Raw genomic sequence first — 72,089 nt, 5'->3', positions numbered from 1 at the left:
AAAAAATTTTCTAAATTGACCTAAATGGTGAAAATTTTAAAAATTCAAAAAAATATATTTATAAATTGACCCAAATAGTAGAAAATTTAAAAATCCAAAAAAAATAAATTAATTAAAAGAATTTCTAAATAGGCCCAAATGGTGGAGAATTTAAAAATTCAAAACAAGAAAATATTTTTAATTTAACCCAAATGGTAGAATAATTAGATATATTTTCAACAAAATAAATAAATAATTAAACCTTTTTTCGATGACGAAGCCTCTTCAAGGAAACAAATGGCATCCTTAAATACTCTTGAAGTGAGAAAATATTTTTAAAAGTTCTACCAGATTGATGGAAGAATCTTAAGAATTATTTTTAATATTTGAACGTAAAATTTGAAACCATTAGACTTAAGACCCTATGATAAATTTAAAATAAAATGGTACCATCTTTTGGATGGGCATGTGGGGGTGCTATAACCTTCCTTATGTGTAACCGAACTCTCAAACTCTGTTCTAGTTTGTAAATCCAAACCTATTCTTTTAGGGATCCTCAGTCAAGCTTAGAAGCTCCTTAAAAAGATAGATTCTTTAGGTGGCCAATCACACATAATAAAAAAGATTGGTGAAAAATTTTAAAATTTCAAAAAAAAAAATTTTTTTAAATTGACCTAAATGGTGAAAAATTTTAAAATTCAAAAAAAATATTTATAAAATGACCCAAATGGTAGAAAATTTAAAAATAAAAAAAATAAATAAATAAATAAATTTTCTAATAAGCCCAAATGTGAAGAATTTAAAAATTCAAAACAAGAAAATATTTCTAATTTTGCCCAAATGGTAAAATAATTAGATATATTTTCAACAAAAAAATAAATAATTAAACATTTTTTCGACGACGAAGCCTCTTCAAGGAAACAAATGGGATCCTTGAATACTCTTGAAGTGAGAAAATATTTTTAAAAGTTCTACCAGATTGATGGACGAATCTTAAGAATTATTTCTAATATTTGAACATAAAAATTTGAAACCATTAGACTCAAGACCCTAGGATAAATTTAAAATAAAATGGTACCATCTTTCGGATGGGTATGTGGAAGTGCTATAACCTTCCCTACATGTAACCGAACTCTTAACCCCTATTTTGATTTGTAGACCCAAACCTATTCTTTAAGGGACTCTTAGTCAAGCTTAAGAGCTCTTTAAAAGGATAGATTCCATAGGTGGTCAATCACACCTAATAAAAAGATTGATGGTGACTCCATCCATTTGTTAAGTCTAACTATAGATTTTTGGATCTATATGTTATGACAACTACTTCACTAAATGGGTTGAAGCCACCTCTTTCGTAACTATGACTAGTTCGGTGGTCTGCAAATTCATCAAAAGAGAAATAATTTATAGATATGAGCTTTCAGAAAGAATCGTCTTAGATAATGCTAAGAATTTGAATAGCAAGATGATGCAAGAAGTATGTGTTCAGTTCAAGATCAAACACTATAATTCAACTCCATACCACCCAAAAATGAATAGGGCAATAGAAATTATAAATAAAAATATCAAAAGAATTCTAGAAAAGATGACTAAAACATATAAGAACTGGCACGAAAAATTACCTTTTGCCCTACATGCGTATCAAACTTCGATGCATACTTTTACTGGAGCAACTTTTTTTCCTTGATTTATGGAATGGAAGCTGTATTACCAATAGAAGTAAAAGTCCCATCCCTAAAAGTCCTAAGGGAAGTGGGATTAGAAGAAGCTGAATGGGTCCAAGAGCACTATGAATAATTAAACTTCATTAAAGAAAAGAGATTAATAGCACTCTGTCATGGCCAATTATACCAAAAAAAAATGATGAAAGCTCATGATAAAAATGTCAGACCTCATCAATTTCAAGAAAAAGAGTTGGTATTGAAAAGAATTCTCATAAGTCAGCATGACGATAGAGAGAAATGGACCCCAAATTAGGAAAAACCATATGTTGTAAAAAGAGCCTTTTTAGGAGGAACCTTAATCTTGGCAGAAATGGATAGAGATGAACTTTCTAATCCTATGAAATTTGATGCCGTGAAAAAATACTTTGCTTGACCTTAAAAAAAAAAAGGAAAAAATTAAAGTTTTCAAGTTGAAAATCCAAAAAGGTGGCTTGAACTAAAAAAAAAAGTTCAAGTTGAAAACCCGAAAAGGGTGACTTAAACCCAAATGAAAGGATTCAAATTGAAAACCTTGAAAGGCAACTAGAATCGAATGAAAGCAAACTTAGGTGAATAGAATATGGCATCACTTGGGAAGGCATACTAGGGACAGTGAATTTTAAAGAGCTTTGAAATGTCGAGGCATCGTATTTTGATTGAGTTTTTTAAGGAGATCTAAGATTTGTTGTCATGGTTATCTGATATTTATCTAGGGGTATTGCTACCCTAAATAGCCGTTCCTGTACACTTTCTTTTTATCCTTATACCATTATTTATAATTTATTGCTTATCCAAATAAATGAAGGCCATTTTATTGTTCTCTCTTAGTTCTATACATTGCCAATATATTTGTCATTTCTCTTTATACCTTGCCATGAATAGAAGAAGTGCATAACTTGCATCCCACGCTTTGAAATTAGGATAATGATTAATAACTTACCAAAGTCATAAGAAGTTGTGTGTTGCCGTGAAGAATTAAAGGAAATAAAGACAAAGGATTAACGCCTCAAAAAAAAGAGAAAAAAAATTGACTTCCATGGCTTTTTTTGAGATGAAGATAAATATTCAAGATAATGAAGGATGGTTTCTTTGTCAAAGGTGTGCAAAAATGATAATGCAAAAGCCTTAATACCACAATTAATGTTTCATTTGCATTTTAGATAGGACATGCACTTACATTATCTGGTTGCTTGGTCTTGACTCAGTTAGATCATTTCTTATGATTCGTGGTTTTGTCCCGATCATTTATTTTTTATCTCGACTCGATCCTGGTCATTCATTTTAAACTTATGGTTTCATCCTGGTTACTTAATCTTGGCTCAGTCCAGATCATTTCTTACGATTCATGGCTTTGTCTCAATAATTTATTTTCTACATCAACTCGATCCTGATCGCTTTATTTTGACTCATGATTTCATCCGGATCACTTAATCTTGGCTCAGTCTAGATTATTTCTTATGATTCATGGTTTCATCCCGATCATTTACTTTTGACCTCAACTCGCTCTTGGTCGTTCATTTTTTACTTGTGGTTTCATCTTAATCATCCAATATTGGCTTAGTCTAGATCATTTCTTATGATTCATGATTTTTCCTCGATCATTTATTATTGACCTCGACTTAGTCCTAGTTGCTTCATCTTGACTCGTGGTTTTGTCTCGATCACCTTATCTTAGCTCAGTTCAGGTTATTTTTTAGATTCGTAGATTGTACCTAATTCGACTCAAACAAAGTGGGTGTCTAGGTCTTTGCAACATCTCTGTCTAACAAATATGTGTAAAAAAGGATAGCTGTAGACACCTATTAGTGTCCGAGTCCAATTTTGCCCATTTGTGTCCGGGCCTAATTGGGTCGGTCTCTTTTATATTTTGTTATTATAGTATATGTTATAATATAGTATACTATTATTAATATTAGTATTACTATTTTATTATATTATTATTTATACTTATATTTATATTTTTTATTTTCATTTTTTCCATTCTTTTTTTTCTTTTCTTCTTTTCTTTTTTGTTCCAATTTGTATGTGGATGGAAAAGAGTAATTAGGATCAGAATCCCTTAGTCAAACATAAAATCATATCAATGTGATTAGCTAAAATTTTGGATCCAAAGATCATGCTGGATAGAATGCAATCCCAGGATTCAAGCCTGGGATTGATTCTATCCATTTCCTAAAATTATTGTTAAGGCTGCCTATAAGGATTGTTTCTACAGAAAATGAACACACAAAATTTTTGAAAGAAAAAGAGTTTGAAAAATTTTGGTAGTAAGGGTTTCTAGATTTTTGGTGTTAGGATCAAGGGTTTTATTTGCAATTTCGAGTTGAAATTTAGGTGTTTAGGGTTAAGTTTGAGATTTTATGGGGCTTCGAGGAAGATTTAGAGCTATTTGGGAAGTATCTGGATTTTCCTAGATTTTCTTGAATTTTTTTTGGGTTTTTCTGGGTTTAAGAAGAACTTTGAATTTTTTGGCAAAACTTTTCGGCAAGTTTGAATTTTTTGGCGAAGTTTTCGATGATCGGTTGAATTTTTTGGCCATATCCTAATCAACTTTCTAGAAATCGATGGGTTTCCAATTTTTGATTGAATTTTTTGATGACTTTTCTAGAAACCGATGAAATTTTTAGTTTTCGGTTGAAGTTTTCGGTAGATTGCTTGAAGAATTCTAGAGAGAAAGCAGAGCTTCTCGGTCTAGAAAAAAAAAGAGCAGAGGGGATTTTGAAGCAAAAGCATTGGAGATAGCTTATATAGTAGCTTGAATCGACACCATTTTGGATAAATCAAGATTCGCGCGTAGACCCCTCGACCTGTGTCTTGACCCGACCCAATCACAGGTTTTCCTTTTTTCATTTTATTTTTATTTTTTGATTTCATTTGATTTCATTTTATTTTTAACCCATTTTATTTTTTGTTTTTTTTTTGTATATTATTTTTCTAGCTTTATTTAAAAAAGAATATTATTTCTACCATTTCGTTTCTAATATTCTTATAAATAAAAAAAAATCTTTTCAAATAAAGTTTTCAAAATAAAAAATAATAATAAAAAAATCCCTTCAATACAAGAAAAAATCTTTTCAAATAAATAAAAATAATTTTTTATCCTCTAAACTATTGAAAGTTTACTTCAAAATAAGTCCTATCAAACTATTGAGAGACTTTACTAATTTTTTTACAATAAAATAAATCAATCCGACGATTAAGCCTTTTCAGAATATGATACTAGTCTTTATGAATATTCTTGAGGTGAGAAAAATATCTTAAATTACTACCAAACTAATGAGAAAAATTTAAGATTAATTTTTAATATTAAATTATTTGGTAAATCATAAAAATGATCAAGGCTTGGATAATTAGAAATTAAACTGGTACCATCCTTTGGATTGGCATTGTAGGGGTGCTATAACATTTCCCATACGTAACTGACTTCTGAACTTAACATCTATTTTTGCAAACCAAAATATGTTTCAGGTGACCAATCACACCTAGACAAAAAAGAATGGTGGCGACTTTTTCATCCATATCTAACAATAGGTCTATGGATCTATATGTTATGACAAAGGCCACTCCTAACACTAAATGTGGTGGATGTTGAACAAAGGTAAGCCAAACTTTTTGAAATATCCAAAATATCAAAGTCCTAAAAGAATGAGATGGGTTGATTTTAAAAATCTCAACTTTTGTCCATTCTTAAATAACTTTTCAAAATCTCAAGTCCTTACAACTAATCTTGTCATATATCAAAATGTCACATTTGGAGACTAAGGAAGGTGTTAAATTTTTTTAGCTTTCAAGGAATTCATGGTTTAGAAAACTTATGTTTTATCTGTGACCTTCAAGGAAAATTGTATACCTTTTTTTATTCCCTTCAAGTGTTGAAACCTTTTTGAATAAACAAGAAATTTTCATCTATAAAGCCATTTGAAAAAATTCTCACCTCTTTCATTTCTAATAGGAATTGTCAAATTCTAAAAATTTTAAGCCCAGTTTATCTAGCATGTAAGTTTTAAGCCTAAATTATCTAGCACTAATGAAGTCTTAATCCTAGTGGAGCTGGCATGCAAGCCCAGTTTAGCTGGCATCAATAAAGTCTTAAGCCTAGATTATCTGGCATCAATGAGATTTAAGCCCAGTATAGCTAGCATGCAAACCCAGATTATCTGACACCAATGAAGTTTTAAACCCAGTTTAATAAAGTTTTAAGCCTAGATTATCTGGCATTAATGAGATTTAAGCCCAGTATAGCTAGCACATAAACCTAGATTATCTGGCACCAGTGAAGTTTTAAATCTAGTTTAATTGGCACCATAAAAATTTAAGCCCAATTTATCCGACATCCAAATCAGTTTATCTGGCACAAAAAAAAGTTAAGCCCAGTTTATCTGGCATATAAAAAATTTTAAGCCCAATTTATCTAATCTCCCAAGAAAGATTTAAGCCTAGTTTAGTGGCACCCAATTTTAAGCCTAATTTAGCTAGCCCTCAATGAAAACTGAGTTTATCTAACCCTCGAAGAAAGATTCAAGCCTAGATTAGCTAGCACGCAATGAAATTTTAATCCTAGTTTATCTTGCCTTTGAAGAAAATTTTAAACCTAGTTTACCTGACACCCAATTTTAAGTCTAGTTTATCTGATCTTCACAAAAATCTTAAACCCAGTTTAGCTTGCCCGAAATAAAATTTTAAGTCCAGCTTAACTGACACCATAAAAATTTAAGCCCAGTTTATCTGACACCTAATCTTAAGCCTAGTTTAGCTAGCCCCCAAAGAAAGTTTTAAGCCCAATTTACCTAGCACCCAATTTTAAACCCAGTTTATTTAGCCCTTAAGAAAATCTTAAGCCTAGTTTAGCTAGCCCCAAATGAAGTTTTAAGCCTAGTTTACCTGGCCTTCAATGAAAGTCCAGTTTATCTAGCTCTCGAAGAAAGATTTAAGCCCAGATTAGCTACCACCCAATGAAGTTTTAAGCTCAATTTATCTGGCTCTCGAAGAAAGATTTAAGCCCAGTTTAGCTGGAACCCAATTTGAAACCCAATTTAGCTGGCCCTTAATGAAAGCCTAATTTATTTAGCCCTCAAGAAAATCTTCAACCTAGTTTATCTAGCTCCCAATGAAGGTTTAAGCCTAATTCATCTGGCCTTCAAAGAAAGATTTAAGCCTAGTTTGGCTGACATCCAATTTGAAGCCTAGTTTAGCTGGCCATCAATGAAAGCCTAGTTTATCTGAGCCCCAAGAAAATCTTAAGCCTAGTTTATCTGGCCCTCAATGAAGCTTTAAACCCAATTTATCTGGCCCTTAAAGAAATATTTATGGCCAGTTTAGTTGGTACCCAATTTTAAGCCTAGTTTATGTAGCTTCAAAGAAAGTTTTAAGCCCAAATTAGCTGCCACGTAAACCCAGATTAATGAACGTTTTATTTGACTTACGCTGTTATCCCAATCGATTCTTTATCCTTCAACTTGTGATATTGTCTTGGTCATTCTTCTTTATTCAATTTATGGTGTTGTCTCAATCAATTCTTTATCTTTCAACTTGTGATATTATCTCGATCATTCTTTATTATTCGATTTACAATGTTGTCTCGATCGATTCTTTATTTTTAACTTACAGTTTTGTCCTAATTATTTTTCATTCTTCGACTTGTGATGTTGTCTCGATCAACTTTTTGTTTTTCAATTCGCAGTGTCATCATGATTGTTCCTTATCACTTGACTTGTGGTTCAATCCAAAAACAAAAAAATAAAAAAACAAAAAAAACTTTTCAAAAAATCCTCGATTTGCTTTGTTGTCTTTATCTTTACCTTATTCATAATTCTCAGTAATGCATAAAAAAGGTCAGTTATATACATCAAATTTTGTCCGGATCTATCAAATGAAACTTTAATTTTTATTTTATTTATTTTGTTTATCAATATTAAAGCCAATAATTAAATATAATAATAATTTTAAAAAAAGAAACAGTGATGCCCCAACTACCCTAAGCACCATTCCGTGTCAATTCCATCTCCACAATACTTGTTCTAACTACCCCAGCACCATGCCCTATCAATCTTACCTCCATAAAATCAATTCCAACTCTTCTATGCATCGAACCCTACTGTCAATCACACATCTCTACAAAACTAGTTTGAACTCCCAATTGGAAGGACCCTTAGGCTTTCCCATCAATCACCTTGCCCAAGCCTTATACACTTACAACTTGATCTAAGCATACACCTAAGCTCCCATGCCCAAACAACCAAACTCCTCGCACACCCTCAACCTTTTTACTCACAGTCACCTATGCTCTACGAGTCACTTACACCTATGCTCCACGAGCCTAAACAACCCAACTCCTCACACACTCTTAACCTTTAAGGTCCCAACTTTTACGTGACCCAGAGGCTTTTTCAGCCTAGCACACACATCCATATCCTCAATCAACCTAGCCACACACCACAGCCCTTCAACCCAGTAGCACTACCACACCAAAAGCCCTTAACCAAAAAAACCTATCCTTAAGTTGTAAAATCTCCTATTTCAATAGATCACAACAAAGAAAAAAGCAAAACCATTCAAAAAAATCACAGTTTTCATCGAAATCAATGAGGAACCCAGTTTCACAAACCCTAAAAAAAATAAAAAAAGTCAAATTCAATGAAAAAGAAAATAATCTTCAACAAAAAAAAAAAGGGAAACCATGAGCTTTGATTCTAGATTTGAGGAAACCCAAGTCGATTTGTGAAAAACAAACTCTAAATTTGTGAATAGGGGAAAGAAGAGAGTGTTCGCATTTTTTTGGTGGGATTTTGGGCATCAGAGGTGACGGCCAACGACGACTGACGATGGAGAGAATGGTGACAAAGGTAGCTGGCTGGTCGTAGAGTTGTCGGTTTCTGAAATGTTTTGGGAGAGAAAAATAAAGGGTATTTTTTTAGGCAAAAAAAAAGAAATAAAGCAAAAAAAAAAAAAGGTTTTTATATAGGGTCAAAACCTCCCAAAACAACATCATTTTAAGGGGAGGTTCACATATAGACTCGGGCCCGATACATGTTTAAAACTTTTAAATTTTTTTAGAATAAATATTTGTTCTTTTATAATATTAATTAATAATAATAAAAGCAAAATAAATAAACAAAAAATAAATAACAAATAATAAAGTTAAAGTTTTTGATAATTTTTGTAAAAAAAAAAACCTTATTAAATAAAATAAAAAAATAATAACAATAACAACAATAAAAAAATGACTTTAAAACTTTTTGCTCTTTTTAAAAAAAAAATTTATAACAACCAAAATGTTAAATAAATAATAAAATAAAATAAGAGTATATAAAAAATGATTATAAAATAGTCTAATAAAAAGGATTTTCCCTACCTAGATGATAAAGGGAATAAAAATTATTCTTTAAAATAATTCTACCTAAATGTTAGGGAATTATAAAAATATATAAAAATAATAATAACTAATAATAAAACTATAACCAAATATTATTAATAATAATTTTTTATAAAAAAGAAAACATATGAAAAAATATTATTAATTTTTAAAAATTACTCAAAACCAAAACCCTAAATCAAAATCTATCAAAACCCTAAATTTAACCTAAACCATAAATTTCAATGCACAACCCAAGATCATCACCAAACTCTAAACACATACTCAAAACTTCAAGGATACATGCGAAAATCTCGAGTGAAATAATTTATTCCCGAATATCACCTAAATGATAAGGTATTTAAGAAACTTAATTTCATTAAGTTTTTCATACGAGTCCTTAACCCGTGTTAATAATAGGATTAAAAAATATAATGATAAAATGGGATCTGAAGTATAAATAATTACACCTCAGCTCTGTCGAGATGTTAGGGAGTTCGATGGTCTCATTATATTTAAGAATCCAATTTCAAAATAGCATTTCATCTTGCATAACATTTATTGGCATACATACATCTATTCATTATTGTTTATATTCATTTCGTGTGTTTACACTTTTAATTATCGTTTGCTAGCTAAGTGTAGCATCATTAGTTTTTTTTCATTTAAAATATTTTCATGAAAAGTATTGTTCCAAAAAATAAATTTTTAAATAAAACTAAATTAACATTTTAAAGGAAATAATTTTAGTACTCTGCCTAGATGTTGAAGAATCACCAATAATTATCATATACAAATAATGTTATTTTCATTTTGAGGAATGTTATGGTAAATCTTAAGTGAAAAGAGTTATTATAAATTATGCCTAGATGTTGAAAATTTTAAAGTAATTTTTTAATTTAAAATTTTTTTCGATATTCTTACATAAAGAGTTTTAATAAAATTAATTTTTTTTTAAAAAAAAAGGGAATTATCATTCAATTTTAAATTGAAACCATTTCATCCAACACCAAAAATAATGCATGATTGATTGGTACCAATTTATAGGCATTATGGAGTGCTAATCATTCCCCTCACATAGCTGATTCCTGAACCCAATCTGGCTTTTCATAGATTGAAATTTATCCTTTTGATAAACTTTAAACCCGCTTTTATAGTTTTATTAAAAAGATAAACTTTTGGGTAACCAATCATACCCTAAAAAAGATTGGTGGTGACTTTTTTTGTTTTTCTTCGAAATTAAAATCTTAAATGCTTGGCAGTCCCAAGATCATTATGACATTAAGAGGCATGACTCTGTCAATCTTTTCAGTAAAGGGTGAGTTCTTCATAAACTTGAGCTCATCCTTAAATGCTACTACTTCCGTTTTTAACTTTTTCTCTATGACCTGCATCCAAGCTTTTAAATCTCTATTCCATTGAAGTTAATGGTCTGTTTGTTTGGATTTTTGGGTTGTGGCATGTGTTGAATTGTGGCTAAAATGGTGATGAGTTGGGTTGTTGTATTCTTTTTTTCTAAAAGCCAAGAAGGCTTACACCTCTTCATAGCTCAGTTGTCTGGCAACTGCTTGGCCAAGTGTGAGTAAGTTTGACACTTTGAGGACTTGTGGTAGGTTATAGTTTACAACATTTGCTTGAAAGCTTGTATTTGTTTGGTCAAGGCTTAATTGCTTCATGGTCGGTTCTGCCTATGGTTGAACTGGGAGGATAGAATGCTGGCTATGGTGAGTTTTTGTTCTAGCAGAGGCAACTGCCTCTCCTTCCTCTTAGGTTCTTTTTCTTTGTAACATTATTTTATGCTCAGCTAATATGAAATGTTCCCCTACCTTATGCGCAAAATTTTGGTGTTGACCTCAAACCTGAAGGTTTTACTGTAAATATAAAAAGGAAAGATGGTTAGAGGCAAAGGTAGGGGTGTTTCTTATATTTGCACTCTGACATACAAGTCAGTGAATATCAACTTGGGAAGAAAGTAAGAAAATAAAAAAGAGAGAGCAAGATGAATAGGATGAACTTGGCTTCATGATACCAAGTCTTTATATTTATATGTAAGCTGAGGAGGATCATAAGGGGACAATTAGAACAAAACTAAGATGAGATGGCACTAACCCAATCAGGTTGACCTAACATATCAAGTAGGCACAAATAACAAAAATGTCCCTGATTGTTTGTTGAAAGCTTTAAGAGGGGAAAAAACTACTATACCTTTTTTATTATTAAATGTCCTTAACAACAACCAAGGTAATGTTATCCACTATTGTTCTCATTGAACTAATTTTTTCTCTGATTCTCTTTTTTATTCATTTCATTTTTTTGTAGCATGTTACCTTTGTTTCCCATTTATTTCCCGACTATGTGATCCTTATGTTATGTAAATGTACTGCTTTTGTTGTTTGTAGATAATTTTTTTTAACATCTGTTTTTCTTGGCCAATAATTAAACTCTAGGCCTCATGCTTATAATTTAGTTGACATGGATATTTTTATTGTTATTAATGACTTTACAACATTTAATTGTCAGATGTTTTTCTTAACCTCAGTAATGCTTCTTGCTTACATGTGCAATTTTATGATGCCTAGGCATGAATGGCGTCAACGTCAGCTTTTGGCTGTCATGATGGATGGGCCTACTATTGCTTTTCTACAGGTAGCAAAATATAAAGAATCTACTAAATGTGGATCTTTTATGATGGTTTCTGGTACACTTGGCCAAATACTAATACAACTTCATACAGGTACTAGAAATAAATAATTGTCCTCTACAGTTCGATTGGTTTTTTTCCTTTTGTAAACTTTGCTTGCTTTTGGTACTTTCTGTCTGTGTTTTTTTTTTTTAATATAATTAACTATAGTATTATTTTTGTCTCTCTTCTTTTTAATGTAGGTATTCTATACTTAATTCAGAATGAAACTAATCGCATCGGTTACTGGTGTTGGTATTCAAGATTCTCATGTTTTTGATATCATGACACTGTATAAGTGTCCTTGCGCACACCCTCTCATGCTTGTTAAAATGTTTTCTTTTTCCTTTTCTTTAGCTGATATTTGTGCCTTCCTAGTTAATGCTTTCTGTTGTTCTTATGATGACGAACCTTGTTTTCAGACTCATCTTGTGCATTTATTAATAAGTTTCTATCATATATAAGAACATTGATCTATAGATTCTTTTTTAGAGGCAAAATGATGATAAATGTTATAATATCCCAAATCCTACATCGGAAGGATGTGTAGATAATAAATGATATATATGTAGAAACTTAATTCCAAACTTGTGAGACACCTTTTGTGAGACAAAACCGTGAGACCTTTGGGTCAAAGTAAATAATACCTCGCAAGTTGGGTGTGGGTCTCCACAAATGGTATCAGAGCCATCACCAGTCACCAGTTGTGAGAGTCATTAAGTGCTACACAGTAGGGCCGTGAGAGTCACTAAGTGCTACATGGTGGTCTGGTGTGATCTTGGTCTTGTGGATGAACTCGGCTTGACAGAGACATCAAGCATTAAAGGTAGGGAGATTGTAATGCGCCTAATCTCACATTGAAAGGATGTGTGGATAAGGAATGATATATATGTAGAGACTTAATCCCAAACTTGCAATGCACTTTTTGTGGGACAAAATCGTGAAACCTTTGGGTCAAAGTAGACAATACTAAACCGTGAGACCTTTGGGTTACAGCAGACAATACCTCATAGGTTGGGTGTGGATCTCCACAAATATAGTATTTGAGAATAAAAGAAGCTCGGGAACCATATAAGCTAGGTATTTTATACATAGGGAGAGAAGGTAAAAAACGAGAATGTAAAATGACATTGAAAGTCAGTTTTGTAACTTATGAGATTTGAAGTGGCATTATATCATTCCAGGGGTGATCTTTCATTTGCCTTCTTCCTCTCCTTTCTTGTGTCTCTTATCCCCTCCAGATCTCCGTCTTTTCTTTTTCTGCTAATCTTGTTTTATACATTCTCAATATCATGATATCCTGGTAATTTTCTTGAAGACTGACAACTTCTCTTTCATTGTGTGCATGCAAAATGTTGTATAAATATGCTCTTTTATTAATCCATTTTAGTATGGGTTTGGAATTCACAAAACAGATCAGAACAAACAAGATACTTCAATCAATTGTATTTTCAGTGTCCATTGGAACTTTATGAAGGATTTGATTCTAAAAAATATTTGAATGGTGAATAAGAATCTAAGTTTAGGTCTATATTGAAAATCCAGTGTAGTTTTTATTGTTGCTTTTAGTTGCTTGAAGAGGAGCTCATTTGATGGTATCTTGCCTTCATTAATTTTTTTGTTACCTCGTTTCATCTTTTGAGAAAGCTTTCCATATGCATTCTGGATTTATTGTCTTTTGTTACTTATAATTCCACGGATAATTTCAAATGCCAGGAGTTGTTGCCGAGACTAATTTTGTCTTTGTTAGCAATGATATAAACACGTTTTCCATTCAAAAGTAATTCGACTGGTCTGCAGGTTTGGGTTTTGTAATTATTTTTATTATTTTTTGCTTTACCCTTCCACACCCCGCCCCCCATCTCTTGAACTGGTGCGGATAGGCAGCATAGAAGTACTTTTGGTTGCACAGAAAACTACATAAGATCTTCTATTGTTAGGTCACTGCTATTAGTTGTTTGACAGCTGCTTTATCAGTTTCACCTTCAATCTAAGTCAACGAAATGAATTTAGACAAAGCATCGACAGGTTATCTCTCATTTCATATATTTTTATTTAATTGATATTATTTCTTTTTATGTACGCTTTCGCTTTTCTTTTTTTTTTTGGTGGGGGTAGTAACATTAATGTCAGACAAAATTTTGCCAGGCTATAACTCTTTATTTAATCCAAAAGCATTTTTTATGCACATGTTACTCTTGCACCTTATGTTTCTTAATCTTATCCCTTTTTATTAGTACCACTACAATCTTTTTCGTGTTAAAACCTCATAATTTTTGGAAGCATAAAGTCATAATATTATCTACTCATACAAGAAACCAAAAGTATTGCTTGATTCTCTGCATTTGAATGAATCACTATTCAATTTTTTTGAATCTTGAAAAGAAATATCAATCACACCAAACCCACCTTGTTCTTTTTGGATGGTGAGAACACAGGTCATTAACCACACCCCATTCCTTAAGAACTACTACTGAACTACCCAAAATGAAAACAACAATTTGAAAGGAAAAGAAAAAATTTGTGAACTACCCAAAGTGAAAACAACAGTTTGAAAGGAAAAGAAAAACTTGGTTAGAATTTTCTGAAACAAATGAGATTGTAACTAACATTTCCTTGAACGAGATGTCTTTCAACTTACTTCACATAAGAGTTAAGAAAAACAACAACCACATTCAAAATTGCTTAATTTAATCCTTTCATGTATAAATATATACATATATGTTCATGCATAATATATAATCCAGTAAGGTCTTGTTTGATATATAAAATTATGATAAGATAAGATAAAATGATATTATAATAAGATTAGATTAAATAATGTCGTCTTATTTTGTGTTTGATGTATACAAAAATTAAGATAGGATAATTTATTTATATTTCATAACTATCATTCCTCAAAATTTATGCAATTTAAATTATTAATATAATTTTTAAGGGTATAATTGGATACGTAAGGTTAATCTTATGGATTAAAAATAATCTTCTCCACTTGGAGAAGATTTAGGATATTAACTTTTCTTGCAATCCCCATCACTATCTTTAGATACAAATCAAACATAATATAGAATGATCATCTTCGTATTCTATCAATAATCTTGTGCATCAAACATAACGTAACTATTTATACATGACATAATACAAATTAATACATGTCATCATAGTTGAAAGCTATCCAAAAATTTGAATTTTGTGTTAGAACTTTCAAGTAAGTGGATTGCTACTAGCTGGTGATTTGATAATTTAATAAAATTGACTGATAAGTTTAGTTCTAATACAAAACAATTGTGAGAGCCTAAATAATTAATTATGATTACTTATGTGTGGATTTTACATATTTTATTGGGTTATTGAGGTTTGATGATTGTGTAGCTCTTAGACCAATAAGCTTTTGATAGGAAGGATTTTTGGATTTTAATAAAATTGGTTATAATTCCCTCTTCACTTCTAATTAATGGTGTCTACTCATTGAGAGTTGTCATTAAAACAAAAGCGAAGGGGAAAACTTAACTTGTGCAGAACATTGATGTTGCTTTTACTTATAATTATATCTGCCAAAATAGGATAGCAATTTGATTGAATTTGATATTTTAATTTACGTATGGATCTTGAGAATGTTTCCATTTTGTTATAAGAGGATCGAGTTTTGTTTGCCTATTAATTCCTACCACAAGCAAAAATTGCTTTTGAAGCTTTAAAGGAAAAGAGGAGGCTTGGCCAGCCATAATGCTAAAACTAAACTGGTTCAACATAGAACATACACAGCTTGTACAGTTCTCGTGAGTTAAGACCTATGTTAGGCCATTGAATAATTTAAGTTTAGCAAAGAATCATCTTTTACATTCTAATCCTACTACTGTAAGGAAAATTGGTACCCATGGCTTTTGCATCCAAATCTCTCTCTTTTTTTTTTATTTTTTATTTATAGCTTAGTAGTAGTAATGGTAGGTAAAAATTGGAGAAACAGATGTTATAAAGAATGTTGGTAATTTAGAATGTGATGTATCCTACATTGGATAGAAAGATTTAATTATTAATGAATAAAATTAATTTTTATATTAATTTTATTCATATTTTAAATAATTATATTTGAACAGAAACAATTATTATATAATAAATGGTCATAACTATTTGAATATAAATAGATTATTATTCATAAAAGTTATGATTATACAGAAGGTTATAACTATCTGAATAGAAGTTTATGTATGTTCATTTATTATAAATAAATCTTTCAGTATAATAATTTTCACTGATTTTGATTAGAGAGTTTGAGGCTTTGTTGTATCCTAAAAGCATAATTGACTTTAAAAAGTATTTTTTACATCTCAAAGTCAAAATTTTTTTTTTATTATTTCTCTTTTCTTATTTATTTTTTCTAATAATTTAAAGGTGATTATGACAATTATAAGAATTTTATATTTCACAAGAAGAAATACTTGGGAATATGGTCGAAGCAAATAACTGTCAAGAGTAAGCCTGCTGTATGGGTGGCCAAACAGAGAGGTGCCCCTCAGCGATTCATCGAGTGTTTTGAAACTTAATAAAATGGGGATTCTAGTCCTTCTGAATCATGGTGGGAGCATCATTTGGTTTTCAAACTCATCTAGGCCTGCTCGAAATCCATTTGCACTGTTCTTGGATTCAGGAAACTTCATTGGGAAAGAGGAAAATGACAGTAATCCTAAAAACTTCTTATGGTAGAGCTTTGATTATCCATGTGATACATTATTACGAGGCCTAAAGCTTGGAAGGAACTTAGTCACAGGCCTGGATCGTTACCTGTCATCTTGGGAGAGTCTTGATAATCCTTCTTCCAGTAATTTTACATATCGGTTTGAAGTTGGTGGATTTTCAGAACTTATACTGAGAGAGGGTTCAGTTGTTCAATTTTATCCTGGCCCTTGGAACGGTCCGCGGTTTAGTGGCACACCTGAACTAAAACCAAACTCCTTTGTTACAGTTATTGTTGTGATCAATGAGAAAGAGGAATACGATGGCTATGAGCTTCATAATAGCTCAATTCTTTCAAGGATAGTGTTAAGTCAGGATCGACTTTGGGAGCGCCTCACATGGACTGATAGAACCCAAAGTTTGCAAGTTTGTGTTAAAGTGCAAATGGATACTTGTGACAATTATGCACTATGTGGTGCATATGGTAGCTGCAATGCAAGTAACACCCCAAATGCAGTTGCTTGGAAGGATTCATGCCAAAGTTTCCAAAAAAAAAAAAAAAGGGACTCCAAAGATTTGTCAAATGGTTATGTTAGAAAGACTCCGTTGAACTGCTCTAATGATGGATTTCTAAAGTGTTCTGGCCTGAAGTTGCCAGATTCGCGTCAATCCTAGTTTAATTACAGTATGAATCTTGATGAGTGCAAGAAGTTATGCATAAGAAACTGCTCCTACACAGCTTATTCAAATTTGGATAGAAGAGATGCAGGAAGTGGGTGCATGCTTTGGTTCGTTATTCAACAATTCACTGAAAATGGACAAGAAATATATCTAAGGATGCCTGCCTCAGAACTAGGTATGAAACTTTCAATTCTCCTTAACTTTACCATGTTCTAACTCTCTCTCTATACATATATATTTGTTTCAAGAAGGACAAGACTACTTGTTTTAACAGTATTGATCAGTTATTCAAAAAAAAAAAAAAAAGGTATAGATATAGCCATTGGCTTTTTTTGCAAGACAGTATATATTTTTAATCCTAAGGTAATTTGGTAGAATTCTGCTGGATGTTTGTGATTTAAAGAGAATGACTACATTTAAATGTGAATCAGCTCTAGCAACTCAAGCACAAAATAGAAGAGAGTGAATTAGAACTTGAAGGAGCAATTTTCACAGGTGAAAGATCCAATATACAGAGATTTTGGTAAAAATTTCTTAGAAGTTCATGAACATATGAGATATTTGTCAGTTACTAGCATTTTGAAGGATTTCTATCAATGTCTAAGTAGGCATGTTTATAAATTAGAAAAGAACATGCAAATTCAATGTTCCAAAGGCACCAATACATGCATGTGTTTAATTCCATTTTGTGATAGAAACATTGGAACAGTTTGCCATATATTAGGAAAATGAACTGAATGTGATGAAATTTTCTTTCTTATACATATAAGAAAGATATGGACTGTGGAGATATAATGACATCATCCAATTAATACATTATTGGTTAAAGACAATGAAGATATTTTTGCTTTTTGTACCTAAAAAAATGACCTTTTACAAGCTATTAAAATGAAAAGTGAATAAGTCTCTAGGTTTTCAATAGTTTCATGACAATGGCAAGTTATATACTATATTAACATATGGGCTTAGATAATAATATTAGTTTGTGAAAGCCGTAGACCTTAGAGTTAGCCAATCAATGATTTAACAAATGCAAATTCATCATGAATTTTTGCATGAAATATGAGTAGAACTCATATTATAATTATTGTTTATACTATTTTATGAAAATGATTCTTTGGATTCATGTTTCATGACTTGCATTGATATGGTGATCTAGATATGAACATATTGGTCACAAAATGACTATGAAAGTATTTGAAATTGGAGTTAAATATATTATGAACTCTTATTGTATATAGGTATATTGGTCCTATGAGTAAAGTTTGAATTTATTATATATCCGAAAATATTTTTACCAATTAAAAGTGGTAAATAACTCATATAAATAGGCCACACAATGGTGGAGAAATAAAGTTCTCATAAAATTTTGAAATCAAGTTTAAAGGTTTTAATAATCATGAACTTGGAATTGGCCATTAGGCAATTACTATATGCAATAAAAACTCATGATAATATTTGAGATAGTTGGTTTTTATTAAAAGCCATCATTATAAATGAGATAACTTTAATAGCTAAATCTACATGGTTTATAGGTATGAGGTGGATTATTATGGTTGCTTAAAATAGTCATAAGCCAAAACTAATGCCACAATCTTAATCACATTGTGATAATTGTTTGTTATGTATATGGTCTAATTCATGGATTGTACAAATAATTTATCATCTATGGTTTTATATGGTGAAAATTTCATGGTATATTTACTTTGAAAGCCATGAGTGATTCAAAGATCTTATGAATTTGAAAACTTTTATAATAGCAAAAGAATGCTATTTGATCCATTTGGGTGATGAAAATGGTTTTGTTCATGGTAATAAAAAAAATTATTAATAGTGTTCATGATGAAATAGATTCATATAAATATATGAATTGACATAAAAGTCTTAAAAAGAGACTATAGAAGTATGATTATATTTAAAATTTGCTTATTGATGTAAACTCTTAAGTTAAAATATAAAAGTTTTGAAACTTTTTTTGAAATATTAAGATATTAGCTAGTTATCTTTCACCAAGGGTGGATTTGGAGGCCTCCTACTTAAAAAACAAAAACCACCAAATAGTGAAAAGATAAATGAAATGGCAACTTGATTAAGTATATATGATATCTTAATAAAATATTTTTTAATAAAAGAATGCATACTTGCACATGGTGGGGGTGATAAGAATAAAAAAAAAAAAAAAAATTACCACCATAATGTTGTAAGATTTTAGTATAATTTTATGAGCAAATTATACAAGCTAATAAGTTTATACACTTATTAAAGTAAAATCATAAAAAAAAAAGTCCTTAAAAATCTTAAAAAGACTAAAATCGTTTGATTTATTCATTGAGTTTATCCAATTATACTAGAAGTATAATTGTATTAAAAATGTATAAAAGTATGGAAATAGATTGGTTGAAATTAATGAATATAAATTTGTGGTCACAAGCAAATCCAACTATTTCTTAAAATAATAAGAATGAGGGAACAATATCTGGAGCATATAAATGATATGTAAAATTAAAAGTTGGGCAAATTAGCCTAAAGTGATTATATTAGAGATTCAATCTTAAGCGGGGATAATTACCATAAAAGAAAATTGAATTCCAAGATATTTGATTAGTAGTACTACAAGTAGAATGGATTTAAACCCTTACTATCAAACACCAATAATGGGAACCCAACTTTGAATTAGTAACCTCTAATTACAAAGTTTAATGGGTAAAAGCTAGTTATTGTTGTGTGTCTATTAAACACTAGTAAAATTCATTCAAAATTTAGAAACTAGTGTGATCCATTGCATGGTGAGGATGAGTTTTTATACTCTTAATGGAGTTTTAAATGTCTAAAGCAATAGAGACATAATGAAAACTCTACTTATATAAACATAAAAGTGGTGCCCTTTCAACAGAAAGAACTGGGGTCTCTCTTGTAAATGTTTATGAATAGGATAAGCATATGGCCATAATAGTGCTAAAAGTGGTTATAAACCTCTGATAGAATAATAAATAAGTATTATGTGTATTATATCTTCAATTCTAGCACTAAGAGTTAAGGTTTAATATGCGGATACCATCAACTTTGTTAGAATTCTAAGATATATATGCTAATTAAAGGTTTAAATCGAAAGATACCTTCTTGTATTCATAATATTTATTTGTGTGAAAGGTAAAAATTAAGCACCAACATTCTAAACTAATGGGAGATTGTTGGTAGTTTAGAATGTGGTGCATCCCACATTGGATAAAAAGATTTAATTATTGATGAATAAAATTAATTTTTGTATTAATTTTATTCATGTTTTAAATAATTATATTTGAACAAAAACAATTATCATGTGACAAATGGTCATAACTATTTGAATATAAATAAATTATTATTCATAAAGATCATGATTATACAGAAAGTCATAACCATCTGAATAGAGTTTATGTCTATTTATTAATTATAAATAAATCTTTCAGTATAACTATTTTCACTGCTTCTGGTTGGAGAGTTTGAGGCTTTGTTGTAATCCTAAAGGCATAATCACCTTTAAAAAAGTGTTCTTCATGCCTCAAAGCCAATTTTTTTTTATTATTTCTCTTTTTTTATTTATTTTTTCTAACAAAGAATACCACTGACTGAACATCTTCAGCGTGGCACGACCAAGTGGGGGAAGGTGGCACAGCAATATTTGACTCAATTTGCATCTTTCAACACTGTAAGGCATGTTATGTCATGCCACAAAAAACCAACAAATCAAACACAACTACAAAGACTTCTTAGCATAGGTAGCATGCTCTAGTGTTGGCATATCCAAGCCCACCCTCTTCAATGTCGAACAAAGAAAAGCATTTTCCTATATGAATAATTACCTATGGAATCTTAAATCCTTTTAAAAGTATCTTTTCTCATTTCTAGTGCCATAGCTAATCTGAGGGATATGTAGGTTATTGACGACAAAGAAATTAATTTCTGTTTTGATGTATACCCTGCCCCCTTATTAGTGCTTGAGTTTTCTAAGAGAACATTGAAATGCCTTAAAATAATAAGTATGGAATCAAAGGGAAGAAGAAAAATTCAATCACACTAATTAAGATTGCGTTAGAATTCTATCCAAAAGGAATCCTGAGGTTTTACTTGTATGAACATCATGACAGATGCCTTTTATAGAAGGCTAATCATCTTCCATATTCAATGAAGAAAATGCATTATATATCTGCTATCTGGATAGGCATGAAGCCATAGGGGTTGGTGGAATTTTGTTTCTAAACTACAACTTTTTTTTATTAATGGATTTGGTGAATTCCTAGTTGATCAATGGATTAGATGCTCTATATACTCAAATGAAGAAATGTCTCAACCATGATTTTCAATGTGACTTCCATAGTAAAACTACTAACAAAAGTAAATGGAATATTAACTTACTAGTATAGCCAAGGCCCAAGGGTGGCAATCTGCCAAGAAATAAAATAGTGTGTGAACACCAAAAAGACACTTCTGCTATAACATAATTGATCTATTATATCATAAAAAGTAACAAAATTTTATTTGTCCAGAGTTAGGACAACTTTCAAGTTTTATTTCATATATTCTCACACTTACAACAGAAAATGTCCAAAAAAATTAGGCTCTTTCAGGCTACAGTCACAGAATATCTCATATTTCAGTACCCATTAGAGTTATTCTCGTTTCTTTTGGCTCTAATACCCTGCTGATCATGGAACAGAAGGGAATAGCATCTAGCCTAAACTTGACTGTGACATATTCATCCATTTGTTTATAGTTAGAAGATTTTATAGATTTTGATCTCTTAGAAGGGGAATCAAAATAACAGCCCCTGCAGTGATTTCATTAGTATGGAGAGCAAGATTTCTAGCTATAAGGTAGATTAGAAAGTTGAAGACTTAAGAAATTAGAATGATTTTTTTATATGATCTTTGTTTTATTCTTAATTGGGGGGAATGGACCTAATATGCATTTCAACAAAAGATAAGGATTACAAAGTCCTTTTCAATGGTTTGGCGATTTGACTTACAGGCCAGTTTTAATTTGTTTGTTCTTATGAGGATACTGTAGTAAAGAAAAAAGTTGATAATTGATCTTATGGCATTTAGTCAAAATGATAAAGGCTTAGCTAAAACTCCAATTAAACCATGGAAAGTTAACACGTCTTTCTTGGAATCATTTTTATAACTTCATATAGTGATTTTTTTTACTGAAGTACTCTTCGTTACCGTCTATACTTAACCAAAGGTTATAATCTATAATTTACTATTTTGGCCTAAGATTATTGTCTCTTAATAAAAAGAAAAAGTTGAATTAAAAGGCTGTAAGCTATAGATTATGACTTAAGTCTTGAGCTATAGTAATAGATTAGTAAAAATAAAAAGTTTAGTATTTAGAACAAAAAAATATAGGTTAAGTATTTAAGACAAAAGGTTTTGTGAGATTAGTAAAATAAAAAAAATTAGGTTAAAGGCTATAGGCTATACGTTACAATTTATAACTTATTATTTAGGTCTAAAGCTATAATAAAATAGATTAATAATAATAATAAAAAAGTAAAAGCCACAAATTATCGACTATAGCTTACTATTTTGGCATTAGTCTATGGCCAATAAGTTAATAAAAAAAATTAGCTAAATGCTATAGGTTATAAATTAGCATTTGGGTTAAAAGCTCAAGTCAACAAGTTAATAAAAAAATTGAATAAAGTACTATAAATTATATGTTAGTATTTGAGCTAAAGTCTATAGCAATTAGGTTAATAAAAAAAATTAATCAAAAACTATAGGCTATCGATTACAATTTAGGTCAAAAGATACAACTGATTGGTTAATAAAAAAAGTTAAGCTAAAAGCCATAAGCTATAAGTTAGAATTTACGCCAAAGCTAATAGCCAAAAAAAAAAGTTTGATAAAAGGTTATAGTTTATAAGATAATATGTGGGCCTAAGTAGATAGTCGATAGGTTAGCAAAATGAAAAAAAAAATTGGATAAAATTCTATAAGCTATAGGTTAATATTTGGGACAAAAATTATTGCCAAAAGGTAAGTAAAAAGAAAAAGTTAAATGAAAGATTATAGGTAATAGGTTAATAAATAAAAAAGATAGGTCAAATGTTATAAGTTATAAGTTAGTATTTGAGTGAAAATCTATAACTAATAAGTTTAAAATATGAAAAAATCGAATCAAAAGCTATATGGCATATGTTATTATTTGGGCCTAAGACTACCGATAAATTAATAAAAAGAAAAAATTTGATCAAAAGTTATAAATTAATATTTAGACCAAATGGTATTGTCAACTAGTTACTAAAATGTTGCATTAAATGTTAGGGTGATTGCAAATGTTTGAAAACCATGTCAATATCACAAACCTCAATGTTAGAACTAAGCAAAATGTAATTAGGAATAAATTGAATGCTAACATTTTGACATGATTAAGGGCCAACAAAAAAAAAATTCTTTAAAATTTCTCCAATTATATGGAATCAAAACAAACTAAAAGCCATTACTTTTTTTGTTTAATCAAGTTTGCTCTTTTTCAATAGATTATTATTCTTTTTTTTTTCAAAAAGAAAAAACTATACTCTTAGTAATGCATGAGTTCATTTTAAGTTGATTAAACAAAATACCCTACTAAATCTAATTAACATCTATGATGTCAACTGTTGGGATTTTTTAAACAAAAACAAATTCTACAATGAAATCAATATGATATAAATCATATGCAAGAGATAATATTTAACGTGGTTTGACTAATTGCCTATATCCATAAATGAGACAAAAAATCTACTACAAACGTAAAAATTACAAAGAGTATAAAACATCATAAATAAACATTAATCTCGAGCCCTTAAAATAATTCTAGTTTCTATGCTCCCTAGTTTATAACCTATGGAATATCTTTTATCCCATGCAACTGGTGTTTTTCGAACAAACTCTTGTCACATCCCTACAAACTTATTTATCATATAAAGATATCATAATCTCATAATTCTAAAAGTTAATACTCATTTTACATTTATAAAGCTATGTTACTTTATCACAAAAAATTTCTATTTTCTAAAAACTCTTACCCATTGAAAATATTTATTCTTAAATAAATATAATTACTGAGTAATTCTTTAACTATTAGAATTTCATTAGAATTCAAATTGATTTCTAATTAAAATTTAAGTCAATATCTAACAAATCTCCACATTGACACAAAGTCTACCACAGCATTGACCTTTAAGAAATTACAACTACGTATAGTTGAATCAGTGCTGACTTCACCTAATTCAAACAAAATGGTCAATACTTATGTACAGCTAAATCAACTTCACCTGGCTGACTCCACTTGTAACTAATACCTTATTGCAGCACATCTTCTCTTAGATTTCTCCAATCTCATGAATACAATCTACAACAACAAATCTCTTTCCACAATTGATGTGAGATAACCTCAACCATCTCCCCTTTTCATACATCGAGTTATAGGGGAGAGCTTTTATACTTGACTCATGAGGATATGGTGGTAACTTAGAGCTAATATCACTTATTGAAAATTTTTAAATAGAAACAAATTCTACAATGAGATCAATACGAAATGAATCACACGTAAAAGGCAATAGTTAATGTGGTTTAGCTAATTGCCTACATTCACGGATGAGAGAGAAAAACTACTATAAATATAAAGATTACAAAGAGTACAAAATACCATAAACAATTACTAATCTCAAGCCCTTGAAATAATCCTAGTTTTTATGCTCCTTAATGTATAACATATGGAATATCCTTTATCCCATGCAACCGGTGTTTTTCCAAACAAACTCTTTTTCATATCCCTATAAATCTATTTCCCATAGAGAGATCTCATAACTCTCTTACATAATTTTAAAAATTAATACTCACTCTATATTTATAAGGCTTTGTTACTTTATCACAACGAATTCCTATTTACTGAAAACTCTTACCTGTTAAAAATATTTATCCTTAAATAAACTTAATTACCAAGTAATTTTTTAACTAATATAATTTTATTGAAATTCAAACTGATTCCTAATTAGAATTTGAGTTAATATCTAACATCAACTCCTGAATTAAGACCTGAATACAATGCTTGTCAATTGTCATGTCAATTCTTTTTATTCATTCCTATCAATTTCTTGTCTAGATTTCAATTTATATTGATTTCTAATTCAAACTGCCTTCCATCTCCCATGAATTAGTTGCAATCAGTTATTACAATTTCATAGATTTCAAAGAGAATACATTATACTTTTGTTTAGTTTATGATTCCTTGCAACCCTCTCCTTTCACATGCATGCTTCCTTTCACATGCTTAAATGACCAACAACATTGACAAAAAATTTAGTGTCTATTTAAAATGATGGAAGTAAGATTAATTATTAATTATGAAAGTAAGATTAATTATTATAACAATGTTTGAATACAAAAACAATAGTGGTATATGAAGATAAAAAATAACTTTTAAGGACTTTTCTTTAAAAAGATATTAATAAATTATTTATATATATTAATGTTATTTATAATATTTAAAAGTTTGAAAATTATATTTTAAATCAAAGTATTAATATATATTATTTATTATGTAATAATAAATTTTATATAATAATATTTTTTTATTATTTTAAATCAACAAAGTTATTTTAATATTTTTAAATAAAAAACTCAAAATTAAAAAAAAAACAAAAACAAAATAAAAAATGGCATAAATATTTTTTTCAATAATATAATTTTAAAGGCAAAAATAAAAAAAATAAAGAATCAATGTCAAAAGTGAGAAAAGAGTTCGATGGAAAAATGTAGTTGGTCACTAGACTTAAAACTCTAGTCAAAATATGATAGTGTAATTACTCTATTGGTGTTATCCAATGGCTTAATACCATAAAGGGTTTTTTAACAAAATTTTTTATTAATTTTTTATTAATTTTTTATTAATTTTTTAATTATTTATCTAATATATAATTATATATTTATAAATGTTAAGTTACAATTAAATGTAAATTTATACATAATATATTATAAATGATATTGTTCATCTAAAAGAAGTCTAAACTTTTGTAAATTTTCAAGAATTACAAAAATCCTTTTTTTCATTAAAAAATATTTTCTTCAATTTATTTGCTAAATACTAAAATTTTGCTACCACTTTTTTCTTGTTTGATAAAAATCAAGAATCAATATTTAAATAGTTAAGATTAATAACATTTTTTATCATAATGTTGATTGGGTGATGTGTGTGTGTATATATATATATATATATATATATTTGATTAAACAACAAATCACAATTATTAATTTTGTTTAATCTTTTATTAATTTTTATTTTTGATATACTTCAAGTAATTATTACACAAATATATTGGGCTAACAATTATTTCTATATATGTCAACAAAATAAAGTTAACTTTTAGATAAAAGGGAAACAATAATTCTTTATGTTATGCTTAAAATTTTTTTTAAATATTTTTTTATTTTTAATCATTTTTAACATAATTGATAATATTTTTTGTAAGTTAGATATGACACTGATCATCATTCTTCTCATATCATCCATTGTAAACAAAGAAATTTAATAATAAAAAGTATAGCATAAGGAAATAGGAATATAAATTTGCATATTAATTTGTCAAGATTAAATATATACAATAATAAAAGTAAATATGTTAATAAATTAACAGAGAATAAAAACATTGAGGAAATGAATAAAACAGAAAAATATATAATACAAAAAGTTAATTATAATCAATCTAAGCAAAATTAAAAGAAGTTATGGACTAAAGAGAAACAAATAAATTAACCAAATATATAATATAAAAATATTTAAATTAGAACATAAATAAAACATTATATTTGTTTTCAAAGCAAAAACATATTTTTATCTAACTTTTTTATCAACATTCAGATGTCTCATATTTTCATATAAAAATGTAAGCTTTTATTACTTTATAAATACATACTTTCTAGTCAATAATTCATTAACTTATCTAAAAATATTAAATTTAAATAATCTATTAAATATTTTTTAATTTTTGATAGATTTTGATTTGAATTTAAATAATTATCTAAAAATATTAAATTTAAATAATTTATTAAATAGAATTATTTGATAGAAAATAAAATTTTATTAAGTATATATATTTGGAACTGTCATTAAATTTAAAAAGAAAAGATAAATTATGATTTAATATATTTGGATTCAAATCTTATGCAAAAATTTCAATCTTAGATAGATTTTGATTTCAATTTAAATAATTATCCAAAATATTCAATTTAAATAATTTATTAAAAAAATTTATTTGATAAATAAAATAATATAAATATTATTTTATGTGTCATTAAAAGAGATTATCTACTTAAGCATCCACATAAATAATTTTGATTATGTAACCTTGTATGATGTAATATAATATATATACATATATATATTAGATTTAGAATGTAATAATTGAATTTTAAAAATTTTTAATGTCATACCTAAATTAAAAATTTGTTAATAGTATTTTAAGGGTAAATTATTTTTTTTCTCAAAATACATAAACTTATTAATAATATAAAATGATTTTTAAATGTAACATATAAAAACAAAACTAATAATTATAAATATGTTAAGATGTAAATATATATATATGTATAAAAAAAATGAATATATTATTATAAATTATTGTTTTATGTGAATATTTGAAAATATTAAATTTTCAGGCATAAAATGATTTTTTTAATAAGACCTGTAATAGAATAATTAAAAGAGAGTGTATATTTTTTAGATGAATGGACTTGAGTTGAATTATAATTAAAACTTAAGAATTTAGAACAAATTTACCCTTTTTTTCTCAACTTTTTAAAGTAGTAATAAATAAATCTAAACAATATACAAAGGAAACAAGTTATCATCCTTAGACGCCGTGTATGTTATGTTCTTGTCCCTTCTAACTGATTCAGCATTCAATATTCTCCTATATTTTCCACTTTTTCTATAGACGTCCAAGATTTAGGTTTTTACAACACACGAGTGCGTAACGTGTCTGGATTTGAAGTTAACATGATAGCCAGATATATCATTCTTCCTCTAACATTGCTGAATCAAATTCTCAGTCTCCAAACATTGCATTCTTCTGATATTAATAGTCTTTCCTTACTCTAGCATTGCTACAACATGTCACGACACTAATTTATACACAAAGGCAGTATAAAATAATACCAATATTCAATAGTCTAAAAACAAAGTTTACTCAGAAAGGATCCGAAATTAAAGGAGAATTTTGATTGGAACCGTAGAATATTTACCTTTTATTTTCTCATGAAAAAGGTAAAAAAATATTTAACTTTTATTTGAGTCTTGAGAGGCTACAAAATCACCAAAAAAAAAAAGAACTCGATCATAAATGGAAACTATAAGTCCTTTTCTCGGACAACCAAACAGAGCGTGAAGTAGGTTAAGAGAAGAATTGGACAGATATACAGATGAAAGACAAATGAAATTGGAAAAATTAATTACCGTGTAAAGGAAGAACATTGAATAAATGGTTGCTCCGAATTATGATGATTGTGGGTATTTTTTGTTTAAGTGATTAAGGATTTAAGGTTAAACAATAAAAGATTCATTAAATTGGTTGATTTTAATAGTATTCTTAACCTTATCAAAATAGTTTTTGGTACAAGAGAGGCTCGAGTTTAAGAATAAAAAAAAATTCAGTTATTGATTTGTTGAAAACCAATTTAAAAGATGGCATAAATCAACCAGATTGAACTCCAAATTTATATCAAAGTAACTTTAGTATGTTTAGTTGTATATCATGCCTTATTGGGAGTTAGGACATTGGAATAGGCCACTGGGTCAATAGGTGAAGGATGACAGTTTTGAATAAGAATGATATTTTCCAGTTTTAACCGTTTCATGTTTTTCTTTTCTTTTACTTTGTTTTTGGAAAAAAGATTAACTCGTCATAATTTGAATCGATAAAGCCTCTGTAGTCTGTAGTAGTTGGACAATTCGACTATCTTGGAAGGCTTAATGCCTTAAATCCATGACAAAAATGAAAAATGCTGCTGTTATTAAAAAAAAAAAAAAAAACTGGTTGATCTTTATTGGCATGGTGCAAGTACATGAGCTTCATCCTCCAATTCAAAAATATGATCAAATTACAAGCTGATTGGACAAGAAAACAGAAAAAAGAGGCAGAGAAAGAAACAAAAATTATCATATTTATCCAACAGATCAGGATTATCTCATGATTCTCATCATTTACATGACAACAGCTTGGCCTTCAATCACCAGCAACATAGCCGCCGGCTATGCACCTTTTTTCTTTGTTTTCACCGCCACTAAACAGAAAAACCTTAACTGCAACATCACATTACTAACCCCTTTGTTGAATTTAGAGGAATAGTCGAATTAGGACCTGGAAAACTGGCCTGGATTTATGTTACTAATCGAGATAAACGCCGATGATTCATAGGCATACATATATAATACAGCAAGTATCCTTTAAGCAACATTTTGGTCGTTTGAGGATTCTTCCGTTGCTTTGTTATCAAGTGAAAATCGAGCACTTTGGATTGCATCTTCAATAGACAAGTAGAAAGATTTCTTCCCAATGGCGTCTGTGAATTTCGCTAACGTCATTTTCTCCAGAACTTCAATCCTCGGGTTTACTATTGCTAACTGCAAAAGATGGTTAAAACACAAATTTTTAGTTTCTTTCTTACGTTTAAAACTCCAAGCTTCAATGGAAAAGGAACATGCATGTTTAAGTTTACCTTGATACCCTTCGCGTCCAGAATTCTACGTAGTTCAACGAATGTCTCAATGCCTGTCATGTCAATGGATGAAACTCCTGCAAACCACCATAGTCTAATGTATCAGTCAAAATAGATAAATAATTTGTTACTGTTATATGTACTGATAAATATGGATATGATGGTTACTGATACATGAATTTTATTCCTTTTTTTTGTTAAGGTTCTACCAAAATCAAAATCAAAATCTCGTGGCTAGATTTTGTTTAATTATATCAAATTTGGTCGTGGATTTTGTAGGAATATGTAATTACCTGACAAATCTAGCAAAAGATGCTCAATAACGTCACTTTTAGAATCTGAAATACCTTGTTCCTTCTGAATATACCTCAGAATCCTGCTCAAAATTCAGCCAAAACAAATTGGAAATTGCCATTGATTAATGACCATAATTTTCTGGGTACCAATTACTTGTATCTTTTTTGCCCTGAAGATATATATACCTTTCTCTTATGTAGGTAGAGTTTGCAAAATAAATAGGGGAACCAAGTTGAAGAACAAGGATTCCCTGGATCGGTGTTGAGCCAGGGTACTGCTCTGTGTCACGATATAAAGTTGAGTTTGGAATTTTTCCAAGCTTACAGGCAGCAGGCCTTGCCACATACAAAAGTGCTCTAAGTAAAGCAAGTCCCACCTGAAATAATATATAATATTATAGTTAAAAATGCTGCAGCAGATATATTTCACTCCATTTCAGTTCTTCCAATTCTGATAGTATTTTCTGGAAGAATTCCTTACCGAAAGTATGAGGCCAACATCCATGCTTATGAAACTGACACCAAGGAAGGCAGCCATGCAGATGACAAAGTCGAATTTATCGACTTTAAATAGGTGAAGCATCTCCTCATAGTTGATTAGTCCAAGCATTGCAGACATGATAATGGAAGATAGTGCTACCAGAGGGGTATAACTGAAGAGAGGAGCCAAGAACAGGAGTGTTAACATCATGCAAAATCCCATTACGATGTTGGACATTGCTGTCCTGCACCCAGCATTGAAATTCACAGCCGTTTTTGAGAATGGCCCTGCAGATCAAACATCAAAGAAACATCAGAATATGCTTATAATTCCTGCTTAAATTGTTCTAAAAAAACCCTGAAATATTGAAGAATTATATACCTGTTGTCAAGTAGCAGGAAGTGAAAGATCCGATAACGTTCATGAAACCGAAGGCTATCATTTCCTTGTTCCCATCAGTTTGTTCATTTTTCAAGATGGCAAAGCTTCGTCCTATCGCTATTCCTTCCTGGAAGTTTCATTTTGAAGATGATTCATTTATAGGATTTTCACAGCTTTATATATTAACTAAAAAAAAGTTGAGTAAAAATGATAGTAAAAGAAAAAAGGTTGGAATTCTTACAGCCAATGCAACAAGCCCTGTGACAAGACCAGCCTGCACAGTTACTGGAAGATAGCGGCGATCGAAGTTCAAATATTGAATTGAGGGAGGATTTAGTCCCTTCTTCAAGTCACCAACCTGAAACCCAGAAAAAAAAGATTGCCTATAAGATCAAACTGCTGCTAGCAAAGAAGAGAAACTAAAGAAAATAATTATAAAAAATTTGAAAATCTAATACTAGAACGAACTAAAAATGAACTTACAATTTGGATTCCATATTTGTCTGCATGAGCAAAAAATACAAAAAGACAACCAACCACGACAACGACCATTGGAGCCATAGCTGATACCCAAAATAGTTTTGGTTTTTTTTGTCTCTGAATACATGGTAAAAGGATAAATAACATTAAAATTACAGTAGGGCATAAAAAATTTATTCTTGTGGCTTTCATATTCGTTGGTTCATGTTTTAAATATTTTCCATATTTTTTTGGATAAGTAAAAAATTTCGTGTTCATACAATAAAAGCAGGACTATAGCCTGCTACAGGGCTACGTTTACAGTAAGCAGAGAATTATAGAAAAAAAAAATAGTAGAAGATAAAATTCCTTTCCCAATTAATATGGAATAGTTCTTGGGGTTCAAGAGTAAATAATTGTGTGTTGGCTTAATTGAACTGCGTGCTGAACAGAAGGGTAAAGGGAGAATTATATTAAAGATGACTATATTAATTTAATTATCTTTGTGAATTCCCAAGAAATCCATTTGATTTTAATCTTATATGTGACGATGATAACGATGAAGTAGTCAACGGAATGGTAAAAATTTTCAACTTTTTTTAATTTGATAATTCATATATTCAAATCATATAAAATATTAAAATTTAAATATTCGTATCATATTTTACACGAAAATTATATATTAAAATTCGTATCAATACAAAAATATAAAATATAATTTTTTAATTTTATTAAATTTATATTTAATCATTACTAAAATTTTAAATAATGTTATTTTTTTATATCATATTCGTATCATATTATCGTATTTTTATATTTTATATAAAAATTATATGTTAAAATTTATGTTAACATAAAAATATAAAATATATATTTTTTATTTTACTAAACTCATATATAATCATTGTTAAAGTGTTATCATACTTTTATTTATTATTTTTGCTAGGAACTATGTTGGCATGGCAGTTACTATGGGATAAATGTTTGTTATCAACTTGTTTTGCTGTTGCTATATCTTCTATTTATGCAGTATGCATGACATCACTGCTGATTCTAAATGATGAGTCATATTTTTCCTTATAGGTCTTGGCCTTGGGGATGAGAAAAATTAAACTCACCAGGAATCGAGTGAATTGGAGGAAAGCAAGGAAGACTACACCAACAACAGCGCTTTGCCACCTCCACTGCACACACAAGAATTTTCTGCTCACATTCCATTCATGTTATAAAAGCCATTTCAAGATCGTTTGCTCATTAGAATTTTAAGCAATAATGCTATAAATAGAAGACTCAATAAAGTTAACTTTGTATAGTACTGATTTCACTGATCATTAACCTCATATCTATGGCTGAAAACTGCACGTAGAACCGAAACCACATCAGTATGAGTTGTGAAGTGTTTTAAACCAAATATGCCTTTCAATTGTTGCAGGCAAATTATTATAGCAGTCCCTCCCATGAAACCAGTGATCGTAGAATGTGATAAGAAATCAACCAAAATTCCCAACCTGAACAAAAATACTGAATAAGAAGAAATTAAAATTATGAAATCAAATACTACAACCAAAGCTAATGTATAAATGGTTATCAGTCGACCTCAGAAAGCCTAAAGCAGTCTGGAAAATTCCGGTGAAGAAAGTGGCTGTGAAAACTAAGTGAAGATACAATGTGGGATCATCTTTCGGTGATACTTTAGCTCCAATCGTGTCAGATATAAGCAATGAGCATGCTGCCACTGTTCCCACCGCAAGGTGCTTTGAACTCCCGAAAATGGCATAAACAAACGGCGGTATAAAGCTTGAATCTGCACCATATAAATATTGATCCATCACTTTTTCAAGGAAATGAAACCAAGCCCATTAAACCAAAAAGATTTTTCGGCCTAGTTAGGAAATTTTTTGTAATGAAATTGAAAAATTAATATTACTAATCCATTTTTAAAAGGTGCTATAGCTTACAGAGGCCGTTGATTGGAGGAATATCACCGAGTTTGGCATAGCTAATTCCTTGAGGGATTGCAAGGCTGGTAATGGTGATACCAGCAAGCAAATCATATCTAAGCAAATGTAGATTGTATTTGGGTAACCATTCAAATAATGGGACAAAGTATTGGATTTTTTTCTTGAGTTTGAGCAAAGGTTTGTCTTTGGACTTATGAAACGGATCGTCTGGGAAGAAAGTTTCTTTGCAATCAGATTTGAAGGCAGTGATAAAGCCTCTCGGTGCTGAGAAATTCACCGTATGGCTAGGACTCGTCATGCTATAGCAAGATCAGAAAGAGAGAATTAAAAGATCAATTGATGCGGTAATCAGATAGCAGCGGAGAGAGTGTGGATTAGGGAAAAAAGAGTTGTAGGTGGCATTTATATACAAGTCACCTGGTACCGAAATAGTGCCAAAATAGTTGAGAACAATGCAATTTGACAAAAGAGCTTGGATAAAGTCTTTTGACCGACAACGCTATTGAAGGAAAAAATGCATTAAACTTCCACAACTGATACGATTCTCTCTTGCCGACTTTCACAACTGATATGACTCTCTGGGCGGTTTATATAAATTGTAAATTTGGGTGGCATTAATTTTGAACAATTCTTTTCCTAATTGTAATTTTATCTTTAATTTACTTGTATCCCACTTATCTAGTTAATTTGTTAAAAAACAATTAATTCTCAAAATGCCAATATGCTAATTATATAGAATTTACATTTAAGATTTAGAGCTGTAAACAACTCATTAGTGATAAATAGAGTACGTACTTAATTGTTATATAGTTTGCTTTACTGTTGTGTTTATAATTAAATGCTCAATAAATCAAAATGCGACACTGGAAAGAGTTATTCCGTAAATATTATTAATTGTGCCCATAGGATTGATATCAAGTAATTGTTTGGTTGATATAGCGTGGTTGATTTAGTGGAAAAAAAATGTGTTCTCTTTTTCTGTTTGGGTTCTTCAAAACTGTTAAGAGATTGTGAAAAAGTAATTTTTTTATAAATTTATTAAATATAACATAAATAAACTTATTTAAATTAATTCTAAAAGGAATATACCGGACAAAATCAAGAAATCTTGACGCTTAACCAAAAACAAATATATTAATATGTTAGTTATGGTTCATTACATATTTTGTTTTTGATAATAAGATTTGGAGGAAACAATTCTTTTTCTTTTTTTGTTTGTAATAGCTAATTCTAATATTGTAAACCACACCCTTTATTTGTTGGAATTGGCATTTATCTAAGTTGAAATATCATATTAATTTATATTTAATGCATCATGAGTGTAAACATTATTCGACATTAGTGTATCACAAGTTATTATTTATTATTTTGTTTTAGATAATTAAATATTTAAAATTTAAAAATATTTATTTTTAAGGATTCTGAAATTTTAAGTTTGTGAATTAACAATGTAACAATTTGTGATGCACTAATAATATATAACATTTATATACTAAAAATGCATTAATTACAAACTCTTTTAACAATTGAGATATTTCTTTTGATACAATGAAAGATGTTAACTATGAAAATTAAAAACTAAATAAAAGAAAATTAACAATAATCATACTTATATTTAGTACTTAAATTTTAATAACATTTCTAAACAATTTTTATAATTCAAATTCAATGTTTCAATTTATCAAACAACACTAACGGCAATGCAGAGTTATTGTTCCTAAATCTTACGTCTTAAATCCTAAACTGAAAATGCTCAAAGTTTTCTGGTCTACATCTAATATCTTATATACTATGATGGTAATTGTTTTTAAGTGGTTCTATATATGATAAGTTAATTTTTGATCTTCAAATATATAAACTGGTTTAGTTTGGATGTGAATTAGTTTTGTAAATGAGGAATCCGTTCCGTTGGGACATCAAATTTTATAAAAATAATCCACTTTTTCGTTTCAAAACCGTTAAACGTATAACATATCTCAACCTATTGTAGACATTAAAAATTTAGCTTGTTGAAATACGATTAAAAAAAATGGGAGAAAGAGAGTTTTGAAACGAAAAAGAAAGATCACAAAAAATCCTTCATGCATGAGCAGGTCAAACGAAAAAAATCACATTTTAAATCTTAATATTTAAATCAATGATAATTGCATGTATTCCATACTCAAAAGAACCGGGCGAATATCCCTTTCTTCCATATATATATATATATATATATATATATTTTAAACCCAACCTCATCTTTCTTTACATGTCTATGTTTAGTCAAGATTTAAGAAGCGGATAATTTCCTATAACTTCCAAAACATCAAATTGCTTGTTTAATGAGAAGTCTTTCCTAGTTCCATGATTTAACTTGCTTATAGTTGCCTTTGCTAGTTGTCTGCGTACATAGATTATGACAGTTGAAACCCGAAGCCTTCTTGGGGAGGCAATGAGAGGGGGAGGACAGTTAAAACCCGAAGCTTTCTTGGGGAGGCAATGAGAGGGGGAGGGAAGATGGTGGTTGTGTGATTTACAAGACTCACTATAAATTCAAGTATTTCATAAACTTTCCCTAATGTAGACAGTAGGTTTCATATCAGTTTTCCTATCAACGATTTCGAATTTCCTAAAATTTTGTAGACATTTCACCCATATTATATATGTGGGTTGATTTTTCACGTCACTATTATTGGGACTTGGGAGTGGATTGGATTTATTTGTTAGTCATCGTTATTTGGAGGTTTGTTTTAATGCTTTTTTTTTTCTTACACTTTTCTTTGTAACTGGATAATATCTTCTTAATTTTAAAAAATTTGAGATACTGTTTCAGTTAAGTAGTCTTTATGAGATATGCCAAGAATGGTTTCCTTTTTCTCTAGTTTTGTGAAGACATTGATCTCTTTCATTTTATTTTTTTAAACGCATAAAAGTATTCCTTATCACATTGAACTAAAAATATGTCTTTTGCGTTGAATAAGGGAAATAGAAAATTCTTTTCAAGAAAAAAAGATCTTTTGATGTAATTGTTTGAAATATTCATTTCTAAAGTTAATCATATGTATTTATCATTATATAATTTCATTACAATATACGAGTGTTTTATTCAATGATTATGTGTTTTTTTATTCAAATGGTTGGTTGGATTTGAACCTTTCCATTTTTAATATAATAATAAAAAAAGCAACTATTATGAAATAAAACTTGAAAATTAGTTTCATAAATTACTGTATTAGAGATTTTGGGGTGGACGGCTGTTCATTGATTCTAATTACTTTCTACTCTTTGTTATGGGAAGGTTTGAAAAATAAAGAAAGAAAGAAAACACTCAAGCTCGAAGAAGAACTTACAAGGAATGATCATAAGGACCATTTAAAAGTAGTTCTCCTTAATTTAATTCAGACAACATATATGGCAATAATTGAAGACAAAACCAAACATAATGAAGTACTGGGGTGAATAGAATAGATGATGTTTTGTTTGATTGCAGTGAGGCTTTAACTTGTTTCTTTTTTTACGTACTAGCCTATTTGCTGAATCCTAACTCTACAGTCTTCCTGGCCTTAATAAACTCCTTTGGCTTAGAGGAAAAGAAACACTAGTTTCATGCATAATTAATTTCTTCTATATATAATATCAATTTTTCATTTAGTTTGACCTGTTTTCCTTCTAAGTTTTAAGTGTGTCCTAGGTATGACGATTGGAAAGGCATCAATCTGATACCCTTTGATTAGACAGTCGACCCCTGTTTGACGCTAGATCACTCTCCCAACCCGATAAAACATAATCTGATTAATTCTTCAACTGTACTTAGAATTATGATTAAGAAACCCACTTTAAATTATTTAATTGAAATACGAGTGTTAGAATCTGATATGAATTGAAAAGGAAAGATGGGAAATGTTGTGTTAGATTGGATCCTATCTTATTCCGTAGCCTCCACATAATTTCCATATGAAACCTCCCTCAGTTATCCAAGGCACAAGGCTTCACCTGCTTCAAATGGTGATAGCGTGCAACACATCAATGGATAATGGATATTGGAGGCAGAAACCTACAATCAAGTTTGAAACACAAAGCTCATCTTTTTGTTTTCACGGTGAAGTTTTGTGAGTTTGTGTGCGCTTCTTTTACTCTCACACTCCAACTTTTCAACCATCATTTCAACAGCTTCCTCAATCTTTGCCTGTTGAGGTGTTGCCTCCCCAATTGGAAGAGAGAGAATTAAAAAAGATTAAACAACAAATATTAAAGAATAGAAGACGTAATTTGAGTGCGTTCTCACGCATTATACATCCTCGCATTACAGGTTTTTCTGGTTTCGTAGATTGTTCCCAGAGTTTTCCGGTAAATATTTCAAAACAATTGGGTATATTGGATCAAATCTTATAAAGAAGACGAGAGATTTGTTTGAGATTCTTTTGAAATTAATTAAATATTATTTGATGAATAAAAAATTTTAAAAATAAGAATTAAAAAAAATAATTTTTTTATGAAAAAATTAAAAGTCTGAACAGTTAAAGTGTTAATAGAGTTGAATTTAAGAGAATGATGTAAACGGAATTGTTAGGTTTTACAAGGTAATGATTTCATAGGATTAAATTATATAAATATATATGTTTGATTGTTTGATGTGTGAATATATTATAAAAATATAAGAGAATGAAATGATTCATGAATATATTCATTATTATGTTGTGAATTATAATTGATTTATTTAAATTTAAATGTTGATTGATTTGATGTATTTATAATTTCTTTTCATCCGTTGATGTAAATAAATTAAGTGTCAAATTATATTAAATTATTAATTTTTATGTGAGTGATTTATAATTTGCTTGAATATGTACAAGTGATTGAGAATTTTTTGTCTTCTGCAGCATCAATAATTTATACTTCTGTGAGAAGCAATGTGGATAATTATTCTTTTTATAGCTCAGCAGAGTCCAAAGCCCATGTTGCTGCTGCTTGAGCTGAAAACCTTATAATTTTCTTTTTTTAAGTGTAGGTATTGGTGCCGATGAGTTAATTGTCCTGTCTTCATGATATAATGTTTTCTTAGATGCAATAGTTATGTCATATTTAATCACTTGTACTTCATTCAATTATAATTCTACACTCACCTCAATTAATTTATCACAAAAACAATGGTTCCTATTCCTAGCAAAAGCTACTTATCTATACATATAATTAAAGTTATCCATTCATTCAATTTATAACCAAATCAGTTATCCATTCTTTCAATTTATAACCAAATCAGTTTTGGTATTAAAAATATTTAGAGATTAATTTTGTATTTTACTCCCATCCACTCCCCTTTTCCATTTTGTCTTCCTCTGTTTGATCTCTATGATAACATTGGATTTCTTTTAACGAATTAAAAGCATCATTAAAAAAAAAATTGATAAGGAGAATCAGGAGCTAAGATAAAAAGTGTGGATAGTATTTTTAAGTGACGATGAGTTGGCTGGTGAAATGGGTTGGCTTGGACCTCCAGCAAAATATCATGATCAATGGGCGCCAAAGTTTGTTTTTTAGATACGTTCTTACACTCAAGTCAGTTAAGTACCTTAGGGTTTTTGAAGGAAAAAAGTAAATTGTAGAAAGTATGAAAGAAGCATAAGGATGAAGAGTTCTAAATATGTGCTTGGACTTTTTGGACTTTTTTTTTACCTTATATAAGAGACAATGAGTTATGACATGAGTGGAGTTGGTGACAGTTGATGGAAAGTCTATGTGGAGCTCAAGAACGGTTCACATGGGTGAGGGAAGGTTAATTTTATGATTTCAAACAAGTTGTAAGCAATTTAAAGGTAAGGTGGTCTATTCTAACGTGACGTGCTGATATAATGTTAGTGGGGATAATTACGCGAGAAAGACTTGGTAGGCGAGTAAGTTGGAGGCGAGCCCGTATTATTGCAGGAAGCTTGGGCGTCGATCCTCCTTAACAATGATGTAACAATAGAGTGTGTGCTAATTTGGCGAGTGTGAACATTGACTTTATTGAATGGGCATTTAGGCATAACAAAGAGAAAGAAACAAAAAAAAAGAAATGAAAGAGATGAGATGAGAAAGAAAGGATTTAGGGATAGTGACTGTTGAGGAGGGAGAAAGAAAGAGAGAAAGGTGATGCTTGGCGAGGAAAGGAGGAAAAGAAAAGAGAAATAACAGCTAGAGATGGCAATTTGGCTTTCTCATCGGCACATCTCATCCTCGCTAAAATTGGAGCGGTTGCAGTCACTCAAGATGGGGTCACATGGGTTAGGCGTTGATTTCCTTGCTAGCCACTTAAGCTATGTTTGGTTCAAGATTTTTATCAAATACTTTCTGTGCAATGCCGATTTGCTTCAATTTGGCATATGCTATCATAAATCTTGGAGAAATGTATTGATTTTGGTCAAAGCCATGAGGTAATATTTGGGTTTGGAAAAGATGTTTTAGAGTGCATTTAGATAAGAGATTTTAAGGAAGACTTTTAAAATTTTAAAATAGAAATACTTTGTTTGGCAAAATAAAAATAAAATAAAATTGTCAAAATTCTTGAAATTTGAAAAAGAAATTTTGGATAGTTCAAATTCTCTATTTTTATGTAGAATTTATGAAATTTCTTATTTTTTATGATAAAAAGTTAACATCTATTATGGTTTTTTTAAGCAACTTCTATTTTTTAAAAATTTTTTCATAACATATAGATTTAAAAATCTATAGCTAAACTTAACAAGAAAAGTCGCCACCAATCTTTTTTAACTAAGTGTAATTGGTCACTTTATGAATCTCTCATTTTAAGGAGCTTCTAAGCTTGATTAAGGGTCCTTAAAAGAATAGGTTCTGATCTACTAATTAAAATAGAGTTCGAGAGTTTGGTTACATATGAGGAAGATTATAGCACCTCTACATGCCCATCTAAAATATGGTACCATTTTATTTTAAATTTCCTAAGTTCTTGATGTTAATAGTTTTAAATTTTAATATTGAATATCAAAAATAACTTTTAAGATTCTTTATCAATCTAGTAGAATTCTTACAAATATTTTCTCACTTTAAGAGTATTTAAAAATCTGATTTGTTTTCTTGAAAAAGCTCCATCGTCGAAAAAAAATTTAATCATTTTTTTATTTTTGATTTGTATTGAAAATATATCTAATTATTCTATCATTTGGGCCTAATTAAAAATATCTTCTCATCTAGAAATTTATTAGATAATCATCTATTTACAATTACTACGAATTTCATCATCGGAGTTTATTTTTATTTTTACAAGTTTTATTTCTAAATTTTCTACCGTTTGGGTTAATTTAGAATTTTCTTTTTGATTTTTAAATTTTTTACCATTTTGGTCTATATGTAAATTCTTTTTTATTTTTTTTTTGTTTTTATCTTTAAAAAAAATAATATGACAATTATTTTCTTAAAGTTTCATTTAACTTCTTCCACCATTTGAGACAAATTTAAATAAATTTCTCACCTAGAGATTTCTTAAGAAATTTACCATTTGAAATTTTCAAGATTCTCATCCTTGGATAATTGTCAAATATTTTTAACCAAAAATTTAAATTTTTTTAAATTAAAAATAAATATTAATTATTATTACTGAAACTTTATCTAAATTATTCCACCATTTGGGACAAATTTAGAAAAAAAATTTCTCACCTAGGAATTTTATAGAAATTTACCATTTGAAATTTTTAAAAATTTTATCATTGGATAATTAGTGTTTACTTTCAAAGAATTTATTTTATATATTTTTTTAGCAAAAATAAATTATCTAAGTTTTTCACAAAATTTTATCATGCAAAAAATACTTATAAAATAAATTTAATAACTAAATAAATAAATAAAATAAAAATACCAAAAAATCAACTTGGCTTGGTGGCCGAAATGGCTCAGCTATAGGCAAAGGAAATGGCTGGAACACACGGCTCATGGCTCAGCTCGACTAGAGCCAAGGATAGGGACGTGGGTTAAAAAGGCGGGTCAGTGCTTGGGTCAGATCACTCGTTAGAAAACACGCGGATCTTGAGGATTACTTAATGCAAAAATGACGTCATTTCAAGAAAGGTTTAAAAGGGTGAAAATTTTTTGTTTCCTTCATATTTTTCTTCTTCTCTTTATCTCACTTTTTCTTTTTTCTTTCCTTCTCTCTAAAACCCTAAGAACACTAGTTGAATCTTCATTGGATTCTGAAAATCTCATCAGAATTTGGGTTGAGTCGTCAGAAATTCGTCCAATTTTGGAAAATAGATGCCAAAAACTGAAAAACTCACCGAAAACTAGAAATCTCACTAGAAAGTCATTGGAATCTTCAAAGATCGTCGAAATATTTAACCAAATTCTGAAAATTTTTTAAAAAATTTTTAGAAAAAACTACAAAAAAAAAATTCTTCTAAAATTTTTTACTGCATTCGTGAGTTTTTTTTTGCCTCTCTCTCCGTGTACTTTCTCTTATCTGTGTGCTTTTTTATTTGTGTGTGGGTATGTATTTATAGGGTTTCAAATCTGAAAACCTTGAACTAGAATTTAAATTTAAACTTTAATTATTAAACCCAACTCAAACTTTATAGTCCAATCTCACACAAATTCAACCACCTATTTTTTTTAATTTTAATTAATTAACAATAACAAGTAGAACCCTAGACAAATTGGAATGTCTACAGCTACTCCTCTTTGCACATTTTCTATGAAACTGAAATTATACAAAGACGTAAACAACCAATCAACTCAATACATTTTTTCTCTTTTTTTTTTTAAATATACTCAGATTTTATGAACAACATAAAAATTCTTCTAAACAGAGGCTCAATAACTTTTGAAAAATAAACTAAGATTTCTTTAATTAGAGACTCAATGACTTTTGAAAATAAACAAAGGCTCCTCTAAGCAGAGGTTTAACAAATTTGACAAGTAAATAAGGCTCATTTAAATAGAGACTCAATAACTTTGAAAAAAAATAAGGCTCCTCTAAACAGAGGCTCAATGAATTTGAAAAATAAATAAGGCTCCTCTAAGTATAGGCTTAACAACTTTAAAAAATAAATAAGGCTCCTCTAACCAGAGGCTTACGACTTTGAAAAAATAAATAAGGCTCTTTTAAGTAAAAGCTCAACAACTTTGAAAAATAACTAAGACTCCTATAAATAGAGATTCCTCTAAATAGAGTAATAAAGGCTCAACAACTTTGAAAAATAAATAAAACTCCTCTAAACAGAGGCTCAACAACTTTAGAAAATAAATAAGATTCCTCTAAACAGAGGCTCACGACTTTGAAAAAATAAATAAGCTCTTCGACAATCATGTCCAAAGGTCTTATAGATCATAAAAAAAAATTATAGGAGATTATGCCCCAAAGGTTTTACAAATCTTTCCTAAAATAGAAAAATGCTCCTTTGAGCAAAGTATTCATAACTTTTATAATTTTTTTTTCTTGAAACATCATTTTTTAAGGATTAGAATCTTACCTTAGAGGTCTTTTTTTTTTTTTCTCAAAATGAGAATTTGAAAATCTTTCACTAGAAAGTCTTATATCAATCTTTTCCATGTGGGATATTGAAATCTTCCTACTTTATGCACTAGACATTCTTAAATGCAATGCATGCTATGCACTAAACATTTAAAAATGCAATGCATGCTATGAAATGTCAAGCTTTCCTCCAAAAGATCAAACATTTCTTGTCATGAAAATTCTTAATCTTTCATCAAAGTCAAAACTTTGTAAAGAATGATAATGATGCAAATGCTTTCTTAATTATGCAAATATAGCAATTTAGATTCTCACAATATTACAAATGTCATATTTTAAATCATGATTCAAATATTTACTGCATGATGCAAGTGCATAGCCAAACCAAATTACATACATGTAATGCAGATTTAACTAATATTAATGTTATGAAATTCTAATTAATTATGGTACTATGATTCTCAAGACTCCACTATCTCACATTTATCCCTTTTTAGCTCTTTAACATTAGCTATTTCAAAATAAATTATGGTAATTGATTTATATTATTTTAATCATCTGATCACCATTCATAGGTTATGTCAACCAATCCATCACCATATTTATCACTTGGTCACACTATGTGTCCTTCCAAATCATCTTTTCAAGTTTCTATCATCGTTTCATTTTTTTATTCCTTATCATCTTTGATTTCTTTTCAAAGGAATACAAGAATCTTTTATAAACATTATCATTCATTCATTATCATTTCAAATCATAACAAATATAATACAATCATACATTTTCTCAATTTATTATGGGGATAGAAAAATTAGAAAGCACTAGATGAATTGGGAGAAAGGTAATCAATGAGGAGTGAGTCTGATACCAAAAAAATAGACAAAGAAACAAATTCAACGCATGTCACTAAGGATGGTATTGAATGGTACAACAATGTCTAAACAATGAATACTTAGATAATTATTAACCTTAATCCAGATTTAAAAAAAAAAAAAAACTCATTCCATTGACTTTCGAAATTATTTTGAGCTCATTGAACCTTACTTTAACTTTGAGGAATCTTCAGATGTCTTAAATCTTTCATATATTTGAATTGTTCATCCAACTTTCAGCTTATATATTTTTTTACCCAAATCGTCCTTTTGAGTTTTCAATTTGAGTCTTTTTTTTCTCTCATTTTACATTTTTTATTTTATTTTATTTTTTATTTTTTATTTTTTTATCTTTTCATTTTTATTTTTTTCATCCATTATTGATATCTCTATTACATCAATCTCTAAAACACACAGCATGATTCTATCATTCCATCATAAGCATGCCTTAACCTAACATATGATCATTCAATTTGAACATTCATATTTGATCAAAATAAAACTTTGAAAGGTTGTAATGTAGGCTATGATGAGGAGCCACAAAAGAAATGGATTTTTTTTTTTTTTTTTTGTAAAGAGGTTCTTCTATCCATAGTAATGTCTATTTTTTAGACATTTTGTGATCTTTTACCTTTTTCCTTTTTCAAGTATGTTCTTATCAAAATTTGTCTCCCAATATGAAGGGTGATCCTTGGTTGGGGTTTTTAAAAAAAAAAATCTTAATAGGCTCAACAAGGGTAGCAATGGATGGTTTTACAAATGATAAAAGAAAGATGATCATTTTTCATCTCAAATGTGAATGTTTTTCTTGAAAATCATCTATTAAACAAAAACAAGCTAATGGATATTTATAAATGACTATATATCTTCAAGATATATCTATTTCATATATACTAGCAGCTTACTTCTTTTACTTAAATAGTTTTCACAGAGTGAACTTTATCAATGTGAATGAGTTTTCAAAATTAATCCTCAAAATTATTGTTATCATTGTCTAAACATTCATCATTTAAAATTTAAAAATAGGAATAAAAAGATATAATAAAGCATGAAATAATGGTTTGAATGAAAGAAAAAATGTAATGAAATGCATCAACTTGCCTTTTATTAAAATGATAAAAAAATAAAATCTTATTGCATAAAAAAAATTCTAACATTACTCTGAAAGAAATCTTAAAATGACAAGCAACTCTCAACCAGCCTTAACATCCTTCTCATTTTCAAAATCATGCCCCATGTAATCAAGTGATGGGTTTTTATTAACATCTGGCCCTTTGATTTATTAAAGCTCATCAAGCTTCTTTGGATCAAACTCGTTCTTGATCCTTACTCAAAATATTGACATTGTGATTGGGTAATGGATTGACATTAACATTAGGTGTTGTTATCCCCTATGTATCAAAGTTTATCACTTCATCCTTAGTCAAGCATTACACTTTATACTTTAAGGTAATATAATTTTTAGTGGAATAATCAACAATTCTATAGTGGTAGTTATAGTGAGCTGTACGATCATACCACTTAAGATAGGTTGACTTGGTGGCTCTAGATGGCTGAAAGCAATTAAATGATTATTGTAGAGCTCTCAATATAATTTCATATAAGTCATGGGGATTGGATCAATTACAAGTTTTTCTCAAGTAGTTCATAATTCTCACGATCCATTTATTAGGATAATAGGATGAATCTGGAGTTTTACAGGAAGTTGAGTATTATGACTATATGTGGTAACTTGGGGTCTGAAAACAAGCTGATATATTGGAAGGTAAGATAGTTGTGGGATAGGCTGATATGGGTAAAGTGAGGTATTATTCACTACAGGGTAGTATGAAGAATAACCTTATGGTGGATAAGATTGATAACCTTTGAACTATTGTTTTTCAAAGCTCATAACTTGAGTTTTTGCTTTTTTTTCTATAAGGCTTTTTTAGTGAAAGATTCACCTCCTTCCAACTTTCCATTCTTAATGGTATTTTCAATGATTTTGTTTGAGATCACCATATCGATAAAATTTTTTGTAGCATTTCCTATCATCTTTTCATAATATAAAGATTTTAAAATATTGACAAACAACACTATGGTCTCTTTTTCAACTAAAAGAAGATGAACTTGAATAGCTATGTCCCTCCATCTCTAAGGATGCTCCTTGAATAATTCAATTGCCTTTTTCTCTATATTCTATAAAAAATGGCAATCAAAAGCTAGATCTATGATATGTTTGTACTGATTAATGAAGTCACAGGCTATATCACTCTAGGACTGAATACAGGTCCTGTCCAATTGAACATACCACCTAGCAATAGAGCCAGTAAGGTTGTCTTAGAATACATGCATCAACAACTTCTTATTATTAGCATGGACAGTCATTTTTTAACAGTATATGGTAATATAAGTTTTTGAACACTTTGTACTATCATATTTCTTAAACTCTAGTACTTTGAACTTTGGAAGAATAATAACATTTGAACTAAACAAAGCCCAGTAACATCCACAAAACTATAAAAACCAATTTCCTCCACTACTCGTTATCTTTATTCCAACATATTCATATTTCTATCAACCATTGAATCCCCGAGTAACTCGCCCTCTTTTGGTTTTAATTTTTCATTTTCTTTTGGATCATGCAAATCAGAGACTTGGATTAGTTCTATTGCATTCTTAGTAAAAACAGGATTTATATAGCTGTGGTACTGTCCTGGATTTAAAGTTAATGGTATTTTGGGATATGTATATCCTACAGGGTATGTGAATTGCTATGGCGGTGCCTCTTGTGTGGACTAGGCTTGTTATAGACCAAAACCAGGAGGGTATAGAGAGTCATAATGGATGGTCCTACTGGCTAGTTTTTTTTCTATATTTTTTCCTTATTCAATTTGTTCAAAGTATTTAGAATCTTATTTAACTCCACTTCAAGCTTCTCTTGAACTCTTTCTATCTTTTCAAGATGATTGAAATTTTTTTTGTTCCATTTGTCTAGCTCGAGCACTTATCTTGTATTGATGAGTTGATCGTGTGGAGTTCTTATTTGGAAAAGCTATTTTTGAACCTTGAACACTATAATTGTGTCATTATTAGAAATGTTATGGTTATGTTTGACATTTGAATGCATGAATGGAATGTACTAATATTTGTCACATAACTATCATTGATAAAAGAAATCTCAATTCGAAACTTTTTAAAATTTCAACACTACATCCTAACAAAACCAAAACAATATTCTAAATTCTAAACATCAATTTTTATTCCTAAACATTACTGTAATGCCTCCTTATAAATTTCCTAGTTTGCTAGCAATGATCTTATGCCTCATCTAAAAAGTTAAGTAATCATCTCCTATGAACTTCTATTGGTTACACCATGATCTTCAAATTTTCCACTTCTTTTTCTATTTTTAATGCCTTGTTTGCAATAGCGCATAGCTAATCGAACAGGTACCTTAGATGTTTTTGTTTTTTCATGCACATGCATTTTCATAGCTCACTCTATTTAACATATTTCTTGTATTTATTAGTCAAAGTTTCTACCTGTGTTATGTGCTAATCTATTATCTCTTGTAGCATATGGCTATGTCTATGTGCCTTAGCAATTTATCGTTCTTCCACCTTTACTTTCAATAATTCATTTTTTTAAGAGTTGGGCAAGTTCAAACGTGATTGATAAATGTGTCTTGTCCAGATCATTAAATAAGGCTTTCCATTAATCCTTTTGCTCACTAAGGCTCTGGATTTTTTGCTCTTACAACTTCAAACTTTCTTCCATTTTTACCTTTAACTGATTATTTTCTTGCTCTACCTCATCTTTATTAGTTTGGAGTTTTCTTTTAGCGGTTTCCACTATGAGTAAGGGATTTTGAGGAATCAACTTTAAAGAATGGTCAACTAGTTATTCTCAAGGAAGCACAATGTCCTTACCCCTTCTTATATGCCACGTAATATATTTTAGGGTGACATCATAAATAAACCTCTCTTGGTTAACCTTGATGGTTTGTTTTCATGCCTGTTTTATCATTTCAATCATTACATGGCCCTTTTTTCAATGAAAAAAATTCTCACTAGTTAAGTCCATAGGTTTTTGGAATAAATTGTTCACATCCAGATTGTCTTCTTACCAAAGTTAGGGCATAAGTAACAGCACCCTATAGGCCCAATAAGAACACCCAAGGTTGATTCCTATAACTATGTAACATTGTATCATGATGCATCCAAGGTGCTTTCTAGATTATCCTTTGACTATCAAGCGCACGAAAACCCATTTTTCTTTTGACTTTGCTTTAGGTCATGTGTTGCAACAAAACTCTTTGATTAGAACACTAGAACGAAGGTATAGTTTGCAAAACTGGCTTTCTTCACACTCAATATAACTCTTCATCCATACATAAAGTAATTGTAAACACCCATTAAATCAACCTTTACCATTTCTGTAACAAAAATTCAAAGAACAAATGGTTTTTGCTAAAATGGTTGGTGTTGCATTGACTTTGTATTCTAACTGATCGATAAAGTTTATTATTGTAACATCAACATATCCAATGACTTTTGAAAAAATTACCAATCCATATAGAGCTATAGCCATTCCCACTAACCCCTGATCACCATCCAAATGCCCCTAGATGAAGTCTCACAGAAAACCCTATGGGATAGCCTTACTTTTACCTTTTGTCTTGACATATGCATCAACTTGAGGCAAGCTAAGTCCAAGCATTTTCATAAGCTTTTTATGATAACCCACATTGTTTGACCAATAAATCTTGTCTGGGCTTGACAAATCAAAACAGAGTAATACCATGTACTCTTCAATTATGGGCACCATATTTGTTTCATTAAAGACGAAACACCTATAAGAAGGATCTCAAAATTGAATGATGACCCCAATCAAATTATTGTCTACATCCACTTGGAGTAATGAATTTGTCTCCATATTTATTCTCAAATACCTCTTACCTTATTCTACTCATGTATCTTCAAACATTACTTAAGTCAACCAAGTCATTTTGTTAGAGATCGAGATGAACTTTCTCAAGCAATGATGAGATAAAAACCTTTAGGCAAGCAATTACCTTATTTTCCTTGACCTTCTTCTGACTTGATTTTTAATTAATAAGTAGATTCATAACCAACTTATGTAGACTTTGATTGCATTTGGCTTTCCATGAATGTAGGTATGAGATTTGATTTATCAATGACTAATATACAACAAATATTCCCTATATTAAACTGATGCAAACGACAATGTTAAACTTGACCATGAAAATGATGCATAAAATGATATTGAAATTATGCAAATGCACAAAAACAAACAAATAATATGGTTAGATAATCAATATATCACACAAATTATTTTAAGATTCTCTATCAATTTGGTATAATTTTTAAAATTATTTTCTTACCTCAAGAGTATTCAAAAATCTCATTTGTTTTCTTGAAGAGACTCCGTCATCGAAAAAAAGGTTTAATCATTTTTTTTATTTTGGGTTTGTATTGAAAATATATCTAATTATTCCACCATTTGGGCCAAATTAGAAATATCATCTCACCTAAAAATTTCTTAGATAATCATCCATTTGTGATTATTAAGAATTTCATCCTCGGAGTTTATTTTTATTTTTTCAAGTTTTATTTCTAAATTTTTCACCATTTGGGTTAATTTAGAATTTTCTTTTTGATGTTTAAGTTTTTCACTATTTGGGTCTATTTAAAAAATTTTTTTATTTTTTTATCTTTGAAAAGAAAATAATATGATAATTTTTTTTTTTACGTTTCATTTAAATTCTTCTACCGTTTGAAACAATTTTAAAAAAATTTCTTACCTAGAGATTTCTTAAGAAATTTGCCATTTGAAATTTTCAAGATTCTCATCCTTGGATAATTGTCAAATATTTTCAACCAAAAATTTAATTTTTTTTTAAATTCATAATAAATATTAGTTATTATTATTGAAATTTTATCTAAATTATTCTACAATTTGAGACAAATTTAGAAAAAAATTTCTCACCTAAGAATTTTATAGAAATTTACCATTTAAAATTTTTAAAAATTTCATCTTTGGATAATTAGTATTTACTTTCAAAGAATTTATTTTATATTTTTTTAACAAAAAAAAATTCTCTAAGTTTTTCCTAAAATCTTATCATGCAAAAAATACTTATAAAATAAATTTAATAACTAAATAAATAAATAAAAATAAAAATACCAAAAAATCAGCTTAGCGCGGAGGTAAAACAGCTCAGCTCCATGCAAAAGAAGCTACTGAAACATACAGCTTACAGCTTAGCTCGGCTAGAGCCAAGGCTGGCGACGAGGGTTGAAGAGGTGAGTCAATGCCCGAGTCGAGTCATTCACTGAAAAACATGCGAATCCTGAGGATTACTTAACGTCAAAACGACGTCGTTTCGAAAAAGGTTTAAAAGGGTGAAATTCCTTTTTTTCCGTCAGATTTCTTTCCTTTCTATCTCTCATTTCCCTTTTCTCTCCCTCTCTCTAGAACCCCAAGAACACTGATTGAATTTTCACTGAATTTTGAAAATATCATTGAAATCTGGGTTGAGTCACTGAAAGTTGATCGATTTATGAAAAACGGACACCGAAAACTAAAAAACTCATTGAAAAGTGGAAATCTCATCTGAAAGTCATCAGAATCTTCAAAAATGGCAAAAAATCAGATTCTAAAAATTTTTCAAAAAATTTCCAAAAAAAAACTACAAAAGCAAAAATTTTTCTAATATTTCTAGTTGCTTTTATGAGTTTTTTCTGCTTTTCTCTCCGTGAACTTTCTCTGATTTATGTTTTTTCTAATTTGTGTGTGGGTATGTATTTATAGGGTTTCAAATTTGATAACCCTAAACTGAAAAGGAGTTTTGATTCCTTTTAAATTCAAATTTTAATTCTTAAACCCAACTCAAACTTTACAGTCCAATCTCAATTAACAATAACAAGTAGAACCCCAAACAAATTGAGGGGTTCTACAATTTTGACTAAAAATTTTATTATAAATTTTTTTATTTTTCATGTTATTAGTAATATCTATACATTTTTACAAATATAATGATGCCCATATTACGTATATTTTTATTATTTTGTTTTTTCTATCTCTAATATCCTTATTTATCTATTATAATTATTTTTTTATCTCATTAAATTTTAATATTTAAAATTCATTTCTAAAAAATTTATCCTAATTACATATTTTATTATTTTAAATTGGTACATTTCAAAATGTTAGCATTTCAAAATTCTTCAAAATTTTAAAATTTTTCATCCAAACGCATCCTTAAGATCTTACATGAGTTTAAGAGATAAATGAACTTTTCTATCCTGTTAAAATTAGAGCAATGAGGAGTATGAAATGAAGGTACCACTAATTTTAACACAAAAAATATATTATTTGGATTATTAGAAATGATGAGTCCAATTTGTTTTAATCTATTAAATAATGGATTAAATGACTTGGCCCAGGATAACCCATTCGACAAATGAAGATTAATGGAATTAGAGAAAAATTCAAGTGTGAAAATTATTAAAAAAGGTTTTACATAATGATGAAATAAAAATATATATTAATGTATTAAATTGTACTTTGTGGTTGATTATCATTTGTGTTATATGTATAATGAATATTTTTGTTGTATTTATCTATTGTATATTATCAAATGCTTTTTACATCATTAATTTATATTTACTTTTATTAGAAATTTCTTCTCATATTAATTTTTCTTTGTTATACACTTTACTCCTTTTATTCATGATATTGCTACTTTGTTAATAAATTTAATATTGTCAAACTTTAATGAACGAAAGTAAAGCGAAGCGAAAATCCTAGTGTATGTGTGTGTATATATAAATATATATTTTTTACATTAAAAATTTTTATATTTTTTTAATCATTAATTTTAATAAATTCAAGGAATGAGATTAATTTTTTTTTCACTTGATTTTTTCATCCCTTGAATATATTAAAATTAATAATTAAAAAAGATATAAATTTTTTAATTTTACACTAACGTAAGTTGATCTCTCTTATATATAGTTGATTATTTCCCCTCTTAATCAATTCAATTCATGTTTAAGTATATATATATATATATATATATAAGGCAAATAAGCCATTTCAATTCCAAATTAAAATCTACAAGCATGATCATTTTTTTTTTATTATATTTTTTAACTTTGAAAATTGACTCGTCATTCAAATCTATTTGTGACATTATGGCACATAATATGCTTGCTGGTAAAATTCCAACTACCATTCGTTAGTTACCGAACTTACAAAACTTTGTATTCTCGTACAATTTCTTCACTGGAAAGCCATCTATTTGCTTGAGATTACAAGATTTTGACGATATAAGAAATTGCTTACTTGCAAGACCTTTGTAAAAAAGCACGGCAAAATGCAAGTTTTTCTTGTCTAGGCCAGTGGATCGTAGTTCATTTAAATTTGCTCATTTTGTTCATTTTTAACCTTCCTCTCATTTACTTTCTCTACCAATATCGGTACCTTCACCAGTTGTTATGTCATTACTGTTAGAAATAATGACTCAAATCTCATAAGAGATTTGTTTTGAGATTGATCAAATATTACTTAATGGATAAAAAGACTTGCAAAAGAAAAATTTTAAAAGAAAGAGAATTCTTAATAGGCAAGCATGACTTGTAGGAAAAAAATTTTAAGATAAATGGATTCTTAATAGGTAAGTTTGTGTAGTTATAAATAGGTGAAGTCTCTACAGGATTGGATATGAGAAAAAGATGTAAGTGAGTTGTAAGGTTTTATGGGATAGACATCCTATAAGAGTACTGAAACTTTACGTCTTATGGGTGTGTATGTTTATTTGTGAGTGAACTAAAAATGACTGAGAAGGTCCATATAGATGCGGTTGTACGTCTTATGGGTGTATATGTTTGTTTGTGAGTGGACTAGAAGAGACTAAGAAGCTCCATATAGATGTGATGTAAGGGTGTATATGAGTATGTGTTTGGTTTTATTGAAATGATGCACATAGGTATGTGTTTATTTAGGTTAATAATACTCCATAGGACTAGAGGATATTGAAAGGGTCTATATGTATTGATTGTTGAGTGGTTGATATATTTTTATGTATATTTGTAATTCTCTACAACTAGTAAATCTTATTTCTTATCCGTGGACATAGATCAATTAGATTGAACCATATTAAATTATTGTCTCTTGTGTGTTTGATTAATTATTTAATTTTACTTCTGCTAGTGTGATTGGATTGGAGCCTTTTGGCCTAACAATCACCACCACTTTTATCTCCCATTTATACTCCATAATCCCCACCACCTAACGTCCATCAGTTTACTTCGTACCACTGTCACTGCCTGTATACTCTCTACCTCTTTCTCCATCACCTCCACCACCAATTTATTCACCTTTGCCCCTACCACTTGATTACTTTCCACCTCTCCCTTCACCATCATCTCCTCTACCACTGCCCTTACCTTCACCTCTTTTGCCACCAACACCATCCCATCCTCAAACATTGCCTTCCCTTTTCACCCCCTCCACCAACTTTATTGTTAGCCTAATTCCCCTCTTCAATTCCAGCATCTATATATTGTGTAAGGTCCCCACCTCTTCCCGCACCAAATTCACTACCATCTTTTCTATACTTTTCCTGCCACCAATAGTTCATTACTATTATAGCTTCCCACCACTACCACCACTGCCACATTCACCTTTACTGCCAATTTATCCATACTTATCACCACCTCTACCATCATTTGTTTATTCCCCACCTCTAGTTTATTCTCCATCATCACTACTTCTACTATGTATAGAACCTCTTTCACCCCAACCACTATGTGTAGAACACTTTCCGCCACCACCATCACCACTTTAACCATTGTCACCTCCTTCAATTCATTACAAGCCTCCCTTATTACCTTTATATCAACCACCTCCAGTTTATAAATCATTGTTTCTACCAACACCACTAACAATTCATTACCATTCACCTCCACCAGTATCACTGCCAATTATTTACGAAAGCCCACCACAGTCAGCTCCTGTGTATGAGGGGCCATTGCCACCAGTAATTGGAGTGTCATACGCTTCACCTCCACCATCACCTTTTTATTAATTCTTTTGAGAAATTTTCTCTTATAAATTTCATCACAAACACCTAAAAAAATGTTTTCAAAAATTATATTTGGTGATCATCACGACTTCTTTTTCTTATTTTTTGCACTTCATTATGATCAAAGCGAACATTTCTTTCTCATTGAAAGCAATTCTCATTGTTCATGCAAAAAGATTGACAAAAAAGGTCTACCACTTTGGAAAACTATGGGATTGAACTTTTTAATGAATGTTATTAAAAGGGGTAGAAAGAAGTGAGAGAGAGAGGTAAGAGGAGAAATTCTTTCTCATATTTAATTGAAATTGTTACGAATATTTAGAGTTATGAAATAAAAACGGTAGAGAAAAAGATAGTAGGTTGCAAAGAAAGCTTTATATGAAATAATTTGGTACCATGTTAATCCGGACTCGTTTGGCATATGGGCCAAGATCATTATTTTAGGCACATTGTACAACCTATTTTATAGGCTCCAATATGTAGCCCAAAATTTATAATTTAAAATGACCCATTTCATTTCTATTGAGGGTCTATTTACAATTTGAAATATAGCCTATTTATAGACCCAAGACTATTTTTATGGCCTAAATATTGCCCTTATATAAGAAGCACAAGCAAAAGCCCATTGATTTTACAAGTGACCCAAAACTAAATAAAAAAAGTCCTTAAAAATCCATTCGATAACTTTTCATAAGAGAGTTTACATGAAAGATAAAATGAAGCCATTTTGTTACTTTTACGTAAGCACATGAGCATACATGTACCAATGAGACATCCAGCTAAAAACAGGTTGGTTTGCTATAGAAGAGGATGAACTAGTACCTGATGTGAAAAGTAACAAGGTTAGTGGACGACAACAAAATCAATGGCTGGTAACAGGTGAGGAAAAAATAAAGTACAGAGCTTGGGGAGAAAGGAATATAGGGCATTATAAAAAAAATGTTGAAAATGAGTGAGAAGGACTATTTTGTTCCGAAAAGATAAGAGGAATGAAGGGATTAAAAAAAAAAGAGTCTACAAAAAAAAAAAGAGGTCCTAACTCGTGAAAGCTCTAGAAAAAAAGGGAAAACAAAAAAAAATGGCTTCTGGAAACCAAAAAAAAAAGAAGGCATTTAAGCAAACAAAAAAAGAGAAAAAAAAAGAAAAAAAGTTACAAAACTAAAGACCAAAAGGAAGAAGGGCTTTAAGGAGGTAACAGAAAGCAAGATAGGTCATTCTCCCATAATTTTTTTTTTACGAAAGCTTGGAGCTTTTTTTATATATTCATTTTTATGTTTTCTTGCGTATGGTATTTCTTTTATGATAATTGATCAGTTTTTTATAGCTCTTTCCCTATTCTTAATATGAAAAAATGGAAGTCTTAGTTCTAAGACAAAAAAAAAGAAAAAAAGGCCAAAAAACTGAGATTGAGAAAAACAAATGCCTTCCGCAGGAAAGAGGTTTTCAACCATGTCCTAACGTTCTTGTTCACTCAAGAATATCCTTAACTTGGTTGAAAGTTCATACTTTATTTTTCTATGAAAAAAATTAGTTTAAAAAGAGTTTTGTTTTTATTCTGGCTGTTGGTTTATAGAGCCTCCCTCATTCTATTATGTTTCCCTAAAAAAAGAAAAAGGGTTTTTCAGGACCAAAAGGCATAAAGATTTTTAAAAAAAAATGAAAGGAAAATGTTTTATGGAATGCCTGCTATTTGCGTGTCTTACAGGAAAACTGAAGTTTTTGTCATGCTTGGTGTTTTTGTTAGCAAATATTATATGGAGTCTTAAGTTGGAATTCTTTTTTTTTTTCTTTGTTATGGATCAAAATCATTAGTGTTGCCTTAAATATGTTTTAAATATATAATTTATACCTTAAAATTTGAACTTAATTAGCTCTTTTTTATTTTTTTGCTAAAAATTAATTATCTATGTTTAAACTCTTAATATTGCATGATGTATTTATTTTTACTTACCTCTATAATATTTAATATTTTGTATTTAATATTAGATTATATATATGTATATATATATATTTTAAATTTTCTAATGATTTTTGTAGCAAAGCATGGGCTATAGTCTAGTAGATTATGAAAATTAGCCCCATCAACCACACAAAAGAGGAAAAAAAACATGATTGGAAAAAGAATAACATTAAACTAAATAAGGATTTCGCTACTAAATCCCCTAATGATTTGAGTCGTCCTTATAGTAAACCTTTGCCCATGCTTCCTAATTAAGTACTCTTAAAAATAGAGTTAATGTTACAAATGATATATGAATTATAGTTAAATATTTAATATTGTATTTGAACTTTACAATATATTACAAATAATTTATGAATTATAGTTATATATTTAATATTGTATCTAAACTTTAAAATATCTACTATAATACTTAAATTATAAATTTGTTAATTAATATGATACTTAAAAAGTTATTTATATGTCATATATCATCATTTAAAGCTAATTATGTTAGATGAGTATTATATTAATTAAAAAATTTATAATATAAGTATCATATTAAAGATTTTGAGAATTTAAATATCACATTAAACATTTTATTATTAGTCAAATACTATTTATAATATTAACCCTTAAAAACAAACAAATCCTTAAAAATATATAATCAAATGCCACTTGGAAAAATAATGCATTATATATCCCTACAAGAGTCTAGATTAGTTGATAAGTGGGAGTAGGGTCGGGCGGCCAACGCTGATTGGTGCATATTTACCTAATTTTAGGTTTCATTTTTTTTCAAGAATCATTATGTTGGAATGATTCATATGTGAATAAAGAATTTCACATCATTAAAAAATTTGAATAAGATGTCATATATATATGTGAATGACTCAAGAACCTAATAGCTTAAGCTTTTGGGCTTAAGTGGTGTCCAACATATATGTATGGGCTCTCTAGTATGCTCTCATCGGCTCCAAGTATGACATATCTCTCCATCAACTAGTATTAACTTGTTGGGCCTCAATGTTATGTGAAAAACCCTTTAGTGTAGAAGAAAAAAATCATAAATTACTAGAAAAATCTTTATTATCAAATAATAGATATACAAAGTTTTTCTCTAGCTAAAGCTAGAGCTAATCAACAACTATAGAGATAATTGAAAAAATCTCATCAAATAGGTGACTCAACAAATACACTATCGATTTGTTCTTAAAAAGTTTCAAACTTGATTAAAACTCTAAATTATAAACTTGCTGACAAAAATTCAGCTTAATCGAACCACAGATCGACTTCCTTTCAACTAATTCTCCCTTCTCCCTTTTACTCTATTTTTGTTGGCTTTTTTTCTTTCTATTCGGTGCCTCACCCTTCAAGCCAAAACTACCCACTTTTTTTTTTTTTTTTATGGCTCTTTTAGGGTCAGAGACAAAAAAGGCTTTAAGCTTTTTAATTGGCCAAAACCAATGAGGCTGGGCCCCACTTTTCTTAACAATCTTTTCCTCTTGTCCCATTATGAGGAGATTCATCACCGTTGTAGTTTTATTTAGAACTTACTTTAGCTAAAGCACCCATTTTGGCTAAGTTACTGCAAAGCTCAAGCTTTTTCTTAGAAGGTATCTTGGTTAACATATTTGTTATATTCTCATCAATATAGATTTTTTTCAACAGTATTTGTTGTTCTTCAATCATCAAATGTAACCACTAATATCTAATATCAATGTGTTTTGTTATAGCATAGTATAAGGTATTCTTACTCAAATTTAAAGCACTCTGACTATCATAAAAATATCATATACTCTTTCTAATTCAACTCTAATTAAAAAAAAATGTTTCATCTAAAGTATTTCTTTATCTACTTCGGTTGGTACAATATACTCAATCTCTGTAGTTGACAGGTAACACACTTCTGCAACTTAAATTGCCTAGACACAGTTTTTTCTGTAAAAGTAAATAAATATCCTGAAGTAGATTTTTTACCATCAAGATCACCTATCATGTTAGCATTAGCAAATCTTTCTAGAACTGGTTATGAAACTCTATAACTCAAGCACAGTTTTGATATGCCTCTCTAATATCTAAAAATATATTTCACTGTTTTCTAGTGAACCTTTCTTAGATTAAAAAAAAAATTACTCACTATACCAATTACATGAGTAATATTAAGTCATGTGTAAATTATAAGATACATCAAAGAACTGACTATAAAAGAATAAAGAATACTAGACATAACTAGTTGTTCTTCTTTAGTCATCGAATAAGATTTCTTACTCAAATGAAAATGGTTGACAAGTAGACCACTAACTGATTTAGTATGTTGTATGTTAAATCTACTAAGTACCCATTCAATAGACTTTTCTTATGATAACCATAGCTTTATAGCTCTTCTATCTTAGTTAATATCCATATAGAGAATATGTTTTACTAGACTTAAATGCTTCATGTTAAAGGACATAAGTGTTCTTTCAACCTGCGAACCATACCAGCATCTTGTCTCACAATTAACATATTATCAACATATAGTAAGAGACTAATGAAGTTACCATTAAAAAAATTTTTGACATACACACAAAGATCCACTGTTGTTCTTTTACAGCTGTAGCTGACCATAAAAGAATCAAACTTTTTATACCACTATCGTAAAGCTTGTTTGAATCCATACAAACTTTTTCTTCAGTTTGCAAACTAAGTGTTCTTTCCCTTTCACTTCAAAACTCTCAAGCTGATCAATAGAAATATCTTATTGCAAGTAACCATATAAGAATGCAGTTTTAACATCTAGTTACTTAAGCTCAAGATTCAAACTAGTTGTTAATCCCAGTACTACTCAAATGAAATTCATTTTCATAACTAGAGAAAAGATTTCATCAAAATCGATACCAAGTTTTTGAGAAAAATGTTTCACCACCAATCCAGCTTTGTACCTTACTAGTTTATCACCATATTTTTTCAATTTGAACACTAATTTATTCTTCAATGACTTTTTTTTTTTAAATTTAAAAAGATCATATGCACCATTTTTCTACAATAACTTTTTTTTTCTTTCATTCCTTTTAACCAGTGTTCTCTATCCGAAGTAGTTTACTCATTCTTACTGGTAACTAAAATAAAATTTGAACTTAGATACTTGGTGGATGGTCCATGCTTTTTGGTAGATATCTTAGGTTGAGACTCTACACTACTTGATGCCAAAGGTAACTCTCTCTACTCAACACTTTATGGTGGAGAGGACTGCTTACCCTGTTCAATACTTTTAGGTATAAAGATTGCTCTCCCTGCTTAAAATTGAATGCATCTAGCTCATCACTAACTTTAGCTGGCTCATTTATATCCCAAAGTTCTATTTCTTGCTCATTTCCATCATTTGTGGTTCTTTCTTATGGAACCTCTGTTGGTGTTGAAATATCACACTCAACAGTAACCCATATAGTTTTCTCATTTTTTCAAGGTTTACTATAGTTTTTTTTTTTATGAAAAATCACATTTTTGCTTTTGACTATTTTTCTCTTCACTAGATCCTATACTTTGTAGCCAAATTTTTCATCACCATATCCTACAAACACACACTATGTGGTTTTACTGTTAAGCTTTGACCTCTGCTCTTTCGGTACATACATAAATGCTTTACATCCAAAAACTTTCAAGTAAAAGTATAAAACATCTTTCCCTGTCCACACTTTTTTTGGAATGTAAAAACCCAAAGAAACTGATGATGATTTGTTAAGCAAATAACAAGCTGTGTTGACTGTTTCACTGTAAAATGACTTTAGTAATTTAGTCATGCTCAACAAACATCTAACTTTTTCCATAATCATGTGGTTCATCATTTTAGCTACACCATTATACTGTGATGTTTCAGGTTCTGTCATCTTATGCTTGATCCTATGATTTAAACAGTACTATTCAAAGTCTTTGGATGTGTATTCCCTACTATTATCAGTCTGAATACATTTTAACGATAGCCCTATCATCTTTTCTACTATGGCATAAAATTTTTAAAAATACTGTAATACCTGACTTTTATTTTTCAACATAGATACTCAAGTTTTATGTGAAACACCATCAATAAAAGTAATAAAATACATGTTACTACCTAATGACTCAATCTTAATGGGATCACTTATGTCAAAATAAATCAATTTCAATATATTTTCTTTTCTCTAAAAACTCTTACAAAAAGAAAATCCATGATGCTTGCCAAACAAACAATGATTACATGAATTAAGAGATATACCTTTGGTCAAGGTAAAAAGAGACTGCTTTACCAAAACCTATAACCCATTTTAGCTTATGTGTCCTACCTTCTTATGCCACAAGTTTGTTGAAATATCATCCTCAATGGCATTTATCTGATTGCTATTCAATTTCATCTATGTCTTATACATTGTGCAACATAGTTTTTCTTTTGTAACTACCACAGACCCTTTGAAAAGCTTTCATTACCCATTTTTTGTCGACTTTCATATCCCTCCTTATTAAGGACATTAATAGCAAGTAAGTTTATTCTCATATTCGAAATGTATCTAACATCCATTAATATTAACATGCAGCATGTACTAATTTATACAATAATATCACCAATACCAACAATCTTGGACATACTCTTGTTTCTTATCTTGGTGTAACTAAAGTCTCATATTTTGTAAGTTGTAAATAATTCTTTTTTAAGAATACAATGATATGTCACTCTTGTGTCAACTATTCACTCAATGTCAGGATCACCAACATAATTATAATCACCATGTGTACAAATTAAAGTAACTGAATCACTATATAAATTTGCTACTGTAATATTGCCATCATTTGAGCTTTTACCTTTTTCATATTTTCATTCTTGCTTCAAGATTTTATAATATTGCTTTATATAACATGTTTTACCATAATCGAAACACTTCACTTTATCTCTGGACTTAGATCTATGTTTAGACTTACTATAACATTTTGAGTTCTGACCTTTGTCAATATTTCTACCCCTCTTCTCTATGACCAAAGCTTGATTTTCAAGGTCTAAATCTTTTCACCTTACTTCTTCATTAAATATATTATCCTTTACCATCTCCAATGTCATTTTATAATTAGAAGCAGAATTAAAAATAGTCACAACTAAAGTATTCCAACTATCTGGCAATGAACCCAAAAAAAATGACACCTTCATTTCATCATCCATCATAAGCTCCAAAGTAGTCATCCAATTAAATATATCTTGAAAATCACTTAAGTGCTCTGTAATCAATCATCCATCCATGTACTGTAAAGTTACAAGCTTTTTAACAAGCATAACTTTATTCATACCTATCTACCTCTCATACAATGCTACCAATTTTTTTTCAAATAGTGTGGGCATCTATTTCTTACATTATATGATAGAACACGCTGATATTAACCCATTTTTTTATTATAACTTGTGTATTTTTGACTAACTTTTTTCAGCTTTCATATTTTGTATCTACTGGTTTAGCCGAATCATCAAATACTGACTCATACAAATCTTTGTAGTATAAATGATGCTATCATAGGCTTTCAAATTGAATAATTTGATACTGTCAATTTTATCATGAAACTTGTATCACCCTTCATAATCTCAAACAGAATTTATTTCTATCTTGGGCTGCTTTTGTATCAATGTTTTAAAATAATTTTTACTTTGATACCACTAGTTGGGTCTGAAACTACAAACATAATAATGCAAAAGTAATATATCACAATAAACCCATAATAATAGACAATAATCAACAATCAACAATGCAAAAAAAAAAAAAAACACTCCAAAATTTATATGAAAAACCCTCTAGTGTAGAAGAAAAAAATCATGGACCATAAAAAAAATTTTCACTATCAAATAATGGATGTACAAAATTTTTCTCTAACTAAAATTAGAGCTAATCAATAATTAGAGAGACAATTGAAGAAATCTCACCAAAGAGTTGACTCAACAAATACACCCTAGATTTGTTCCTAAAGATCTTCAAACCCAATCTTCCATGTTCATAATGTAGAACTCTGAATTATAAACCTGTTGATAAAAATTTAACTCAATCAGACCATTGATCGACTTCCGTTCAACTAACTCTCCTTTATCCCTTTTCTCTCTATTTTTTTGGCTTTTCTTCTTTTTATTCTGTGCCTCATCCTTCACGCCAAAATTGCTCACTTTTCTTTTTATTGTAGGGCTCTCTTAAGGTCAAAGACAAAAGAGGTTTTAGGCTTTTTGATTGGTCGAAACCAATAGGGCTGGACCCCACGCTTCCTAATGCATTATACATTCACATCCATATATGTTTTTAGTATTAAATTATTGTAATAGTTACAGGGTGTCAAAAGCTGATCTATTAGTAGACTACTCAATTCATCCCATGTTTGGAGTTTAAATTCTTATGTCTCAATAAAAAATAATGATGGGTGCTTGTTTATTAATGCAACTTTAACAAACACTTGGATACCTTTCTAATTTGAATCAAGTTACAAAACAAAATCTGATCACCATATTGATACGGTTAAGGCATTTGGGGCCATCGAGTCACCGATTAAACCATATAGTCAATAATTCCATTAGGAGTGTTAGGTAATAGGTAGTTGTAACTGCTTGTATCATCTTCTTTACCATAAAAATGATGGATTTATTGCTAATAATATGTTAAAATGGTTATCTAGGAATTCAATATCACAAATCAAGAGATATCAATTCAAGTTGTGTTTGATAGATAGGATAATAAATAAGATAATATGATAATTATTCTATATTATATTTTATTTGTATCTAAAGAAAATGATAAGATTATAAGGAGGATTAAATCATCATAAATCCTCCCAAAGTGAAGAAAATTATTTTTAATCATTGAGATTGAACTTATGTATTTTATTATACCCTTAAAAATTGTATTAATAATTTAAATTGTATAAATTTTGAGAAATGATAATTTTGACCAATAAATAAATTACCTATCCTATCATAATCCTTACACACATCAAAAATAAAATAAGATAACACTATTTAATTTAATCTTATTCATAATATCATCTCATTTTTTTTTATCATAATCTTATATACCGAACACATCATAAAATTATATAAAATTTGAATAAAATAATTAAATAACATATAAAAATAAAATTATATTAATGAATTGAGTTGTTAAATATGGAGTATCGTTTCTAAATTATTTTTATTTATTTTTCATTTTCATTTTCATTTTCTCTCATCTAGGCAATTTATATGCACAAATTGTAATCGTAAGAAAATGTGTACCATAACCCATTTCTTAAAATTTTTTAAAAGAAAGAACTTATACGCCTAAGACATAGCCAAAGGTTATAACAAGTCTATGGCAATGGATTTAGGCCTAGCAAATGCAGATACAATTGGGCCTATTAATTCTTTGTATTTACGTAGTAGTGATAATATGTTCACTAAACTGGATGATAATCTGTTTGCTTTGGGCCCACAAACATATTTTGAACTTCAGACCAACCTTATTCAGCCCAATTTGGATCTGTGTACGTTCAGAGCTTCGTTTATAAAATCAAAGCACTCCGGGCTACCTCGGATCCCCATTCAAATGTATTGGCTAACTCTGCCCCACGCCTACCCATGACCCAATCAAGATTCACGATTTCGGTCTGAAGGATTCCATGCTCTTCCATCGCTGCTTTCTTTGTAGTACTATTATTTAAATCTGTATAAAAAAGACCACTCTAATTATGAGCAATGAATAAGGACTTTCATGATAAAAAAGTGTTGTTAATCTTTGATTTTAAGCCACAGTGGCTCCTTGATTGACGTCATTTGAGTAACGCCAAACTCTTTTTCTCCCTTTCTCGATCTCGATCTCTTTTCTAATTTCATTTTCACTTTTTTTTTTTTTGTTTTGTTCTAACAAAACATTGAAAGATTTGGACAAGTCTCGGGTTGCTAAGCACGTGTTCCAAAAATAGATCACAAGAAAAGTGGAGCATTTTCTACGATATTCTTACGTACTAAACAAAACAGTCGAATATGGGCGAGTTATGGTAAAAAACCGACATCACAAAAATTTTTTTTGTCTCGGTGCTCTTTTTAGCATATGAGCCAGCTTCCTCTAAAACGATTTAAAAAAAAAAAAAAAAAAAAAGGAGAATGTTCTTTACATTCTGTTATCAATTATCGATCGTTCGATGTTGTGTGGTTCAAATGAAACTCCATGTAACTGCAAATTTAATAGGAAAACACTCTCATGTAAATGGTGCATTAACATTAATCAAAGAAATAAGAAAGATCTATAAAGTTTATATATATATATAACCCACTCTAGGAATCTTTTATATTGCCTTATCATGAAATCATCCAATCTTATTTTAGCTTTGTTGTTGCATAATGGACCATCGCTCCTTTATTGAGTTTGTTTCCTTTATCTCTCTTTTTTTTATGGTCAGGATAAAGATGTAAATCACATTCCTTGTAGTATATAAAATGTGCACATCAAAAAATCTTATTGACTGCATTTCATATTAGTACCAATAAAAAATCAGTTAGACTCGAATTCAACTAATTGTGTCAACACCTTATTGGTAAAGATGTAAAATACATGAGCATTGAGTAAAGCACTCCAACTCTTAATTGAGTTGGGTTTAAATTAAATCCTGTTCAATACATAGCACAATCCAACTAATATTCTTGTTTATTGGCAAAAAAAATTATATGCTTTGTATATAAATAACCACATGTACACGTGACAATTAAATTAATAGGGAAACCTTATTTTCTTGAATGAAAAGTGTTCTTTCCTAAACCTCTTTAATCTAATTTAATAAAAAAATTTATGAACAAAGTTAGTAACTGTAATAACCTTTTCTAAACTCTTTCTAACCTAACATTGTGTAAATATATGGAAATTTCTAATAATTGCTCTATAAACAAGTTGGTCAAGAAGCAAATTTTTTGAAGTTTGTGAAATAATTAGTATAAGCCAAATCGGTTTGGATTCAAATGTTCTTTTATCTTCATAAATCTTATTAATTCTCTTCCCTATTATTATTAAAGTTTTTTTTTTTATATTATCACCTAAACGTAATTATGGCTACAAATTAAAATAATACGAGGAAAATATTTATTGACATTGTGGCATGATTGAACTTTGTCATACCATGAGGTGTCCTTTCATTTCTTTAATTTCTTTTTATTTAAGAAAAACGATGAGAAAACTATTTTTATCTGATATGTTCATTAATTAATAATTATTACAGCATAGGTTCAATGATTTCATGTGGTGGATGTGCCAAAAATTTATCATAAAATTTACAACATGCTTCAGTTAAATTATATAATTAGTCTCTCTATTTTTATAAAATTAATTTTTATACAATAGTTCATAAAAATTAAATTTTTGTATTAATTTAATTTAATAATATTAGTTCAATTGATGATACTGTTATTTTATTTTTGTTAAATAATTGACATAGTTATTGACCATATTGATATGACTGTTGATCATGTTGATATGCTATTGATCATGCTGATGTAGCATTTATTGATGTAGTAATTAAAATTGATGAAATTAATTGTTAAACATGCAAATGGTTCTTATATTCATACGAAATTTAAAATTTAATTTCTATATTCGCATGAAATTTAAAATTGAATCCCTCTATTATAAAAAAAAAAAGTTTGAACTTTTTTAGTTTTTTCAAAATATTAAATTTTAAAAATATTTTAGTTCCTCTAATATATTAATTTTTATTATATATAATTCAATATTAATAATATCATATTAATAATATTATTATCATTTATATTAATCAATTATAATAGTAATAATTTAAATTAATATATCAAAATTAATATTATTTTAGTTAGTATAAATATATCATAATTAGATTCAAACTTAATTATTTAAATAAATTATTTTTGTGAAATTCAAAAAAGTTAAATTTTAAATTTTGTATGAATATAGGAATCATTTGCATGTTTAACAATTAATTTCATCAATTTTAATTACTACATCAATAAATGCTACATCAGCATGATCAATAGCATATCAACATGATCAACAGTCATATCAATATGATCAACAACTATGTCAATTATTTAACAAAAATAAAATAACAGTATTATCAATTGAACTAATATTATTAAATTAAATTAATACGAGAATTTAATTTTTATGAACTATTGAATAAAAATTAATTTTATAAAAATAGAGAGACTAATTATATAATTTAACTTAAGCATGTTGTAAATTTTATGATAAATTTTTGGCACATCCACCACGTGAAATCATTGAACCTATGCTGTAATAATTATTAATTAATGAACATATCAGATAAAAATAGTTTTCTCATCGTTTTTCTTAAATAAAAAGAAATTAAAGAAATGAAAGGACACCTCATGGTATGACAAAGTTCAATCATGCCACAATGTCAATAAATATTTTCCTCGTATTATTTTAATTTGTAGCCATAATTACCTTTAGGTGATAATATAAAAAAAAAAACTTTAATAATAATAGGGAAGAGAATTAATAAGATTTATGAAGATAAAAGAACATTTGAATCCAAACCGATTTGGCTTATACTAATTATTTCACAAACTTTAAAAAATTTGCTTCTTGACCAACTTGTTTATAGAGCAATTATTAGAATTTTCCATATATTTACACAATGTTAGGTTAGAAAGAGTTTAGAAAAGGTTATTACAGTTACTAACTTTGTTCATAAATTTTTTTATTAAATTAGATTAAAGAGGTTTAGGAAAGAACACTTTTTATTCAATAATAAAAATATTATTAATATTTTTATTAATTATTATAATAAAAAATAATATATTAAAGAAACTAAAATATTTTTAAAATTTAATATTTTGAAATTTTTAAAAAATTTTAATAAAATAAAAATATTTTTATATTAGAAGGATTATATTTCAAATTTTGTATAAGTATTAAAGATTACTTGTATAATTTAACAATTGATTTCATCGATTCTAATTGTTACATTAGCATGTTTAATAACCACATCAGTATGATCAACGATCATATCAGTTATTTAATAAAAATAAAATAACGATATCATCAATTGAAATAATATTATTAAATTTAATTAATACAAAAATTAAATTTTTACGAATTATTATATAAAAATTCAAATTCAAATTCCATATAAATATAAAGACTAATTATATAATTTAACTTTCTCTAAAAGGTAGCAAAGATTGATGTATCTTTACTCGAATAAAGTGACCCCTTTCTCTTTAACATTTTCTCACCAAATCAACAGTCTTCAAACTTTTTTTTTTTTTTTTAGTTTACACACACTTAAATATTACATTACATTGGTATAATTAATTATTAAATTATAATTAAACTATAATTATTAAATAATTAATTAATAATTTATAATATAATTAAATAATTAAATTCATATAAGATTTGAACTTAAAATTTTTTTTATCAACAAACAAAAATTTTGTTGATGTCAATAATCCTCAATCTTAGTAAATCTTTGTAATTAAATTTCATGAGATTTTATTTTTAATTTTTTTATAAATATTAATTATTACAAATTTTAATTTTAATATTTATAATATTTTTCGATATATAATTTCTTAAAAAAAAAAAAACTGTTTATAATAACTATTGTCTTTATTAAGACTAAATTCTAGATTTCGGTTTGGGAGTATCCCAAATTGGTGTACAAGTAGGCAACCAAACAAAAAGCAAATATTACGCGAACCAATCAACTGCCTAGTTCTTAAAGCAAAATTTAAACATATGGTTTTAGATCGAGAGTTTCCCACTTAGTTTTTTTTTTTCTTTACAACCAAACAGTGAAATGCCATTTGTACGGTAATTCCCTAGAACATCATTATCTTGAGCGTGTAACGCAAAGTCTGTTTGCCTTTGTGTGAAAACATCAATCAACCAATCAATTTCTTTTGCCATGTGCTCCCATTCTCAACCAACTCCAATTAGTGTATCTTAAGCTTTTCCAATTGTAGACAATTCAAATCTTTTTACAATACATATTCAATCAATTGAAAATCATGAGTAACATTACTTTCTTATCACATAGTATTTATTTATTTAATGTAATTTAAATAATTTTCTAGCTTATTAGCTATTAAGTTCATTTATTAAAAAATACTTTAAAAGTGAAATCTTAAATTTGCGGCACTGACATGAGATAAGCATTTTTAAGATCATCCTAAAAAAATTATAATGATAAAATATTTAAAACATCCTCCATCTTATCATTAAAATAAATAAAAATATTATATTTCGATAAATTCAATATAAATAAATTTATTTTATAACGAATTGAACAAATATTAAAACTTAATATTCCTTCATTGTTCTTTAAAAAAAGAAAGAATCCTTCATTGTTCGATAAAAGAAATAATTATTTACACGTGAATATCTTCCTCTATTAATTGGGTTGAAATAATTAAAATATATATGAAAATAAAATCATTTGAAAAATACAAGGTAAATTATTAGTAAATTAACTAACTATGATAATTAGAGTTTAACAGGGGAATATAAAGATTAGAAAAAGTGATTATTTGGTTTAAAAAAAAAAAAAAAGCCTTGCAAGATACAAGGCAGAAGACGAATAGAGAAAGCTTAAGGCGAAAAAAAGGGAAAAAAAAAGAAGAAAAGAAAGAAAGCAAACAAAAACTCCAAAAGCAATCTCTCTCTCTTCTCTCTCTATAGTTCCTAACACGCCATTTTGAAACAACCCAAAAAAAACATGGAATCAAATAGCGGTGTAATTGCGGTGTAGCGACCGTTATCTTGCAGTAACGTCATCACCCGTTATCGTTATTTGAAAAATATCGGGTGAGAATTGGAATTTCGTCAATTTCGGAGTGTGACGGTCGTGAAAAAATACTGTAGCTACGAATAGCAGTCTTCTTAACGGACCGTTATTGTTGTTGCTTCATTTTTTTGTCAGAAAACCAGAATAAAAAAAAAAATTGGAAGCCCCTAAAAAAACTTGACATCAACCTCAATCTAGCCTCAAACAAACTCAAATTTAGTCTCAAATCAGTCATCAATCCATTACAATCAATAGTTCAACACAAGTGATTACCTTTGTAAAAAATATTGCATATTTTTGTTGAATTTTAATGGGACTGAACTGATCGGTGAAGTTAACCTCTCCATCTTACATCTTTTGCTGAGTGAGGGCTCAAGCGACTCGATTGAAAAGTAGACTCTTCTGGTCAACAGTAGCGGCTATAGCTTGGTGGTGCGGGCTTCTTTTATGAGCGCGAGCCCCCACCTCCCCCTCGTTCAGTGTCTTGGCTTTGAAGATGCAGCGTGGGTCAACCCCTGCTTGGAAGAGATTGAGTTGGTGGTTCGGAAATGACTGATTCCCTGGAAACGGAATCTCTATTGGAAGGAATTTGAGATCGAACGTCGATGGGTCTGGTCAGGAGCTAGCTGGAGGGAAAGGAAAAAATAGCTAGGAGAAAGATCATATGGTGCTATAGTGAGAAAAAATTAATGATATTTTGTTTTGATATTTATATTTTTAATTTTTTTAGTATTAGATTAAATTTTTTATTATTATTTTTGCGTATTTAACTAAAAATTGAAAGTTGGATTTAAAAGCAATATATGATAACAATTTTAAATTAATTAATGTGTAAAAAATTAAAATACTTAATAATATATTGTATTTCAAAATCATAAAATAATAAATATTTAATAGACTATTACATTTAAAAATCAAGTAAATAAAATATATGTGATATCATAAACTATTTTAAAAATAATAAAATAAAAGTTTTTATAATTACAATTACAATATTTTATAATATGTTGTGCGAAAATAAAAAAAATTCACGACCGCGATAACTGTGATGACCGCAATAATTTTCGTTATGCCTGTAATCGCGATAAACATGACGTGACCGAAAACGTAATCACGATCTTAATTTAAATCCCTACAAAAAAATTAAAAAGAAAGATAAAGAAATCGTAAAATCTCTCTCTCTCTCTCTCCTCTTCTTTCGAGAGAGAGAAAAAGCTCTATCACGTCAAACGCTCTAAAAAAGAGTAGACAGGTATTCTAATCTCATGTCAAACATGAAAGAAGAGTCGTTGGGATATAAAAGACACATCACTTTTTTTTTGTGATATATCTTTTATGGGATAAAATCATGAGGTCAAAACAGATAATAACTCACTAAGGTATGAATCATGGTAAGTAAATTGATCTGAGACGTTAGAAGAATGCATGCTCAAATCTTGGAATTGCACGAGCCATAACAAGTGATATCAAAGCAGGTCTTAGATCGTTCTACCCATGTCAAGCGTCTCGGGAGAGATAAGCAAAATGGCTAGCAAAATGACCAGCCTTCGTGACAAGGACGTCACTGAGGTTGGGTAAAAGAGAATAACACGCCAAGTGTTCCAAAAGGGAATAAGTATGGTACTCAAATCTCATATCGGATATAAAATAGGAAGTCATTGAGGTATAGAAAGGTTGATATCACATTTTTTTATGAGATAAAACCGTAAGATCAGATGAGTTAAAGTAGATAATACCTCATAAAAATATGAACTGTAATAAATAGATTGATCTGATACGTCCAAAGAATACATTCTTGGATCTTAAAGCTTTGGGCCAACTCGTTTTGAGGTATACATTCATTTCTTCGAAGATTGCATTGCTGTAACTTTAGCTCAGGCTTTTTTTTTTTTTTTTTTTGGAGTTTATGGTTATGAGGTTTTAACCTTTTAAAGCTGTAAACTTTTATATTGGTTTTTGATGAAAAGTAAAACGATTTCGAAACTCATGAAAATGGTTCTAACAAAGAAATGTTTCAAGTTTTGAAAGAAAATAAATTGATTCTTTCTCTTGCAATTTTCCGTCATTTCATGCCAATCAGGGGAAAAAATAAAGATCTTTTAAGAATATTTGTCTCCGTTTTTTCTTCATATATCTCCACCTAATAAGTTGAACTTCACCAACCATAGCAGAGAATACTCGTAGTTGTTTTGTACTTTGACTGTTGTAAACATAAGATTGTAGTTGACATCATTACCCCTGTTTTTAACTGTAAAACTCATGAAACCACCAGAGTAGAAGGATGGAATAGAGTCCCAAAGAATCCAAGCATTTTGTTTCTCTTTTCCTACTGGAGTCTTGTTTGACAGAGACTGCTTGCAATGGAAGGAAAAGATTTCAAAGATTCCTTTACTCATCTGTTAATCCTTACACGCTTTTCCATGAAAAGAACACATACTTAATTTTTTTTCTTTCATTTTAGCAAAAAAAATTTGGATTCTTTAGTGTTCTTGTAATGTTTATTCTCAATGTTGCATGAACTAAAAGAAAAACATTCAATGCCAAAAATTAGATCCAACGGTTTGGTTTAAAACTTTAAATCCATCAAATTCTGATTAAAGGAAAGAAAAAAGTGGAAACTTGTGCATTGCACGCAATAAATTGAGCTTCTTATCTTTGTGATTAGTACTCTAATCAACCGTTTAGTTTAATCCCATTATATTTTATAAGCCCAAATCCAATTTTCTTACGAGTACGATTTTCGACAATTTTACCTTTTGACATTTAAGTGCCAAGTGCCAGCGGTCCGCTAGGACAAAACAATGATTATATTAATGCTACCGTTTTTTATTGCTTTCTTCTTTATTTTTTTTAGAGTACAGATAATATGATTTTCAGTTTTTCTGTGAACTGGAATCTACTGGTTTTCTACTTTCTTGGAACATTGAATCTGTAATGTGACGAAGAGTCGCAAGTGTAGGTGTGGGTCTAAAAAGTGAAATGGAGTGCGGTTTAGGAACTAACCGTAATGAGAGGCATGGAGTTCTTAAGGATGACTCCTGGTTTAGCCAGTTCAGGAGTGGCTCCAATCCATGGATGGCTAGATATGTCTATGCATTGATCTTTCTAGTTTCAAATTTACTGGCTTGGACTGTCCGAGATTATGGCCGTAACGCCATCCCAGAAATGGAAAGTAAGATTTCTTGTTTGTAGCTACATTGTTCGTCAAATGATATATGAATTACAATACATGCTTTTCTATTTGCTGCTTCATAGTTCATATCCAACTTACGAATCACTCGTATGCATTTTGAGTTTCAGTTTCTGCTTAGGCTAGAGCTCGATGATAATAATGTTAATCAGCATATGTGTGGCAATGTGGTTGCAGAACTAAGGAATTGCCAAGGTGGCCGTGGTTGTTTGGGCGCTGAAGGAGTACTACGTGTGAGCTTGGGATGTTTTGGATCTTGAGTCACAATGATCGATCTTTTTAAAAAAAAATTGTTGATAATGATGGCATTTCTGAGCTCAACAGGTAGATGTAGAATGTCAAATATCATAATGCTGAAGAGAAGGGCCTAACAAGTTGCTCTCTTGTCAAACC

General features: G+C 29.2%; 2 protein-coding genes, 1 long non-coding RNA gene and 1 pseudogene across 3 annotated transcripts in view; 3 read left to right on the top strand and 1 right to left on the bottom strand.

Annotated features, from left to right (window-relative positions):
- Positions 1-16,258: 16,258 nt before the first annotated feature.
- Positions 16,259-17,059, top strand: LOC149518625 (G-type lectin S-receptor-like serine/threonine-protein kinase At4g27290 pseudogene; annotated as a pseudogene).
- Positions 17,060-29,225: 12,166 nt separating this feature from the next.
- LOC111285782 (putative sulfate transporter 3.5) lies at positions 29,226-33,760 on the bottom strand. The gene is made up of 12 exons (XM_022875382.2): positions 33,378-33,760; positions 33,016-33,223; positions 32,756-32,927; positions 32,538-32,603; positions 31,444-31,557; positions 31,202-31,318; positions 30,961-31,087; positions 30,580-30,866; positions 30,285-30,475; positions 30,096-30,178; positions 29,803-29,879; positions 29,226-29,707 (listed from the first exon to the last, which is right to left on the bottom strand). Exons 1-12 carry the CDS (start codon positions 33,676-33,678, stop codon positions 29,531-29,533), a joined length of 1,920 nt encoding a protein of 639 aa, XP_022731117.2. The 5' UTR covers positions 33,679-33,760; the 3' UTR covers positions 29,226-29,530.
- Positions 33,761-35,820: 2,060 nt separating this feature from the next.
- LOC149518624 (uncharacterized) lies at positions 35,821-38,448 on the top strand. The gene is made up of 2 exons (XR_016343364.1): positions 35,821-36,102; positions 38,240-38,448. It is a non-coding gene; the product is annotated as an uncharacterized LOC149518624 (long non-coding RNA).
- Positions 38,449-71,458: 33,010 nt separating this feature from the next.
- Positions 71,459-72,089, top strand: part of LOC111284519 (uncharacterized) — a 10,715-nt gene continuing 10,084 nt past the window's right edge. The window contains exons 1-2 of the mRNA XM_089761610.1: positions 71,459-71,678; positions 71,874-71,947. Coding sequence (XP_089617736.1) covers positions 71,486-71,678; positions 71,874-71,947 — 267 coding nt within the window. The 5' untranslated portion in view covers positions 71,459-71,485. The remainder of the gene's footprint in view (positions 71,679-71,873; positions 71,948-72,089) is intronic.

Source organism: Durio zibethinus, chromosome 6 (genome assembly GCF_047325235.1).
Source record: "Durio zibethinus cultivar Kanyao isolate XHJ-2024 chromosome 6, ASM4732523v1, whole genome shotgun sequence".
Taxonomy (NCBI): domain Eukaryota; kingdom Viridiplantae; phylum Streptophyta; class Magnoliopsida; order Malvales; family Malvaceae; genus Durio; species Durio zibethinus.
Note: the sequence above shows the minus strand (reverse complement) of the source record. Positions and strands in the feature narration are given on the sequence as shown.

Coding starts and splice junctions, on each gene's coding strand:
- LOC111285782 (XM_022875382.2), bottom strand. CDS start 33,678: ATGACGAGTCCTAGCCATACGGTGAATTTCTCAGCACCGAGAGGCTTT. Junction 33,224..33,377: donor TCCTCCAATCAACGGCCTCT/GTAAGCTATAGC, acceptor TATATGGTGCAG/ATTCAAGCTTTATACCGCCG. Junction 31,558..32,537: donor TCCAATTCACTCGATTCCTG/GTGAGTTTAATT, acceptor CCATGTATTCAG/AGACAAAAAAAACCAAAACT.